Source organism: Micropterus salmoides, unplaced genomic scaffold, assembly GCF_014851395.1.
Source record: "Micropterus salmoides isolate LMB-PRFRI ecotype aquatic unplaced genomic scaffold, ASM1485139v1 Ms_hic_scaffold_15, whole genome shotgun sequence".
Classification (NCBI taxonomy): domain Eukaryota; kingdom Metazoa; phylum Chordata; class Actinopteri; order Centrarchiformes; family Centrarchidae; genus Micropterus; species Micropterus salmoides.
This window is the reverse complement of record NW_024040596.1, coordinates 12560675-12621622: the sequence shown is the minus strand read 5'-3', so window position 1 is coordinate 12621622 and position 60948 is coordinate 12560675. Positions and strand designations below refer to the sequence as shown.

The window sequence follows — 60948 nt, the reverse complement described above, 5'->3', positions numbered from 1 at the left end:
CTAAAGTGGCGGACTATGCCTACTTAGTTACAAGTAACATATTTACTCAAGTATTGTACTTCTTTAAGATCTGAGTACCTCTTCAATATAATTTCTTACTATATATATCTAAAGAAACCTGATTTCTTGACTGGCATTACCCAGCACATAGTCTGTAGTAGGGGCTTTGCTAGACATAGCTCCTCTGGGGCGCAGGCCCCCTCACCCCCCATTTTTGATTTATTTTTGATTGAAGTGTATGAAATGTCTGGACTGGGACTGTGCTGGTAGTGGATTTGGACTAACTGTGCTATTACTTGCTTATGATCCAGCTACCTTACTGACAAATTTAAGCATAGCCCCTGTAAATAATATATATCAATCCTTGCTATATATTATTATCAGCTCCCTCAGGCCCATTCAAACTGGCTCCCCCAGTTTCCTTTAGCATTTTTAAAGCTAATAAATACTATTTATACCAGGGCTTACAGGTCCCTTATACCAATATGGACAAAATTGTTATCACAATAAAAAAATTCATATAATTCGATATCGAAAATGATCAGGATAAATGTCAAATCATTACTTTTATCTAGTTTAAAGGCTGATTTTGATACTTATTAAAAGTTGAAGAAACCAGATGGTTGATTTGGATTTAAACTTTTCTTTCTGGTCAGAACAACACTTGATGCCAAACAGTTGATCACTTCACTAATTTGAGGCAGAACATTCAGAACTATTATGATAAAAACTGTTTTCAACAAATGTGCACAAGTAAAATTAAGTGAAATATATAGTCCCTTTTTCCTCACCAAAATAAATATCTTAATAGAAAAAGTAAGTGCTAATTCATTCATGATTCAAGCATTATTAAATATTTATTGAACATTGGTTATATTGTTATTGAGGAAGACTATGTTGCGATAGTATTCCCAGATAGCAAACATAATTGAAACTATGTTGAATCAGCATTCTGCTCTCAACGCTAATTGAATCAACATCAGACTGATGTTGGAAAATACTGAAACAAAGTTGAAATCAAAGCCTAACTAAAAATCAACATGACTTCAATGGTATTTATAATTCAATGATTGTTCAATCCTATTTCCCAGTCAACTATAAATAGATGACTTTTCAATCATGTTTCCCGTCAACTATAATTCCATGATTTCTCAATCATGTTTCCCGGTCAACTATTATTCAATGACTTTTCAATCATGTTTCCCGGTCAACTATAATCAGTGACTTTTCAATCATGTTTCCCCATCACTATAAATCAATGGCTTTTCAATATCATGTCATTTCCGGTCAACTATAAATAGATGATTTTTCAACGTTGTTGTTGTTACACATTCAACTACAAATCAATGCTTAATCAAGTATAATCGGGACAACTATAAATCAATGTCATTCCAATGTCACGCTCATACATGGTCGTTTTTCATCTGTATTACTGATACTGATTCAACATTTTTTTATCAATATTATTCAATGTAGTCTTGCTATCTGGGTTAGGGCTGGAAAATTAGGGCTGGAAAAATATTGTATTATTTTCCAGCCCTAATTTTACTGACTGACTGAATAAGTGATGTTTATTATTTACTGAGAGATGTGCATCCGTATTGCTCAGTCTGTGCTACTAATCAACATTTTAAAGTCAATGTGAATCCCATGCTTTCCATCTTACATTAGTAAGAGTTGTAACTACACCTTCACTGAGAGACAGATAACTTATTACTATAAAACTCAAATCTACACTTTTTGTTAGCCTCCACGCCAGATGGTGGGGTAGTGCTCCCAGCGGTTGCCAGAAGACAGCAGAAACCGAGAAGACGAAAAAGACCGTTTGGCTTCATGGAGTAAAATTGTAATAAAGGTGATGTATTCCTGCCAGCAGCAGCGAAGTTTCAAAGTTCAGTCTGCACAACCTAAAAGAAGTGCGATAACTTGCAGTGTTTGATCGACGGGCTCGATGGCTCAATATACTCTTGTTTCGGGGGCTGTTGGCTTGATTACTCTCCAAAATCCGCCTGTTAACGCACTCAGGTGAGCTGAAGTCAAAAACAAGGCTGCGGAGTGTCTTTGGTGTGGTGTTAAACATTTTTATATCGTGTGGGAAGAGAATTTACTGCAAACATATATGTTGGGGGCCTTTTATAGACTCAGAGCCGTCCAAGTGTGCATATGTGTGTGCGCTTTGTTATCTATATCAGTGGTGAAATGTAACTAAGTACAAGGACTTTACAGATTCATAAAAAACATTTGAATATCGTAGAAAAGTCCATTTGCACTTCACAGAACCAGACTGAGAGATTAAAGGCTCAGGAAACCTTTGCAGATGTTTTGAGTTAGCTTATTACAGCTTTTCTCAGGGCGACATTTCTGTATTATAATTTCTTTATTCTTCAATATTTTGAGACAATAGATTTTCCATGGGCTGAAAGCTTAGATCATGAAGATTAAAACAAAATGGCTTGAAATATTTCACTTTATGTGTAATGAATCCAGAATATATGAATTTGCTTTTGATACTTTAAATTTTCCAGATTATACTTCTGTACAATTTTGAGTTCAGGACTTTTACTTAGTATATTACTATGGTATTGCACATACAAACAAACCCGATCTGTGGGTCAGTGAGCTCTTCTAAGGCAGTTAAGGGTTAAAAGCCTTGCCTAAGGGCACCTCAGTTGTGCTATATAGGGAGGGGCGATTTTGCAAAGATTGATCCTCCCCACTTTTCTTTTTAGGCCACCACTGCCCCATTTTACAGAAACATATTCCATATATAATTGATGTGAAATTCTAAATAATGCACATATGCCGAATTTAATAGATTCCACTGTGCCCCTTTTCATGACTGTTTGTTTATATCTAAATTTTATCCTTAAATTTGTAAAGAATGTAGAGCAGAAAGTTCTGTACTGTCCCTAAAGCCTGGCTGATAACAATTTAAAGTGTAACAAAAAAGTTGACTTCAGCGATAGTGTAAATCCAGTATCATGTAAGAACATGTGTCTTTTTTTTAATACAGTGCAGCAGTGAGGCAGGGCATCGTTGATACGGTGGAGAGAGCACTCAGTGTCCCAAAGGTTAAGTCTGTGGTCATCTGTGGCCAGAATGGAGTATTCTGCGGAGGTATGTTTTTCTATTTCCTGTAACTTCACAATGGCAACACAACCCCAAATCAGTTGTTGTTATTGTCACTTTCAATTGTAAACCATCCTTATTTGACAGAGATAAGATTTTTGAAAAGGCACAACTTACAGCTATAAAATTCAAATTAATAATATTCCAGTTAATTATCAGTCAAACAATTTAATCTAACTTGAATGTCATTATCTAGTACATTTGAAGCACATATTTTAAAAGTCTGTCACTGCACTACTTTGAATTGTTATATATGTAAGTTTCCCTAGTTAAACTACTAAAAATGTTTCTTGTTGACTACAACTGGTTCAAAGCAACACATTGTGAAGGAAAAGCAGTTTCCATGAATTTAAATGTTATAATTTGTGTCGTATTGTGGTGGTTTGCGGAATACACTTCAGCCTGGAAGCAACCATGGGAGTAAACAAAGAGAGAGGATATTTCTACCCTTGTTTTATATAAATTGGAACCAGATTTCATCTAAAACATAAGGACATAAGGAAGTTTGTTGTCATTGTAATCGATACAATGAAATTCTGTTTGGTATCTCAGATGCAGCAAGACAAAAACGACACACCAGACAGGAGAAAGAAACTGGACAACACAGTATAGAAACAGTAAATAATAAAATGCATGTAAAAAGTATCAGACATCATTATAATAAATAAATAAATAAGGAGCAGAAACACGTAGAAATGCTGCATGCACAGCATTCACAAAAATACCTTCACGAATGCTGATGAGAGCAGGAGTCACATTATGACAAATCATCGCAACCAAAGAGGCTGGTATAAATATTGTTATAGTTATAGAACAGTTCAAGTTTATTAAATAACAAGTGCAACTATGTGTTATTTAATAAACATGAATTATTGAAAAATATTTATGAGCCTTGTGGTGTATATGGGAATCCCTCAATATAACATCCACAAAACACACATTTTTGCTTAACCAGATGCACCTCATATTACAGTTTGAACCCCTGACAGCATCATCAATTTCATTTTTTATAACAGGGGCAGACATCAAGGAGTTTGGGACAAACATGTCCGGGCCTCCACTGGTACCGATGATCCACGCCATCGAGGCTGCAAATAAGCCGGTGGTGGCAGCCATAGAGGGAAGCGCTTTAGGCGGAGGCCTTGAGTTGGCACTTGGCTGTCATTATCGAATCGCCCACTCTAAAGTTAGTTCATTCTTCAGATCTCTCTCTGTCACTCTGTCAGTGTCAACCTGCGACAGTGTCTAACTGACAGTGGTGTCTTACATGTTACAGAGTGACTGTTCATTGAATTACTATGTTTGCAGAGTTTTTAGAAATAGGACCCGTTCAATTTTGTATGGTTAATTTTTTTAAAAACGTGTTTGACCACTGCCCCGTGACCCTGTACTCAGGATAAGCGGTTGATGATGGATGGATGGATGGTTTGACCACTGCACATTTTTAATTCATGTAAAAGATTTTTTTTTACCCCTCTAGGCATGTAATAATTCATCTAATGTATTTTCTGGCCAGAGAAAGCTGTCTCACAGCTCACACAGTTTATCACCTTCCATTCATCAAACTTTATGCCTTTGTGTCTTTCAGGCCAGACTGGGGCTTCCAGAGGTGACTCTAGGTCTGCTGCCAGCTGCGGGGGGAACCCAACGTCTGCCAAGGCTCATCGGCATCCCAGCTGCCTTAGACCTCATCACCACAGGTAGCAAAGATGGGTTAAACTTTCCTGACTATTACAGACAATAGAAGTTCAGATCCTACTAGGAACAGGGAAGTATGAATAAAAATGAGGCACCTTTTTTCTTACTGGGTTCTGTTTGTATATTAGTGGTGGTATAAAAGGAACGCAACATGCAGATGTCCCTGCATATTATAGTTATGAAAATGAATTATTAAGATTGACTTGGCAGATCTGTTGATTATACATACACCTTATACACCAGAGTGCAGCTGCTGTTACCCATTTGAGTTTCCTCTGATGACCAGAAGAGGTCAGCATATGTTTAGTTTTACCATGCTCACTGCCAGAGAAGCCATTTGTGTGGTTCACTGCTCTGTTCATATAATAAATAAATTTAGACAAACTACAATTTGCTGTTTGTATTTGTGGCATTTTGTCTTTATTTGATAAATGTCAGAATCTAACAGGGGTTTGTCTTAACCACTAAGCCACCTGGACAGCTTGTTATTCCTCATCTGCTAATTTGAAATGTCACATGTCACCCAATTAGACCTTTGACGCCCTTCATGTCTCCCACAGGCCGCCATGTGACTGCTGCTGAGGCACTGCAACTTGGAATAGTGGATCAGGTTACTGATCACAACACTGTGGATGCAGCTGTGAAGTTTGCCTTGAGTGTTGTAGGTGAGACACAAAACCCAGCACAAGGTACCCACTGGTATGAAATCCACACACTCTTCACTGGTATAAAAGTTAAGTCAGCGGAGGGACGAGAAATCCCTCCCAGCAGTTATTTTGGGCCTGACATCAAGAAGTGCCGACATGTAGGTTGTGGAAGTCAAAGGAAGCAGAAAACACGGCAGGCAGATTCTCCACCACAGAAGCCATAAATGTTTCATGGCTCTGTCAGATGTGCTCTGATGTCTTCACTGCTTTTGCTGTATTATTCAGAAGGTCGAAAAGGGACAAACTTTCCTAGAATATTAATAATGGACCCTTGCCACTCATGTAGGGGGATGAGGACTTTCCCTCTGCACGTGAATCCGACTCATTTACCCACTGAATGGATTGCTAAAGTGTGCCACGTCCCTGCAGTTTAGGAGGACTCGGTCTGAGTAAAGGATATCCCATTCAGATTTGCTACATTGTTACAATACTGACAGACACTAGAAGGTTCAGCTTGAATTAAAAATTAAACATTTAAGATTGATTTATTGTGAATTTTTCTGCAATGCTTAAATTTGTGCAGTGCTGCTTATAACTTGTGCAGAGGATGATTTTCAGCAGCACCTCTAAAGCTCACTAACACGTTTAATCTGTACAAAAACCAGTGGAAAAACAACAAGTTGTAGTTTTGTTACATGCTTGACTATTTCTTGGCTGGGCGCACAGAGCCAGGCTAGCTGTTTCTCCCCTGCTGCCAGTCTTATACTAAGCTACGCTAACCATCCTCTGGCTTTAGCTTCGTGTTTAACATACAGATATGAGAGTGGTATCAAACCTCTCCTCTAACTCTCAGCAAGAGTGTGAATAAGCTTATTTCTAAAATCGGCAAATTGTTACTTTTAGGCAAACTTTTTAACCCCTCTGGTATTGTAAATTAATACACAACCAATAACCAACCACTCTGCTGTGTGTTTTGTTTGAGTAAACATTATCAGAGTACATGAGGGGAAAGTTTATTTGTTCAGCCTTGTAGAAGCAAAGCCCTGGTTGTACAGCCTTTGATTCTTATGCATGATATCAACATGAAAATATGTTTTTGTGACTACACTGTTACATCTTTCAGAGATGTCACCTTCAAATGTTTGTTGCCAGTTCACTTGGCGTTTAGTTTGACTAATATTGCGCTTTAACAAACAAACTCACTAGAACTGTGCAAAATGTCAACAGTAAGTCTACAGCATTGCGTGTAGAACAACATTTCACAATCAAAAGATGATTGCAGTCTTATGCTTTTTTACAAATGCCTTTTTCCCACACAACACTGCCAAGATGACTTTGAGTGGGTGAGAAAGTGAGTGTTGTTAGTAAAGCTGAGGCTTAGAGCGAGTCAGACAGAGAAGCCAACAGCATACAAGATGGGAGATTTGAGGAAATGGGACTGAAATCTGTGGCGATTCTGACGGATACTCCAGTCTTGAGTTGATTAGCAGGGGTGTTAAATGGGGACAGGAAATGTGTCTAAATTTACAAACCAAGTGTGAATTTATTTGACACTGAGATGGTACCAGCACAGGATAGATTTAGTCTGACACATCCATAGATGCGACCATAAAACACTACACAGCAGTAAAGCTGGCACATGGGTCACATATTTAAGCAAAAAGCAGTTTGTGCACTTGTGCACTGATGCATGTGTGGGCACACACACACACACTCTCCACACATGTCACGATCACGAGTCAAGTCTCTGCTGGTGACGAGATTAACTTTTTTTACCCCAGTAGTTTCAACATCTGCCCGCTACATCTGTCAGGACGACCAGGCTTTCCACTCACTGCACAACAAATCCATTGACACAGCTCAACCATTTTACAGATTAACTGCTATAATAATGCCCTCCTAAAGTACATTGGAATGACATTGCACTGCCACACAGAATCTCCTTGGCATTTCGGTGTGAACATGTACATTTATATAACCTGAAATGACCATCACCATTCGTTCTTTTCCGTCATGTATTGATACTGACTCAAATGTATTCAATAAAATTGTTAGTTGTTGGACTAAGTAAAGATAACCGATCAGATTTGGTTGCTGTCCCTTTAAGCTTTGCCATGGTGACCCAGTTTCTGGCCCAGACCCACGGCTGAGTGTAATTCAGTGGAGCTGTAAAGGATTCTGACTACTGTCTCATGTAATCATGTCAGAGGAGACAGGAATGGGAATTAAGATGCTTCTAATAAGGTTGTAGCAGAGTGGCCTCTTTCTTCACTCTCATTGTTCCCAGGATTATTTCACTGCAAACAGTTGTGTTGTAAACTGCTGAGGTTCTAATATTAAATCTTCTGATGTAGTTTAACAAGCCTGGGAATCACCAACCCCCCCCCCCCCCAACAAATAGTTGATTTTCATTTCGTTTCAGATCTGTGTTTTTCAAGGTGAACTGTAATAGTGCACTGGCAGAGTCCCTCCAATTATCTTGGAAATGGTCTGTCAAATCACTCTACTCTTAGAAGCTACTGGGGTATCTAGTGATTGAGTGGCCAATTATACCCAGACTAGAGTGCTGGCTGACAAAGTAGGAAAAAAGCATTAATGGAAACTAGGAAGCACTGCTCAGTTTACAAAATAAAATTATGCTGCCGTACAGTAATGCCATTCCAGAATAAATCATTGATTTACTCGAAACTTTTAACTAACAGCAACAGTGAAAGAACTGCAAGTAAAAAAGTCATTTCTCTGGAGTCACTTTTCTTCCATGTTTCTATTTCAGGTCGGTCCCTGGATGCCCGCCGTATAAGCACTTATCCGTGTCCACGCTTGTCTGATCTGGATGCTCTGTTTGAGGGGGTGATGCAGAAGGTGCGTCAGAGTTCCCGCGGAGCTATAGCACCAGTTGCGTGTGTCCAAGCGGTGCGGGCAGCCGCCACCCTGCCTTACACGCTGGGCATGGAGCGGGAGAAAGCACTGATGGCCACTCTCTTCACCTCAGGCCAGGCCCATGCCCTGCAATACTGTTTCTTTGCTCAGAGAGCCGTTGGCAGGTGGAGCATGCCCAGTGGAGCTCAGTGGGATACAAGCAAGCCCAGACCTATACATAAAGCCGCTGTCATTGGTAAGAGCTTTGGGCTTTTAATTTCTATTTGTTTGAGCTTTCAATAAGCACAAGCACGTTGACTCATCAAGCTATCTGTGTGGCATCTCCAAATTCATGTTGCCTGTGGAAGCTAAGCCCCCATTTACAGTTCAGCTCAGTGTAAATGCATGAACTGTCTCTTCCCTGCAGAGAAGGTTGGATGTATGACAATCTGGATATGTGAAGCTCAGCAGCTTGCGCATTAAAATTGCAAGCTTTGGAAAAACTTTATGCTGCCAGTCTAAAACTATGGACAGTGTAGCCTTGTGTATAGTGCACAAAAGTTTCTGTGACTTATACTTGTTTATATACTGTCATTTTTTTTTGGTCAGAAATATCTGTGATATTTTAGCGTGACTTGTGATACTGAGGCATTTCACCATGTCATTGTGTCCTCTAAGGTCTTGGCACCATGGGGAGAGGCATAACAGTGGCACTGGCTAAGACAGGGTTGTCTGTGGTTGCCGTGGAGACCCAAGAGCAGCAGTTGATGGAGGCAAAGCAGGCAATATCCGGAATGTTGGAGCGAGGAGCTAAGAGACATGGGGTGGCTCCTGCGTTAGATGGGATCAGTTACAGCCGGAAAATCCAGGCTGTAGCAGACGTCGATCTGGTCATCGAGGCTGTGTTTGAGGACATGGCCCTGAAGACAAAAGTCTTCCAACAGCTGTCTGCCGTTTGTAAACCAGGCACCTTCCTGTGCACAAACACTTCTGCACTAGACGTGGACCACCTGGCCTCACAAACCCGCAACCCCGAGCTGATGGTCGGTATGCACTTCTTTGCCCCGGCCCATGTCATGAAGCTGCTGGAGGTGGTCTACGGGCCACGGTCTTCTCCTCAAGCTGTTGCCACTGCCATGCAACTGGGAAAGAAAATGGGCAAAGTCAGTGTGGCTGTTGGTAACTGCCGGGGGTTTGTGGGGAACCGCATGCTGAAGCCATACATCGAACAAGCTTTCTTTCTGCTGGAGGAGGGCGCTACACCTGAGTTGGTAGATGGAGTGCTGGAGGAGTTTGGTTTTGCCATGGGCGTGTTCAGAATGTCTGACCTTTCTGGGCTCGACGTGGGCTGGCGAGTCAGAAAGGGAGACGGGCTGGCGGAGCCTAGCGGTCAATCAGCTAGAATCCGGCAGGGCCGCAGGTACAGCCCCCTGGGGGATCTGCTCTGTGAGCAGGGACGGTTTGGCCAAAAAACTGGCCAGGGATGGTACCAGTATGACAAACCTGGAAGTCGGGTTGCCATGTCTGACCCTTGGCTGCACACCTTCCTAAGGGAGTACCGGGCCCGGAACGGCCTGGTGGCACGCCGCATTGACCACCAGGAGGTGCTGGAGCGCTGCCTCTATGCCCTAATCAACGAGGGCTTCCGCATCCTGGAGGATGGAATAGCTGCAGGACCCGAAGACATTGATGTCATCTATGTGTTTGGCTACGGATGGCCCAGCCACCGTGGAGGTCCCATGTTCTACGCCGGCATGGTAGGGCTGGCAAAGGTCTTGGAGAGGCTGGAGCACTACCACCATGCTCACCCTGATGTACCATATCTGCAACCCTGCAGCCTTCTCAGGAGGCTGGTGGCCAGTGGCAGCCCCCCTGTCCACAGCTGGAGGGAAGTCATCAAGAAACTCCACAGCCAGCTTTAAATCTCACATGTTTCAGCTTTAATGTCTTTACTCACTTGAATAATGAGGATCTTGTAATGTTAATGATTATACTGATCTTTTACACACACACACACACACACACACGTATGTATGTGTGATTATGGATTATTATGAAAGGCTGCTGGGCTTTCTGTGATTAATAATCATCTCTGACTGTGAGCCTACACTGAGTAACCAGTTTATTAGGTACACCTCAACAATATAATGGAATTCAACAGCCCTGGAATAAATCCTACCTTTTATGAAGCTTAAAGAGTTTGTGTTGACATTGCATGGAGATGTTGATTCAACTTGCAATACATTGATTGTATCATTTGTTGTCATAATACTAGAAACAACTTTCTGTGTACTGCAACCACTCTGCCATAACCAAGCTGCATGAACCCCCTCTTTAACAAAGAGTCTGCTTGACATGACAAGCTTTCGATGTGTTGCAGGGCTGTTGTATTGGAATTGGACAAATGTGTCTAAGAAACTGGTAAGTCAGTGAATATATTGTTTAATTCTGTAATAAAATATTTCACTCCAGAACACAATTTACAGTTAGACCAAGGGGTTTTAAAATGTAATAAATCATGCTTCACCAGTTGCAACATTTGCATAAAAGATTTTCCTATATTAGGCTTATTTGGTTGTGAATCATGGTAATCTAGTGGTACACTTTTTACTGTATGTACAATATGTAACAAATCTCATCTACATCATCATCTGATGCCTCAACATGACATGTTATACTTAATGTTTGTTGTTGTGATTTGTGTGGAGTTCTTACACAGTATTAACTTTAGCTATTGTTTGGTTTGTTCTAACCATCAGTAGGCTATATTCAGGTAACTGCGACATCTCATTTGATTCGTTTCCTCAAAGATCTTCCTTGGAGGAATAAATGAAATCTGCTCTCCGCGTGGTGTGTGTCTCTTTTTCTGCTGACCCAGCTGCAGCGGTGACGGGGGAGAGCTGAGGGAGACGCAAAGCACTAAACTGCTTTTATATAAATCAATGGCTCATTCCTAAATAAATCTCACACCCAGCAACGAGCAGATGTTGGGGTTGCCATCTAGCGGCTGAAGGCTCTAGACTGAGCAGCTTGCGATGCTCCATTTTGTCTGCAACTACACTAGTTCTGTACCTTTCATTGTTTAATGGAAGATTTATGCATGACCCCCCCGCCCCCCAATTTTTTTTTAAATAATCTATATTTCTCTGAGTTATTACCAAGGTTATATAATTATCAGATATTCCGAACGAATATTTAGCCTATTTGCGAATATCTTTCGGTGGATTCACTTATTTATTTCAGATCAAGACCCTGGCGTTTTGAAGTTTTTAGAGGGGCCGATGAAAGCCTGGATGTGTTTGAAGTGCGCAGAGCAGCTGGCTTTGTGTTTGTGGACTCCTCCCGTTGTGTGATGAAGTTCAGATGCGCGCCGTTGTTCCGTACGCGCGTCACCAGCGCACAGAGGAGCTTCCCGACGCGAGGGGAGCAAGGAGAGATGTGTGGATCACGACCATGGGAGGCGTTGAATATGACATTACACATATCCTAGCTAACTGACGATGTTCTGCTTTTACGGTATATGTTTCCACCCTTTGTGTGAGTGAGTGGTATACCCAGATGAGCTGGACACGGAGATCCTGCACCGTCTTTCGCGTCTGCCTCCCACTTGAAAAGCTTCCTGAGCTACGTGGACCGTAAAACCTCGGCTCGGTCCTTTCGGTTATGTTGTAGTTCACTAGGAAGAAGCGGTGTGCGTTCTTGTTTATTGTTTTTGTTTGGATCCAAGAAATGTTGGCATGGCCGCCTCGGGAGCACAGAAGTGTCCGAAGAGTGAGAAGTTGGACGAGGCGCAGGCTTTGGCCAAGAGCTGCGCGGGGAGACCAGACTTCCTGCCTTGTGATGGACTCTCCATCTGCGCTACTCACAGCCACGGGAAGTGCTTCAAGCTGCACTGGTGCTGCCACTTGGGCTGGTGTCACTGTAAGTATGTTTTACATGGTTTAATAGCTTTCTGTATTACCAGAAATCTATCTCACTGTCACTGATGGCTAAATATACTGATAGTCATGGCCATGTAGTGAATGCAGAAGCATCGGCTCACTTTAGACTATTCATTCTGTGTATCAATTAAAAATGACAAAATGTAGCTTTACATTAACTGGATTTTGATACGCTATAACAAAATGTGACACATTGTGAGAGGTTATGTAAAGGTTGGATATCAAACTGATTTTTCAGACTTGCTCAGAGGGAAATATTTGCTGCCCTATTGGATTTATTTCATTTTAGATCAAACTTCCAAATCGATTTAAGTCCTGTTCATTGCAACAATATTGAGGTCAAACCTAGAGTCACATTTATCCTTGATCAGAGTCAAACCTTCATTTAGACGCCCTTTTATGAATAGTTAATGTAGTCTAAACAATGGAGGCTGCGATATTCAGAAGGAAGGGAATTTCATGCTTCAGGGTCATGGTTTCAGTGTTTGCTGCTCATCTTCTGGTTTTGTTTTGTTTTTTGTGTGGACAGTTTTTTTTATATCCAGCCCATACTGTAAGTATACTAATTCAGTACATGCCATGAACATTTAGTGACTAAAAACTGATTGTATCAATACAGTCCTTGAGTGTCCCTATTGTTTGAACACTCTTAATTTTTTGTTGCAGTGCACAGATTATTATAATTCTAATGATGTTGAATTCTTTCTCAGTAATTGCATGCATCTAAAAGACAACTAATTCAAGTTTAAAGGCCTTAAGGAGTGAAAACACTAAAATAACAAAAATAATTGTACATTTTGATATTGCTGTGTCTTCCAATTCACTTTGTACTGAACTTCAAGTAGGCCTTGGCCTAGGTTATGGTTATGAACACATCTGTCTGTGTTATATCAAGAATGTGTCCTTCACACATTGGCTCCATCCTAAATATGCCTATATAGCCTATGAAGAAATGCACCTAAAGAAATGTAAAAAATGCATGAATGCAGAAATGCATTTGATCACCCATTAACCTTCCTTTTCTGTTTTTGGAGATGCGTTGGAAAATGCTTAGTTACGTCACTCGCTTGAGTCATCACTTTCATTTCTTCTTTAAAGGAAACATCTTGTGATATTCTATATTTTCCTTACTGTCAACAACAACTGTTCACAGCATGGAAAGACCAAAACCAACAATGAATTGGTTGCTTGTGTGAAGTGTTGCCTGTGTATTCAAAGCCTGATATAGCTTGTTCCTCTGTGTCAAAGACCGTTTTAAACACATTATTTCTTCATCATGATAAACATGGGCACTGTAGTTTATTTTAGGTCACTCATCCACACAATATAAGTGTAGTAGATACTCTCTAGTCCACCAAATGTGTATTAACCCACAGCTGAAAATAGTCCCCAAGACATGCACTATTTATTCCTGGTTGAGTAATGTTTGATAAAAACTACAGTGCCCATCTGTTTTAGGAAATAATTTAGCCTTACTAACTACGTATTTTTGACCCAAATATAAAGATGGGCTACAGACAGTAGTGTCTGAAAGTACTGAGAGATTAACTAACATACTGTTGTTTCATGTCTTTCATGTTAACAGTAAGAAAAATTTAGAATATCACTATCATTATCCTTTAAAGTCAGACCTTTGGGCCACAAAATCTTCACATGTTCAGGGAAAGTCAAGCAGTCAGTGAAGTTCAGCAGCTGCTATTCTTCAGTTACAGGCCAAATGTTTGATAATATTAATTGAACTAAATTGTATTACCACAATATAATGAATATAAGTATAATTTATACTGACTGTTGAATAGACTATATTGGTAATACAGCACATGGCAGCAGCTCCACTCAAATGTGCGCGATTTTCTTTTCACTTTGAGAAGTGTCATTGACATTTTCACCACCAATGTACCTCAGACACTTTCTCTCAATTTGAACCCTTTCCGACACTTTGACACCATCACAGATTCACAATAGCTGTGCCTGAACCTGACAGGAGGACTCTTTGCACTGCCCTAATTTATCCCATTGCCGGCTGCCCTGAAAATCCTCAGATCAGTGTAAAACACAATCAACCATCCACCCTTCAGCAGTCAGTCGGGGTGTTTATAGTGTGCAACTGCAGAAGTCACATTGTAATCTTTGCCATGTAATCATTGGATTTAGATGTCTGCCTGCGCCCAGAATGAACCAAACGATTTGAGATATCTGATGTGGCCGAAAAAAGTGTTTATTTAGAGCTACGTCTGAGATTTATGTTTCACGGCAAAGCCTGCTCAGTGTTACATCATTTGTAAACATTTAGATTTGCTCCTCCTTTCTGCTTTGAAATATTAACCACTCTGGCTGAATATGTGCTGCACGGTGGACATGGAGCGCTTTGTCCCCATTACTTAATTCGGGTTTGTTATTGTATAGAAGGAAGAGCCAGCCACATCATAATGGAGCTTCTCACCTTCACATCGCTTTCCACTGTAATTCACAGGTTGCCCTCGCAGGACAGTGATGCAGCACAGTGAGAATAAACCAGCTTAGACTGCTGAATCAGGCAGAACCAGGACACCCAATGAGAAAAGTATAGCAGCAGAGTGCTTCTGCATGCAACGCCCGCCTGCTCTGCTTGGCTCACGCCCTTCTTTCTAGCGATGCATAAAAACGCCAGATGCAAAGAGTGAAATGTTGTAACACCCCTTATCTCGGCACATTTTCATTTCGAACGTGCCTGTGACTGTCGCCTGGAGTATAAACTTGTTCTGAAGCTGATAATTGTGCATTCACCACAGGGAGCCTTGCTAGACTGCGTTTTTAATTACATTTTTAATAGGTTTCCAGGCAAACAGATACCAAAGGTCAATGTGACTTGGCTCAGCATTAAAATTCCCAAACACAAATTATTTTCGTTATCTTACCAGCGGAGCAGGATGGAGTGATTACCTGTGACTTAACATCTTCAGGTTGTCTTCCTCTCAGTTTCTGCTCTGGGACGGCTCTAATGATTTGCAGTCTACAGTAAAAAAAATGATGTCATTGCTTTGACGGCATTCCAGTAGTTTCCACTAAGTTGTAGCTTTGGTTAACCTTTGGTTGAGAAAATGGAGGAAACTGGAATTGGATGTAGGTGGGAGGCCATGTTCCCAGCTGGTGACAACATCAGTCCAAGCCTCTCATTAGCGGTAATTAACTGTGTTTAGTGTCACCACCAATATGTCATGTCTGATGAGAGCTTTTGCTCACAGCGAAACTGGAACCACCTGGTCGAAATCTTTTTCTCTCTCTCTGTGTCCTCTACTAACTGATTACAATTACCAGACAGAGCAATGAATTACTAATTAAAAAAGTCTAACAGAGTCTAATGAGTCCTGAACTGTCTTGTCAGTCCACTTGTGCTCTGTCAGCTCCAGTTTTGTATGTTAGAACTTGTACTTCTCTTGTAGATGCAGCTATTTCTAAAGGGAAATATGAAGGCTTATTGGATGAAGCTCTGCCCTATATTGATTGATCTGGTGACCAATTCAAAATGTACCGGGGTGCTGAAGAATAAAAAGCTTCAGATCTTATTGTATGATCAATATATTGTCCGCACAGGCATGAAGGGATGTTTTTTGATTGATTGTTCATGTTTGGGGAAATACACCTCTTCAAATGATGGAAACAGGTTTAGCGATAAACAAATGTTTGTTTTTAAAGGATTGTTGCAGATTATTTTCAAGTCTGTATTAATACAATACCACATTCCCTGTTTGTGTTACTGTCCCCTCATCACGGCTCAGTGAGAAAATACAAAGATGATACCACTCGATTTGAACTTAGACCGCTGAAGCCACATATTAGCTTTGAGCTGAACTTTAGAATGCTTTGTTGTTGTGGTGATGCCTTTTGGCAGCAAACAGCCTCAACTTTTATCAACGATTTTTACTATGTACAGAGTTGAATCTAAATGCTACTTCTCAGATGATTTGGTGCCATAATTATACGTTCAGAGCAACTTGCTAGCTTCCCCCGTTTTGCATTAACGAACAACAATTTTCACAGGAAGACATTTTGGCATGTCACATGTTAATGAGTTAATAATGGCTGAATTCCAATTAGCTGATTCAGTTTCAGGGTCATGGTATTGTGCATGCTTGCTCACTGTCACACTGCAATGACTTACTAAGATGGTAACACCTGTGCTTTTCCTGCTGTGACAAGTCAAAATGTCTGCTGTGAGAAAGGCAGTTTCTCTTCAGTTACTCTTTAAAAGTACATTTGGGCATGTGAGTATTGTCTTAAGACCAGGCTTTTAATGCCTTTACAAGATTTGGGGCTTACTTGTTCCCTTTGCTCAGGAAAAACAGTCCAGAGGGTTGCGTTTTTTCACCATGGTGACAGACTAAACAGTGGATTTCAATCTGGATATAAGACAGGAAACAGGAAAGGAGTTTCACATGATGCTTGTTCAGACCGTCCCCTTTGGCTGAAACCTGAAACTTATGTTATTGCCCCGGCTGCAGTGCCTTTGTTGGGACAGATTTAAACACAAAGAGCAGCGGATGTGTGAGCTTACCGTATTCACCAGTCAAATGGGTGCAGCAGCTGTTGATAAATGATGACAATCTGCTAAAATAATTGTTTTTGTTCACCTGGTTTTGCCAACATGCTGCTTTGAATTAGTGTGTTGCATTTACAGTAGAAGATCTGCTCAGTCTGCACATAAAGACTGCTGGCTTCTGCTCAGACATACAAAAAATCGAACTGAGGGGGTTGATGACTCAGCCTCTACTGAGGCTTTGATATAAGCTGATATTTAAATGACAATCTGTGTGAGACAGTCATGCCCATTCATCTTGAGTACTACGTTAAATATACGTTGAAATGTGACAATGTCTGAGAGAGAGAGAGAGAGAGTGAAGAGACCCCATGCTGCATTATTCAGAGAGACTATCTCTATTAAATGGGACTGTGCAGCTGTTGGCCAGCAACAGACCCAGGAGAGAGTGGAGAAGACATGCAAGGTAGGAGCAGAAGATTTGGACCTCCTCATACCTCCTCCACTCTGCTCCCTCGTCTAGTGAACAATCTGTAACTTTGCAGGAATGAGCTTCCTGTTTTCCCCATTTTTGTATTTTTAAAAACATCCTTTGGCTGTATATATCACCTTGTTCCAACACTTAAATTAAGCTAATACTGAATCTCACGTTTCCCTAGTGTATATTGCAGATGTTTAGATATTTTGTGATATCTTTGGACACCTTTCTTTGTATTTCCACTGACAAAGTTCATTTCCTGACTGTCAAAGTAAGAGAAAGAGTCACCTCCACCTCGCTTTTAAACTGTAGATATCCTGAATTCATAATTGCACTTTTGTAATGAAAAGCTGTTACTTTCTCTTTTGATGTACCGAACATCCTCATTTACATCTCCTTTCGGTAGTCTCCTACATCCCCCAGAATTCCTTTCATCTGTCTCCAATGAACTTGTTGCTTTCAGCTGTATTAATGATAACGTGATGAAAGGCTTTCCAGTTGAGGAAAAAGAAAGGAGTCATTTGCTTTACTCAAAGTGCAACATGTCCTGTGGCCTAATATTATTCTGGTCTATTGAGGCTGCTGTCAGTGGAAAACATTGTGTCTGTGTTTCCTCTGCAGTTGATTTTTCTCAGTATGATTGTAGGTGTAAAGTGGTGGGTCTGCAGAGAAGCTCCTATTTTTGATTCTGAAGCACTGCCTCAAAACCCTTACATTTACTGTTGACGCTTCTTTTTATTCTGTCAATCTTCTTCATAGCAGAGCTGGAAATGTCTGGTAACATCACGTTGTCTATGTTTGGCCAGTTATCTTTAGGAAGATGAAAATACACTGCATTACAACAAAAAGTCAAAAAATTGTTAGATACATCACCAGTAGCTATTTTGTAAAATTTTTGGGGTGTTTTTGCTTTTTAACCCTTCTCTAATAAAGAATAAGTCTGGTGATTTTCTACATGTTGTACTCCCATTAAAAGACCCAAACAAGTATTTTCTGTGCAGCCAGAGCCTGTTATAGCTTATTCCTCTGTGCCATCCTGCTGCCATAAATACTCAGCCCACTAAATGTGCATTAATCCATGGAAGATAGTCCACAAATGTTTCCTCTTTTCTAAGTAACATGTGCTTGAAACCACAGTGCCAAGCAGGAAATGATTTAGCTTTTATTTATTTATTTATTTTTAAATAGCTATATATTGAAACCTAATGCGTGTCTATCTTAAACTAATATTAATGACCCAAATTGAAAGATGCAGGCAGAGTAGGAAAGTCAGAAAGTATTGAGAGATGAACTAACACGTTGTTGGATTTGTTTGTTTGTTTTTTTGTGGGATTTGTTGACTATAAGAAAAATATAATAGCAGCTTCACCATTTTAGGAAAACATTTTATGTCATGACTCTAAACCAAGAAGTGAGGGATGGCAACATGTCCTATTGTAGAATTTCGCAATATTGTTCTTTCTTTTTGCGGACATCTGGTCTTTGTTAGTATGGAAATACAAACACACGCACAGATGCACACGAGGGAGGGAGAGGTTGCAGAGGCCGCTGACATTGTCATGTGAGGGATCCAGCACTGGGAAACACAGAGGGGTAGAGTACAACTGAATATCAATGAATCTGCATTGACAGTGTTGACTGGCTGCCAGTTAATGTTTGTATTTTTATTAGTGGATAGTCTGAACAGTGAAAGGACACAGGAACCATAGCTGTACTTCAGCTCATCAGTTCAGATTTGTTGTGACTTTTGTTATTATTATATATGTCTATTGTTGAGTGCATATATGTTGGACAATGTTGCTCCCAGTTGACACACATGCAGGATTTCTAGTAGCTAACATTTTAACAGTAATTTAATTTTAAAGTTGCCCTGTTGAGTTTTCTTGTAAATAAACAAAATTTTCTTTACATCCATTGTTGTTGTTAAATTATTCACGTCCATGTTTTGTGAGCCTGCAGCCTTCTTTTACTCTACCGTTGTGGGCACATTGCTAGTGTTAGCATGTTGGAATGTTGATTAATCTAATAATCACTTTATCTACAAAATGTCAGAAAACAGTAATAAAAACTTACGAGCGCAAGGTGACGCCTTAAGATGTCTTGTTTTGTCTAATCAGCAGTCCAAAATCCTAAGATATAATTTCATGTGTTACACAGAAAAGCTTCAAATCCTCATATCTGAGTAGGTGAAACCTGCAAATGGTTGACATTTTTTCTTTGTTTATCAAACTACATTAATTAATTTTCATGACAAATAAATTACCACCACCTACAGTATTTGTAAGAGTAACAGATTTTGTAATCGTATAGTATTTGTAATAATCCGAATATTTTTAGTATTTGAGTATTAGAGCATCCAGTTCTTGTATTAGAAAACATGACATGAAGATTCTCCTCTTCTCCATTGTGAGATTACATACTCTCCTCTGGGGCTGACAGAAACAGTGATAATTCTAACTTAGTGCAAACTCATTCTGCATTCTGCAGACACCTTGTAAATCCACAGACAGGCTGTGTTCCTTCTGCAGTACTCTGAGGACAACCGAGTGATGGTGTAGTGTTAGCTCCATATGTCTTTCTGTTTTGTCTGCCCATGCATCTGTCTGTCCTCCAGTATGGCTCTTGGTATTTTAAACTCCGGATGGATGAACGCAATTAGATGTAATATGCTAAAAACTAAATGTCAACACAAAGCTTTAGCTCTTTGTTGCCGCTATTTTGTCTGCCTGGATTGACTCGTCTCCGTCGGAACATGGACCATCGAGTTTCTCTCATTAAACGGAGGATGGCTACCATTTCCCCCTTTGTCTATTTCGACATTAGCTCTTGTGTTTTGTGTTAACTATGTTTATAAAGTATACTGACATCAAGCAATTGTCACAGACTCTTTTAATCGCTTTACATGGGTGGATGATGCAGTTTTCTGTCCTTTTAATAAAGAGGTAAACTATTCTTGTGGGAAAGAAATAACACAAATGTTCAGCTGATTTATTTCATTTTCTAAATATCTTTTGTGTGGTGGAAAAAGGTCTCATTAGATTTACAAAGTCACTTTGTCCATTTTACGATGCAAAACAGAGCCACTTCCCTACTTTGAAGTAGTTTGATGTTTTCAATGTAACCTGGGAAAAGATTTTGATTGAGTGGGTCCCCCAGCCAGTGAAACAAAAGGCAAAGACACAGAGTGAGGGGAAGTGATGCGTAGGCCTGTCATCTTTTGTAGTTTCTCTCTCTCCAGGGAGCCAGTTAAACACACATCTGAGCCACACTCTTAAGGCAGCACGGCCCAGAGTTGGAGGCAGTGGGCTGCAAACAATGAGTAACATTTGGGAGCAGTCATTTTGCACAATCACCACCAGTACATGAGTTGCCAAAATGGGTGGCATAACTCACATGGAAGGCGCTAGACAATTTATATATGAATGTGGCCAATTTTCCAGAACAAGTATGGTCTTTGTCTCATAGAGGATTTATGATACACTATACAGTACATTACATCATACCTATCCATAAACGTTGTTATATCTTAATCCTATAAATTACAGTATCTCATCATTTTTTAATCAAGTCTAAGTTGTAAGGGTCAAAATGGTTGCTGCAATGCTCTTGATGGCCTGGAATTTAAACTATGTTACACTCTGGCTGCAGCTCAACCTCAGCTCATGGTGGCAAGGCAGGTATTTTTGCCTTTGGCAGAATGAAATGCTTTGTGATGTGAAAATTGCTGCTGCCTCCAAGAAAGGACAGATGATAGGTTATCAGAGACACACTATTCATCCTGCCTACAAACGCCACTTTTTGAAATCTTCAAGAAAAAACAAAAACAAACTTTAAACACAACACTAACTTTGTTTTTTAAAATGTTCAGCGGACACAGAAAAACATTGTCATTCATTTGAAGTCGTGTTTCTGGACACCTGATGAATGTAGTCCTTTTAGCCCTGTTTTTGTGTCTTAACAACTAAAGACATATCTGTTTCTTTAGCTGCTAAATGTTCCAATATGTTCACCAGTTAGTAGCTAACTTTGTCTGTCTGCTGTTTGGTGCTGAGAAGGTAGTGCACAGTGCGTGGATCAGGGCTTTTTCGCTGAAAAAAGCTGCCTGCTGGGGCTGAAAGACGCTACAAGAGTCTTTAGAGCTTAGGCAAACTGGGTCACGTGATATTTCTCAGGTGATATGAGCATCACCATTTCATTCACTGTTAATATCAAAATATTGGTTATAGCAGCTTTAAAATCCAATTTTTTTGTTTGTTTTTTTCTTCCCTCCTTTTAGGCAAGTATGTGTACCAGCCCATGACCAATGTGTGCCATCTGCCCACCACAGCCGTGCCACCTGTTGGGACAGAGTACAGTAACACCATGGACCTGTCCGTATCGCTGACTGAGCGCTTCCTGAAGCTCGCCCCATGCTTCCAGTCTCCGCCTCACCTGGAGTCGCCCAAGTACTGCGTCATCGCGGATCTGTTTGTGGACGACTACATAGTCAAACGCATTAACGGAAAGATGTGCTACGTGCAGCGCCCTCCGCCTCCCTTACCAGAACCACCTCATCCTCCTACCCCTCCCCCGCCTGCTCCCACTACACCTGCTCAGCCTCGTCAACCAGTGAAGCCTGCACCGCCAACCCAACACTCACCTGCTGCACCTGCACCTGTGCAGCCAGTCCAACAGGTGTACAGTGAACACAAACATCCCTCCCCCGTGGATAAGATAAAAGGCCCCAAAATGGACCACTGCTCCTCTCCGTCCAGCTCCGAGGACTCCGGCATCAACGCGCTGGGCCTGCACTACTTGGAGTCCTGCGAGGAGGAGAGTGAGGAGGAGGACGAGGACGAGCTGAGCACAGATGGGAACTCCAGCCCTGGCAGCCTCTGGGATCAGGATGATTGCTCTCTGCTCTCCCCCTCCAAGTCTATGATAGAGATCATCGAAAAGATCGAAACAACTGTGTAACTGACGCAACATCGAGCATGGACACCCGCTGTGAGGGAGCGTGATCTACAGACCAGAATAATATTGTTGAGAGTAACACTCAAGGATTTATTCTATATGGACCAATAGGACACAAACCCCTCTCTAACGCTTCAGTAGGGCTTTGCTGGCTTGTTTTGAGTTGAATTTGTTTTCCTACAGGTGGCCAAGGACTGTACGTCTGCACTCACACACAGCCTTTCCTCTGTCCACATCCCCAGCATGGAGTGAATTTCTAGAACTTATTAGCGTACAGGAGAAAGAGGAAGCACAGGAAAATCAAGCACAGTGGACCAAATAGACCTCTTGTACATGGTAATTATACAGTGAAACACCTAAAATACAAAAGGACTCTATAGTTCCATCAGAGGAAAGAGGGACTTTTTTTCTGGGACTTCTCTTTAGGTATTACTGGAGCTAAATTGTGTATGAACAAAGGTGGTGTAAGTAGGTTTCATAACAATAGTGAGCAGTTAGGTAATTCTTAGTGTTCTTAAGTCGTCAGTCTGACTTTATACTAATTCAATAGTTAAGTGGCAGATAACTGTGCCATTTCTTGTTCTCCGGTCAGTGGCTCCACCCACACCCACATCAGTAATTCTGACACTTCAGCATAATAAGTACAAGGCCAGCTACCTCTCATGGGCCTAAAGCACATCAGCCTTTTAACCTGTTAATTACTCAGCACCGAGCTGCCGGGACACACCTGCTTTTATCACATAAATTAAAAAGATTCCCCACCCATAGTTTGTCTGCACTTTACTGACACCAACACAAGCAGCAGCAGGTAGGTAGGTAGGTCAGTGTTCGACAATCAAGGATTTCACAGAAGCACATTCCTACACTGTACCTGCCAGCGAGGACCAGGGATATTCTTATAGGTTCTAAAAAACATTTATTATACATTAACACAAATGTCAAGCTGGACTGAACGAAAGAGCTGTCCAAGGTTAAATGGAGCGTTAAGCACAACATGACTTGTATTGGCCTCTGTTAGGAGCCAAGAAATTAAATAGCACGGCTGTGGCTCCGGTAGAGCTACAGTGACAAAAGTAGGAGTCACATTGTCACAGCAGTAACTAGTAAGACACCTAGTGAAGAAGGAATGAATGGAAAAAAAAACTATATATATATATATATATATATATATATATATATATATATATATAAAATAAAAATGCATTGTTTGCTTTTTGGGCTTGACAGTGAAATGTCTTGTGATGGCGGCTAAAAGGGAAGTCTGGGAACGTGTGCAGGCTAGGCTAGACTAATATGTTATTTCGTGCTACAGGGCAGAAAAATATCACTTAATGCACCTTTAAAAGGAAATTACAGTATGGAATAGAACGCTGAGTAGGTGTAGATGTTGTGATGGACATGATATTGTTAGAGATGCACTCAAATATAAAATGTGTGAGACAGCCCTTTTTAGTGCATTAGTAAAATGAAGATGGGCTGGGTCCTTTACTTTTCTTTTGAGATAGTTCTTGGAGTGTTACTTGCAAAATCACTAAAAATATTCACAAATATGTATTGCTACAGTGCTACACTATGTAAAAGCAGAATTTTGTCATTTTGCATGACTGCATTTATTTGCAGAAGTCCCTCATGTCAAAAACTAATCCAACAAATTTGTGATTCAGTGTGTTCAAAGAGCGAACAAATCCTGCATTTGTTATTCAAATAAAATGTTTTGTATTCAGGGACAGCCCTTGACATGACACTGAACACGGTCCCTCTTACAGTAATGCAGTTTAAAACATGTCTAATGTTCTTATTGTTATATTATTTTCATATGAATAAATCTTAATGAAACTCAAATTTTTTTGCCCTCTGTTTGTCTTTTGCAGCCAGTGGTTTGAAACTTGTGGGCATTTATTTGCAAAACAGAAAGTTTACGTCTTCTTTGAAAAGCACTCAAACTTCCTTTACCTGGCGCACAGATGAGTAATGCTCTCTAGAGACTGAGTGGAATGGAAGAGCAAAGTGAGAGATAAAATTGAGTCATTATTTTAGCTGTGGTTGTTTGTCTCCTCTGAAATGTCTCGAGGAATGAAAATGTCTTTTTGTTTCTTACTTTGTAACCCTTACTTTCTTACACTGCACTGGCACACAAAAATGACACGAAAGCAAGCAAAAAATAAAACTGAAGTGAGTGGAAGAGTTAGGACTGGAGACGGTTAAAAGAGGTCCTTTGCCTCAGTTTTAGTTTTTCACAATTGCTAAGACACATTTTTTGAAACCTTCATCCATTTTCTTGAAACTTTAAACACAAAACATAATATTTAAATTACATTCACAAAACCCCTGACTCTTCTGGCAAAATCAAACAATCGACTCAAAACCATGTGATCTATGCTCAAAATCAAACAATGCATTCAAAACATAAACACAGCCAGTCAATATGAGTCAATTGAGAACACAGCATCCACGACATGTAGTTACATCCACATCACATACAACCTTGTCCCTTGCCAAGCAAAGGAGGAAAAGCCTCTGGCGTGCTGCATGCAGCAGTACTGTAACAACACTCCACACCTATCTCACTACAGGCCAATTCTATTGCCCGTAAGAGATTTTCCCTAGTACAGTAAATGAATTTCAGTCAGACCTTCCACCACCAGAAAAATCCCTTTATTGGATTGAAGTAAGGGCTGTATGGTTGAAGGTAAACATTTATGAATCACTGGTTGCTGGTTGATGTTGAACCACTTGCTTAGCGGGACACCACAGTGAAAGGTGACATTGTCCCATAGACACCCAGCCGCTGGCCAGGGACTTGACCACATATTGATTTGATCACCTCATTTGAAACAAGTGTGCAGAATTATGAGTTGTGTGCAAAAGATGAAAGCTGTGTTGTAGTTGTTTAACTTTCGCCGCATGTATTTACCGTTATGCAACACAAGTGCATCACAATGCAAAATGTGTTTTAGTGAGTGTATTTAGATTTTTGCAAAAAGAGTGGATGAGATTTGCAAAAAGTGTCTAACTACCTGAACTTGTTTACGGTTTTCCCAAAAGAGTGATTGATTCGACAAATGGGTTTAGGCCACTGAACATTTGGTTCAGAGAATGGGGTTTAGTGTTTTAGTAATTGTGAAGAACTGTAAGATTGCATACAAGTATGGTGTAAGAAATACAGGTTAGATTCAAGCCTCTCCACCTCTGACTCCCATTCTTCCTTTTATTGATCCATACCAAAGATGTCCTCTGGGTCTCTGTCCCAGACTTCTTTCTTCACACCTCGTCTAGCAGCTGATTTTATAGGAGACCATGCAAGTGTCTCTCTCACCTTGACTTCAATCCAAGATTGATTTCTCCTTCTTCTCTTTTCCCCTGCATTGTGTCTATCGATTATTTGTACTTGTGCTGAGAGAAAACCAAGGATGAAATGCTAATCAGTTTATATAAATGTACAGTCATTATTCTGCTCGATGATGAAGAGGAGGAGTGTGCAACTGAGTGCGGGAGAGCCTGAATGGCAACACAAGAGTGGGAGAGGAGAAAAGATGAGAGATGTGGAGAAGAGAAGAAGAGATGAGGAGAGGAGAGAAAAGGAGAAATGAGGAGACGACAGAAGAGAAGAGGAAAAGGAATGAGGAGAGGAAAATAGTAAAGGAGAGATGACGAGAGAAGAGAAGAAGAGAACAAAAGATAAGAGGAGAGATGAGAGGAGAGGAGGGAAGATTGGACAAGGAGAAGGAGAGGTGATAAAAGTGGGAGTGCATGGAGGGAGTGCAGCGACAGGCAGAGGAGAGGAAGCTCAATTAAAAGGATGATGATGCAAGCACATGTAAAGACTTTGGACAGGCCGCGTGTGGTTCAACATTTTGAAATCATTCCCATTCTTTTTCAAAAGCTACATTTCATGAAGAGATAGATTGCTGTTACTGTTAATCTCTTGCAGCAAAGTCATTCGATTGGCAGGTACCTTGAGCGGCGGAGAATTCGCACACAGGAAGATACACGCCAAATCAAAAAACGCCCTTGTTCAAGGACTGCTTCACAAGCAGGGCTGGCACAGCACAAGTTACACAAGCCATGCAGAGATGTTGTCAGTTCCACTATTTCCCCCTTCCTTTTGATGTGCATACAAACAAATTACCTTCCCGAGGAGGGTTCCTTTTAATTTCACAAAAGTGCATTTTCTCTCCAGAGGCCAGTTATCAGACGAGCAAAACCCAAATACTCAGAGGAGACTTTAAGTGACAAAATGGAACCGTGGAGTGCCAAGCAGCGCCTCACCTGAGTAAGAGGAGAATCATTAGGAGGAATCAACTAAATACATGATGGAGAAGTGTTATTAATTTTTGTCTAAATGTTATGCAGGTGGAATAGATGCAGACACTTTAATACTAAAAAGATAACTTATTACAAATGCTTACCAGATATGTTTGTGCTTGCACCTCAGCAGGATTGCAGTGAGTGTCATTCAGAGACTCGTCTCTCAGTACACAGCATGTCTTAAACTCTTAAATGCATGCCTCAGGTCTTTAGAGACCAGTGCAATATTAACTGATGTGATTCACTTAATCCCTGAAGTCCCTTCTATTGCTCAAACTATTGGTGTGAAAAGCCTTGTATTTCTTGTACTTTTCTCTAAAAGGTTGATTGGGGTTTAGACACCTGAGGTATGTATGAGTATGGTTCAAAACGCAAGTACGTAATACTGTCAAACTCATAATGTGCGGCCATACTTTGTTTAAATCCACAAAACTTGATTTTAAATTCTACCTAAGTTTTTAGAAAATATAACAATGCGCAACATTCCCATATACATTATATAAACATCATATAGCTTAAAGAGCTGGAACAAGCTGATAGAGAATATATACAGTTTGTGATACCGTCAACAAGAGTGGAATAAAAGATAAAAAGCTACTTAAAGGGAAATTAAGGGGGGGAAACCGGAAGTTATGGGGTTAAAATCATTTATAATTTGACAGTGCACATAATAAAAATTCATATCAGCTCCCTGCAGAAAACCAGCACTATATTGCAGGCACACAGCTTCCTCATATAGCCATTTTTAATCTGAGACATTCGGAGCCAAACTTCAACAGCAGCACTGCATTTCAAAAGGGTCATTTATAGGTCCAATTTACAGCATAATGTCCCTGCGATTGGCCTGATGCAGGCAGCATGCAGGTAACAGCGACCCACCAACAGGCTGCTGATAAACAATCACACACATGGCTTTGCCTTGGCCGGACTCGATTGGTGATGGGTTTCTGATAAGCTCTATAAACGCAAGAGTGTCACCTGGAGTGCAGCTCCACACTCCCTGCCTGTAAAATATTCATTACTTTTTTCCGTCACTGTCTGCCCTCGTCTTTGAAATGGATTTAGAGCACTTTTTCCTTTTAGACACAGAGCGTGACTTTCTCCTTGCAAACTCACAGACAACAGCTTCAAGCTTTAGTGTCGATAGACAGAGCTGTGTTTGAAAGTATTCCCTTTGTGTTGCTTAAAGCTACTTGGTGATTCATCCTTTCACTACTTCTGGTGAAAAGACTATTTTTGCAATGGCATGACAGAATGACTCATACCTTGTTCTGATTAGTTGGCTTTGTAGCTGTGGATTCTGTATTAGATGATGATTCTATAGTTGGAGAGGTACTGGATGGATGATCACACTTGCACATAAAATTTTCTACTGCTTTAGCATGTTTTAAATATTGGGCTTTCCCACTTTAGAACCGATCAAGATGATCATTCACAATGATCCTGAATTAAAGTAGTTCACATTTACACAATATGTCTCAGTTGAAACAAAGCTATTCCATTTCTTCTCTTCTGCACTTTTCAGGGGTTTGATAGTGGCCATTAGCAGAGCAATTGTGTGGTTTTGTGCACTGAGGGAAAGTCTGAATCCATCTTAATCACATCAAAGAGTTAGAGGATGTTGGGGATGCCTATGCTTGCTTTCAACTTGAAAGCTACTGAAGTCAATATGGCCGCCTTCTCCAGTGGCTGCCTTTCTGTTTGTTAAATCTTTTCTCACTCAACTTTTAATCTTTTTGCGCTTTTGATTTTAAGAAACAGGACAAAGGATGTTTCATTTTAAATCGTCAAAGAAATGTGTTCTTGTGTTGCCGCTTTGCATACTGAACATTTTATGAGAATATTAAACATGATGAAAGTAATATCTGTTCTTTTTATCCTGACATGGCGCAAAACAAAACCACAAAGCACCTTTGGAGAGACCGTGTCCCTATTTCAAAGGTCAGTACAGCGAAAACCACTTGAGGAATTCATCAAAGCAGGTGGCCTGAGTGTTCAGTGGGGGCTTACAATCACTTGAACTTTGAGGACACACAAACAGCAGTTTTAAATCACCGCAACTGAAGTACCCAACTCTCACAAACACACAATAATTCTACATACAGGAAATGATGGAATTAGAGAAAATCTGTGACATTAAGGGGCTGAAACATCATAAATCACTATTTCCTCTCTGTCTGCATCAGTTGCAGTCCTCTCTACTTTGGACAGATGTGGCTCTCATCTGCGAGAGTATTTTATAATGCTGCCACTCAAAAATTGCATTGTTCTTCTCTGTTTAATACTTTCCAAAGGGCTGCCCAAAATAGAGGGATAGAACTAGGCCAGCGCTGGACCCAGATTGCTTCTAGCAGATATGACTGAAAAAATATGGGACGTAAGCTTTCTAAATCTAAATGCCTGTCAACCATAAAAAAAAACCATTGGTTTCAGGGGAATTATTGCATTATGAGATCTTAGCCATTATGGTGCCCCAGGACAAGCTTTGTGGATCCATTAATGTGTGTGGAGATCTTAAAGGAAAATATTGTCCTCAAAACACATCATTCTTTAACTCAAGTATGAAAAGCAATAATAAAAAAAGTCTTAGAAACTTTTACTTGTACTTGTACTAACCACAGTATAAACAAATCATGGCTCTATGACGCCATTCTTGGCCTTTTTCGTTTTTTCCCTATGGTTAGCTAAAGTTAAAATACCTCCACGCCAATTTTGGCACACATTTTCCACAGTGGCTGTAGACATTTGATATGAAATAATTTAATATCCATTCAGTGAGGTAATCACCAAAACGGTCCACACTTTTTTGTTCAACTTTTTTTGAACAAGCATACAAAAAAACAATGCAGTCCCCTGTCTAATGAATGTTTTTTTTTAGAAAGAAAAGAAATAATTTGACATTTTGGCAAACACACTTATTTGTTTTAGTGATGAAAGTCAGATGAAAAGAAGGTGCTGGAAGGCAGGCTCACTAACTAACACATTAATATCTTCCTTGTTTAATCCATACAGCAACAGTAATTTAAAAATGACAATTACCCATTTTATGTGTAAGACCATTTCTTGTTAAGCTAACTGGCATCTATTTGCTGTAGCTTCATAGTTTGCATACAAACAAGAGAGGTGATATCGGAATGCTTCAGTCATGGCTCTGTGAGGCTATTCTTGGACTTTTTCTTATTTGTCTCTGGATGGCTAAAGTTACAGTACACCCACACCACACACTGAGAGTGTGGGTGAAAAATAAAGGTTTTTCATGTTCTTTTCCTTAAGTCCTCCTCTGAATAAAACAACATGTCAATAAAGACCTAGTAGGCCTGCTTTGTAACCTATCTGCATAATATCTCACACTCAATACACACATATCGTAAAACTTAAATTGACAGCCTAGTCCAAATTGATTTTCAAGGCAGGTCTCAATTAGACGCCTGGTCTGTTCATCCAAGTTCTTTGGATGCATAAAACCTCTTAATAAATAAAGCCCACCAGGTTGCATGCTTGAGCTAGTTCTGCTTAGATCATGCATACAAATATAAATGTTAAAACTTTTGTCAATATGGAGATGCTCTACATCATAAGATCCATTCAATTCTCCACAATACAACCTTGCTAATTTTACGGAAACAATTCAGATTTTAAACAAGTGAGACTAAACAGCTAATTTTCATACAACTTATATTCTTTCTGGTTGAAATAAACAATTTGATAGTAGCCCATTTCCCATCTTTACTGAGCAAGAGTTTAGTGCAAAATGAATTAAGGGCCTGTCCTATAGACACCTATCCCAAATATAGGTAGGGTGAGTTCAGTGATTGAACCAACTAAACGCCCGGGCTATTAATTGATGTTTTGTGGCTAATGTCCAACGATAGCTGCAACTCATAATGTTGATAATGAAAACAGAAAAGCAGAATCTCCAAACAGCAAGACATGTAATGGCGACCAAAACCAGGTGCACAACACCACCAGCTCAGCAGCAGGGAATAAGACAGGCTAATTTGTGTCTGAAAAGAGGCCTAGCAGAGTCTATGTGCCAGAGAAGAAGAGGAGGAGGAGCGTCCACCACACACGTCTGATTAAGCAGTGTGTAAATGGACCTGCTGGCTGGACCAGATGAGGACCAGCAGATGGTTTTCCACACCAAGAGGTTGTATGCGCTGTGCTGTGCCACTCCATGGCCCCTCAAAAACCTCCTCCACCAGCAATACAGCGCAGCCCCCTGCCCCGGCCCCGTTCTCATTGCTTCCACTAACACCATTAGCATGTAAATGACAGCTGAGCCCCTTCGCCTGTGGATGCTGATAGGCTGCACCAGACATCCAGCTTCTCGGTGCTTTAATATAATTTTCTTCATTGTTATGGGATTATGTGGGGGTTGGTTGTGGAGAGGCTTGATTCTTGGTATCAATAAAAGGTTGTTGTGATATAGAGATTCACACCACTTAGATAAAGAGGAAGCAGAAGGGAAGGATTTCTGGGTTGTGAAGGCTGTTTATGCAACAGAACGCCACACTGGATTTTATGATCAGAAACAACAAGAGATGCCATCAGACAAACTTTTGTTTGTGCTATTCTTCATTTTTTTCCCACATTCACACAAGGTCATTTGGGTGCTTATGAAATTGTACATTTTTTGTATTGAATCTACATGAAATACTTCAGCTGCATCTTTAGAAGGTGGAATGATATGCACATGAACACAGGGAGAGCATACTATTCCAGCACGATAGTCCTTCTTTCTAATCACTAACCACTGTCCCTACAAGTACACACAAAAAATCCCTCATCTTGATTCCACCTGCTGACATACAGTCAGACAAGCAGTAAAGTAAATGTCCAAATAAGCTGAAATTGTCTGCACAGACACATTCTGTGGATGTCTAATGAATGTACTTAGGAAAGGTAACTTAAAGAAATAGTTTGACATTTTGGGAATTAAGCTTATTTGCTTTATTATTTAGAGTTAGATGGGAATACTCATGTCTGTGCGCTAAATATAAGGCTACAGCCAGCAGACGGTTAGCTTAGCTTAGCATAAAGACTGGATGTCAGGGGAAACAGCTAGCTTGACTCTGTCCAAAAGGTAACAAAATCCTCTTTCCAACACCTCTAAAGCTATAGTTAACACCTTATATCTCGGTCACTTAATATGTTCATAAAAAACAGAAATATAAAACAAAGCTAATCTAACTGGCTGGCGGCTGCAGCTTCATATTCACTGTGCTATCAATCTTTTCCTCAAACTCTTGGCAAGAAAGTGAATAAGCATATTTCACAAAATGTCTACATTAAGTCTCGCTTTGAGAGGCACATAAATCAACATGCACCACTATGCTGCAGCTCATTTGTGTCTGATATAATCTGTAAAGGGATAGGTTTATGTAGTGAACCTGAGTCATTTCAGGCTCCCGTCATACATCTTCACCTGCAAACAGCATGTTGTTCTGCACACAGCTATTGTCGATTCCTCCACCTTCTACGCTGCTAGTTCGTCTTTCTTTACCACCCCACTTCCTGGCTCTGTTCGCTCCTCATTTTTGTGCAGCACACTGGGCCTTTTGAGCACAATTACAATAAATTCGATTAATTGCTAACTCTTCGGCTGGCATTTTTAGCCAACGGCTGTAACGCTCTCTTAACCAGAATAACAGGCATGGGGCAACTGAGGCATATGCAAATACAAATACCAGGCACACAGAAAAACTTAATGAATATCACATCCTGCACCAACCCACCCCCTTCCGAAACAAACACAAACATATAAACTATTTAGAGCTGGAGAGTAGTTAAGTTAACTGTTTGTTTGATTTTTTACATAAAGCCAAACTTTGGATTTATTTATTTTTTTTGCCTCATTCTCTCACATGTTGATTTCATCCTCTTTTGATCATCTTCCTCTTTTACTCTCAACGTGACTGCTGCAGGCGTCCAGTTGATGCACCCGACTGTCTCCACCCTGCTGCCTGCCTTCACTCAAGTGCCCTGCATGTTCATTACTCACTTTGTTTAATTATCTGGTTTTGTACAAGTTAGATGATAAACAAACATAAAATATCCCCACTGTACATAGAGCAAAATTTTTAAACTCCTTGTACCTTCTGTGATGAAACCTGAATAATTTGGTTTGTTCTTGCATCAAGTAAAGTCAAACCTGTAGTTTGTTTGTTGTCATGATCCCGAGTGTTTTTGCAATCATGCCACTCTGCGCTATATGAATCTACAGCTTTATTCATATGAAGTTACTTGGGTAAACTAAAGTATATCTCACCAGAGACCTTCACTGTACTTTCACTTGTTGTGATGTGTGCTGCAACTTTCAAGGCAGTTTCCATAGCACTGCACACACATACACACACACACACACAGATGTATGAAACACTTCTTCCTTGCAGTAAACACACAGAACCATGGAGCGAAATAGAGGGTCAGTGGGTTTATATAGCTGGTACAGTACCATTTGTTTTGCTCAGTGAGTGCCTCTGTCCTTCACTGCTCTAAGCTTTCTATGGTTGCACTAAATTATTTAAGAGACAGCAGTCATCTCTGAGGAAACCCAACAGACTCTCCTCCATTTCCCATGAGCCAGAGAAGGGGCAGACGGGTAGCTGGGGCACTGCTGCCGGAAATAACATGGCAGAGAAATCTGGCCGTAGTGGCTTTAGCACAGGGCTGTTATCTGGAGACACGTGCTGCAAATAAAGCTGGTGCTAGCAGCCGAGTTAGAGTCAAGGTTCCAAGCAGATGTGCTGATGCCAGGCAGGAACAAAGGCCGCTTCTCTCTGATGGTGCAGGATCACAGTGGAGTGGACAGCTGTGTGTCTAAAGAGCATTTCATAGTGGTTGAAGGACCCAGCTCCAAACAAAAGAGGCTCAGTCCTCGTCTCAACCTTTTCTGCCTTTTGGCTCGCTGCCAGCGCCCCCACTTCCCCACAGAGAGATGCCTTTCCTCTGTGGAAAGTGACAGTCCAATCTTTCCTCATCCTCAGGCATGACCAATCAACCCTGAGAAGAGTGATGGATGATCACTGGGTCTTCTCACTCCTGCTCTCCTGGACCTGGCCAGTTAAATCTTTTGTTATCCAACTATCCCCTACAAATGCATGCATGCAGAACCATACAGTCTGTTTTCTTTCCTGCACTCACCAGAGGAAATACCAATTTAATTTAAAATGTTAAAAGTTCCCCCAGACACACACACACAGACACACATAAACAGACGCGTTATGCAGTATGATCAATAGATTCAGCGAACTTCTGCAGTTGGTAAAACAGTAGCTTCTAGGTCCATTGCAAAAAGGTCTATATAGGAAGCTCTATTTTCTTTAGCCTGCAGCCAAAACACTCCCAGGTACAAAATCTGCACAGTACTCTGCATTTATCACCACGTCTGACTCTGTTTCACAGCTTGTCAAAGTTCAAAAACTTCAACCTTCAGAGTTGTGTCTGTGGCTGCATGCTCAGCTGTGTCTGCGACAGAGGCAGACAAGCACTCAAATCACTTGAACTAAAATGGCGCATAAAGATTTTAATTCAAAATGACAGGATGCAAATTTTTACTCACCATAACACCTCCACGTGCACACACACACATGCACAAAAGTATTTGGCAGTGTGTTGTTAAACTGACAAAACGCCCAGTCAGGAGATGTCTGGTGACTGTCTGGGGCCTGCTGTCATCCTTCTCACTCCAAATAATCATCACCCATCATCTCCCTCTTGGTTTGGATCCATGCTGTCAAGTAACCCGTCTGTATTTCCAACACTCTCACCATCTCGGGCTGCATGAATGATGTCTGTTGCAAAGGTTGCTGTGCCATACTGTTAAGCAACAGATAATGTTGCAGAATTGCCTCTGACTAGTTAAAAAGACACCATAAATAAAGACTAAACTGTTTCAGTCTGTGTCTCTCGAGTGTCTCCAGAGTGCAGAGAGGGTTTTCTCATCCCTCTTTGCTTCCTCACGTGGCCCCATGACACAGATGCATTGGGAAGGAAACCTCTCAGACAAGTAAAAAAACAACAACCTTCCACCTGTTTTTGTGTCTTTAATTATCTCCTTTAATTAAAATCGAAGTAAGTCATTCTGTACATGCTGTTGTATTATGTAATTTCTTGAATAAGGCCTCACAAAGTGCTCACAAATCTCATGATATTTCACAGGGATGGCAGTGAGGCTATTTTTCCTTCTAAAATGTCAGCCTCATTTTGTTTTGTGGATGACATCATGCATTGCCTCTGCTCACGGTGGAAACAGACACATGGGACCATTGTTAACGTCTGTCTCATTTTGTCTCTGAAATCATTAAAGGCAGGCTGGAGCTGCAAATGTGCAAGTAAATCAAAGCAGCCAGGACTGGGAAGCCATACAGAAGTGTTAAATGTGTAAAATCTGGAACTCTTTACACCTCGGAAGAACAGGCGCTGAATACATCATATTTCTAGTGTAGATATAAAAAATACGAAGCAACTCATTTGGCAAGTGAGGCTTTTATATCACAGGCTGGAAATCAGAAGATAAATCATGTGTCACAAATTCCTAAAAACTTGATTTTAAAATCAGATAAAGTAGTTCACATTATATTCTGCAACATGATGCCTTTCCTTTTTAATCAAAAGACAAGGCAGGAGACTGAAAAAGGAACATTTCAGCCTCACAGCAGTACTTCTGTTGTTATTGTCAAAGTTCTGTCTGCATGGTGAAATTTGATGCAAGCTTTTCCCCACACTCCATTACCCAATTTAATTTCCCATTGTCTTTAGCTGGATGTCTCTTTGATTTATGGTCCATTATTCTCTATCATGGATCATTACAGACGTTGTAATAAACATCCCAGCATCTCTCTCATTTACTTTCTCACTCGTGGCTTGTAAAAATAGGTGTGTTTTCATGTTGTGCTGCTGACATTTCGGGCAACGCCAGGCACATTACTTTAAGAAAAGAAAACTGATTAGACTCCAGCTGTTTCTTTTTCTTCCTTTCCTCTGCTACCCTGTTTTAAAGGCACACTAATGAGAGAGAAAGAGTCAGATAGTCGACAAATGAGGACAGATTCTCACAGAGAAAAGTCTCTGATACTGTACCTCACAATTCAGCCTCTGTAATCTTGACATGTGTACATGTGTGGGTGCATCCTCATACACCGTATATGTGATGTAAACATTACGGTTACCTCCTGTAACACAGATCACAGCCTTTACTGCATGTCATATGACAATGAAGAAAAAACATTTGCCTGTGATCTGGTATTTCCTGTGTTTTATTTTTAGTAATTCCAGTTTATTGTAATTTGGGTCTTTTTCTCTCGCTGCCATTGTTCTCATCCAATGATATTTTATTAATCAAGTGAATAGCTGAGATCTATTGTTACATTAACTAAGGTCGATGGATCAAGGCAAATGAGCAGTCAGATGATCAGACACCTTGTAAACAGCCAACACTTTAGCCAGATTATGAGATTATCTAAACCACTGTATTTGGAAGTAAAACTGAAAGTGAACAGACCCATAATGTTGGTAACAATACCTCATTGCACGAGAAAAATTATGTCAGTGCACAAATACCGTAAGTACAGTAGGGCAAGGTTGAACCAGGAGGTCACTCTGTTAACAGTAATGGATGTTTATAGGCAGTTTGGTAATAATTTTACTGTTCACCTTCATTTCTTCTTCACCAACAACCCTGTCTTCTAGAAAGCATGTCTATATTTTACTATTTTAAGAAATATGTTTTCTAAGAAACATAATGGCTCAGTGATTAAGATTTTGAGGAAACATATCTGCCAAGTTGAAAATGTTAAAACTTTATATTTCGTTTTCCAACAATATCTGCTTGTAACATTACAATATGTTTATATTTGTATGGTTTTGTTTAGGGACTCAAATTTCTTGTTTAATGTTAGGGAAAGGCTGTGGTGTTGGTTAAATATTTAGAAAGTCTCAAATCATCAAACGGTTTGATGTGCATAATCCTGGTTTAAAGATGCTGGGCACTGTCACAGCTACAGTTTGCATGCTGTAACCTTACTAATTCCGCTCTTGGGGAGTTGTAAATTGGCATGTCATTACAGCTCAGGTGTCAGGACAGGAGTTCTTCTCTCTTGCTGTAGGGGATCCAGGTGTAAAAGGCTATACAAAGGCAAAGGGAACTGTCCTTGGGCAGGGGAATGACACTTTTTTTCTTTTTTTGCTGAAGCTCTGCACCCTGCCTCTTTTAAAGTTGCAGGTGACTAATCTTCACTTGTCAAACAGACGGGTAGTCTTTTTTTTCTTTTTCAAAACTGACACTTTGAAGGTCTCTGCTTATTCCCTTGCAGAGTTCAGATGTTGCTGATTCATCCTGTCCCCTGTAGGGAAAATAACTCTGGTATAATGCTTGTACTTTAAAATCAGAGCTCTGCCATGAGGAACAGAGTGTCTGAGTCATGGCTTAGTCAAAGTCTTTGAAGGATATCATTAGCTGCTGCTGCAAATGCCAGGTATAAATTGACATTGTGAGAAAAGTAGTTGCACCAATGTTGTGTAGCTGTGTAAATACTAATTAGAGCAAACATGTTGTTGCAAAATAATCTAATTGTTACAAGTGACCGCATTTGGCAGTTCACCTCTCCCTGTTCTTATTTGGATGGAGGGTGCATTTTGTTATTTTGCGGTTATTCGGCTGTTCATTTGTGAGGCACAAAAGTCACATACTCAAGTTTACCCCGCTAACCTCTTTACCTCACACCTTTCCTTCATATTATTTAACCAAACAGTACAAACACGCGGCTGACACTTCGGGGTGAAAGAGGAAGGAGTGCAGAGAAGAACAGAAGAATGCAGATGAATTGGCATCAGAACTGAAGGAACAGAGGAACAGCAGGTCTCACACGCCCAAGTCCCCTCGGCTGGCTTTTTTCCTGCATCTTCTTTGCAACAATTCAAAAGCAGCTTGCACAAATTAGACCCATGGGAATGGAGAACCGACCAACGTGCAGCAGACTACTGTCACTCAGACAGCCCTCTGCTGAGGAGAGAGAGGAAGGGGACACTGGATACGCAACGTGCTCAAGCAGACGAATTGGCCACGAGGGACCAGATGTTCCTCTACAGTGTAGGCTCTTCTCATTAATAAATGCTCTTGGCATTGCACTGCAGTATATACCAACATCCCTTTGTCTTTGTGGGCAACTCAATTTACAGGCTTGGTGGTCTTATCTAATGTGCAGCAGAGGAAGCATTTATTGTAGTAGAATAGATGTATTGTTTTCTGCTCCTTGCAGCCACTAAAGACAAGAGATACAGTTGCTCTCAGTGTCACACCTTGCACACATAACCTGGTAGAGTTTGCGACGAGAGGTGACAAAACAAGACACAGAGAGAGAAACGCGTCTCACCATGGGAGAAAGCTGGCAGCTTCCTCAACTTCGTAGACCACAGGTGTTGTGTTCACGATCGTGATCGAGTTAGGAATGCCATACATCAGTGCAGTCTGGCAGGAAGAGCTGGCAGGTGTTGTCTATGGAGAGACACGCTGGCAAGCACATGTCATATGTGGAGTGGATATGGAGAAACAGAACAAACCCATATTCTGTCAAAACCAGCCTTCTGATATTCATCGTGATTCTACTGAACTCATGCAAAAATCTACAGAAAGAAGCTGCACAGAGCACCAGAGCACTGTGTGTATAAGTGTGTGCGTACTTCTGTATGTAGCTGTGCAGAGTAGCTTTCACCGCTTAAATTGGATTCTCCACACTTATTAGTTACACATTGTATTTTATCCAATAGAGGGAATTAAACATACTTAATACTTGAGCAATAATGCCAAACATTATGGACCTGAAAGTACATGAATCATCAACATGACAACATTTTTACCAAACAATTAGGTGCAAGTGAAAACCATTTTACAGCACAGCAGACCTGGATAAAAGCAATTAGACAGAGATGTTGTATTTGAACACCACAGAAGACAAATCAAACACTGCATTAGGAACATACATAGTTCCCATTTAAAAAACAGTGATCTTGTTCTTTTGCTCTTTGGCAGAACATGTTGCTTTTCTTTTTTTCACCGCCATTGTCAAGGATGGCGTACAGTTTGTAATGGCAGCCAATTACAGAGGCTTTTCATCCAGGAGGCAGCATCAAACGCTTCGACTGTCAGCTTTTGTTGCCGGAGGCAGACAGGCAGACCAGCCTGGGGAGGGACTGATGCACACAGCTGCACTTTCTTCTTCTCTGAATGCCCGTCTTCATGTGATAAAGGGCCTTCAGAGTGATCGGAGTGAGCTCTGCAGCAATAATGACCTTTCACAGGTGGGAGAGGTGAGGGTACTGTACCAGCTCCATCTTCATCAGAGCAAAAAGTAAGCACGTGCATTACACCGAAACAGACATGGGTGTTTGTTGGATTGTCCTTTCTTAACCCTACCTGTTTGTCAGTCTACCGTATCACCCGGTTGCCACCTGAGGGACTTTCCTGAGCACTGTAGCTGGCCTCCTCCTGGGATCTGACTGATATAATGGATGTAGCATCAGAGCAATGAAAAAGCCCTCAGCTCACACACACGCACACACACACACATATACAACGCATGCAAACACACAGACAGCAGAGACATAAAGGCAGCATGGGACAAACGGTTTCTGCCTGGGAGGGGGTATATTTAGAGTCTTGCGTAATGTGCTTTTAACACAACACAGAGTGGATGAATTGTTAATGCCAGGCAAGAGAGAGGGAGGGAGAGGGGAAAAAATGAATAAAGTTAAGTATTTAATCTGTGCTGTTGCTTAGGGGAGAGACAGAGATCTGAGAGCAGCCTATAAGCATCGGGCATGGCACACAGGATAGCCACCGATGTACCAGTTATGGATGAGTGGGTCTGCAAGAGAGGGGATGGAAAGCAGGAGAGGGAGTAAGCAAAGGATACAGCAAGAGGCATATTGGGAGATATGTGAGGCTAGATAGTGAGGAGGAGAGAGTTTGCATGAATGAGCGAGCAGGAATAACTACAAGCCATGTCTACGCTGTGCTGGGTAACCTAGAGGGAAACAAAGAAGTGCACAGTACCACATTTTCTCTGGCAAAGCCCTTACACTCAAATGTTTATAATGCAAAGACGTGTGCAGACATGTCTACCGCAGTGCTGGAGGCTGGGAAGAATATGTCTCAGCATAATTATACATGAGACAAATTATTAGCTGATGCACCTGCATTTCCTCAGCAATTTTATTTTCTTTTATAGCATATTTATCAAGCAGTTTCCATTGAAAGAAAAGCTGTGGGGAATAAAGAGAAATCTGCATCAGGTATTTGACAGGAGTGCATCAGAAACACCTGCAGATAAAGCTGTGGTGGTCACCTTTTCCAATATTACAAGATGACAACAGAATGAGATTCTGGAGGTGACATTTCGTGACTGTCAGGCATATGCTAAAGGGCAGCGATAACATGGTGCGCAGTGCAGCTTGCTGCTCCACTGGGAGAAGGTTTCACATACAGCTTGCAAAATAATTAAAAACTGATTCATTGCTTAGCCACAGTTTTGTTCAAAGCACACACAATATTCAGAAAACATGAAGCCCAGGAAAAACATCTATTTGATTAACCACTAAACCCTTACAGAGTGTGTTCAGTTGCGCTCATGTGTTTTTCAAATACATAATCATTTTCAATGTGGAAACCTAGTTTTAATATCCAACATTGCCATCTAATCAGCAAAAGTTCATAAAATAAAGCCACTGGAGTTTTTAGCAAGACACTTAACCAAGGGGTTAAGATCTCCCACACCAAAGGCATACAGTATGGCTTATCCACAGTGCCATTGCAAACCCAGCAGCAGCACAGTGTATCAGGGATTAAATAAAAAAACAGTTAACAGTTAACAATGAAGCTCTACGGCACAAAGGAATCAGGCTTTGGCTACACAGACTAAACTTGCCAGTTTTTTCCAATGATGCCAACAAAATAATATTGTTGTTGTTTTGCTGTCTAGTACATGCAGGTGATGCATATTTATCTGATGAATATGGACAGAAATCCCAAGGTTAATATGCTCAGCTTTTGAGATCAATGAAATAAATTGATGAAAAGATTGACTCATGTCACAATACATCAAAACTAGTGGAACACAACTGAGAAGTGTTTTGTCTGTAATGACTGGTTATTCTTTTGCCAAAGTCAGCCAAAAGCACTGTTTCATCACTGAATTAAACACCACAACACACATTTCCTTTAGCTGCTCTTCAATTGCTTTAAATTGAAGAGCAGCTAAAGGAAATGTGTATTGTGGTGTTTAATTCAGTCAGGCTTTCAAAAACTTGCCAAATGACTTGCTCTACAAGCTGCTGCTGTTCACTTTATCAGGGGAAGGCTACATGATTAATATACAGTATTTCAAACTCTTAAAATAATCGTTTAAATTAGCAACACACCTCCCTGCTGCTGGCATGAAAGCAAAAAAACGAAAAAGGTTTAGTACAGGATACATGAAACGTCTTGAGATGTCTTAGAAACACCTGCCTTTAAAACCAGCTGGCTCACTCCCACTGGGAGCTTCGCCGCCTACAGTGTGACTCACTACATGGTTTTCCTCTCAGCCTTACTGCTTTCTACACCATCATGCTTGAGAGAGAACAACATGATAGAAAACATATCACAAAGGCAGAAGCCTTTGCTAGTGTTTGCCTAAAATCATTATGAGAGTCAGTGTCACTGAATAGCTTCGATAGTCACTATGAGCCCAGAATATTTAGTGCTGACGGCAGCCGGAAATGACAGATGGGCGATCAGGAACTGGCTATATCTATCTTCTCACGTGGCTTTACTGTACGAGGGAGTCTTAAGGGGCAGAAGATTGAAAAACTGATCAGGATCATTTATCAGCAGATGTACAGGCTCCCTGCTGCTAATCCTGCAAATATGCTCTAATCTGCCAAAAGAGGAACAGTGACATGACAGTGAGTGATGGTCAGATTGCATCAGCCATGGGCAACGTTGAAATAACCTCTGTGCAGGCGGCAGCAAAGGGGGGGAGAGGTCGAATGAGGATCAATCAATAGCAGTCATTCAGATGAGTCTGACAGCACTGTAGTTACCCTCTTTTCAACACTTATTTCAATCGCTGTCAGTGAGGCCGAGGAAGGTCGGCAATTCTTTTTCTCTCTGAATAACAGTATTTACCTTCAAATCCACAGCTAAAAAACATGCTTTTAAACTGTTTTCACTCAGTGGAAAATAATGGTCTTCATCTATTGATTATATCTTATATCGTTTCTGCAAATCACGCAGGCAGTCTATTGGCCCCTAATTGGTACTTTGCTTGTTGCCCTAATTAGCATTTTCATCAACACTCACAGAAATCACTTTCTCTTGACAAGGTCTTCTTAAAGTTTTCTAGAAAATGAAAATTTAAACATCTACAGTTCCCTGGCAATCTGCCACTGCTGAGGAAAATCATATAATTTAATCAAAAACTCCAGAACATCTACTCAATTTACCTTGTGGTGAAATTTTTTTCAAGGTCAAGAATGAACTTTGAGCCTCAGCTTTAAAGACAAAATGGAAGAGAAGTTCTTGCTCAGAAAAAAAATGGAAATTTCTTGACAACTTGTCAGATTCCATCTTCTGATGAAGATCATGTGATCCAATCAAAAAGCTCCAGAACAATTACTAAATTCAAATTGTGGTGAGAATTTTCTCAACTCTTTGAATTTATCACATGTGAAACAGAATTTCAATGTTACATGCAGACACATTTGGTTTACAGGCGTTTATTTTGTTATGATTTCACATCATACCCATGTGCTATTCAGATATTTCACATGTGAAATGTAAGATGTCTGGTAACAACATAATGAATTCACATATCAGCACATGATGTGGTCACATACGGTTAATCAACCAAAGAATAATTTCCAATTAACCTCCAAGTCCCCATACTCCTAATCTTAGTCTATAGTAAGCCTGCACTAATTATTATTTCCAACAATGTAATTTTTATGAATAATTTTGAAACTGAAAAACGTAGTTTAGTTTAGTTTAGTCATTCAATTACAAAACAAATTGTCATGAGCCTGTCAAAGATGTCTCTCAAATGTCTTGTTTTGCTCAACGAACAAAGATATTTAATACGCTGGCATTTAAAACATTTGAGAATGTTTGGCATTTTTCCTTAATAAATAATTATAATGATAATCAATATTCAAAACTGTATTGTAAATGTATTTCATGTTAACCGACTATTATACCGCTGAATGTAAAAAAAAAAATAGCTCCAAAAAATATTTATTCACTACCATATCTTGTTTATTTCTGAAAAAAGTTCCACCATTCTTCTCTTGCTCTTTCTATTCAGCTGAAGAGTGGCAGCGTTATCCTGGAGCATCAAACATGTTTGTATACACACTCAGGGGGTCTCTTCGTGCTGACTTTGCTGATAGCAGAAATAAATTCAGGCCCATCTGTCAGAAAGGTAGGAGTGATCTTTCTTCCTCCATAGTTTCACACTGAGGCTATGAACTGATCTCTGTCACAGGAGGAACAAAGCAGCCTTACCAGACAGTACACATGCAGCTGCAGCTTACAGAAGCAGGATTATTACCATAGTGGAGCTTTCTATTTGGATGTTAGTCTGTTTGTACTCGAAGCTGAAGCACCAGATGTGCTGGTGTGATTTCCTGTTGCGTTTCAAATCCATTAGACAAGGCACAAGCCGGAGAAAGAGAGAGGAATCGGGATTGCAATATTCGTGTGAAAAGAAGGTGAATTTGAGTATGTGAGAAGAAGATCACATCTTATTACACAGTTTTAACAAATACAGTAGTTGTGACTTGCCGTACAGCATATTAGGTGCTATATTTTCTGTCACATGGTAAAATTGACTTACCACAGAAGAAAAATCAAAGTCATCCTCAAACACCAGCGCCCTCTTGTCCTTTTCTCTTTCTTACAGATAATAAGTTGTGACTGATGGAGCCCAGAGGTGTCAGAGCTGCCATCCAGGGCTCATCTGGCCCGCGTCGGCCCTGAAGCAGTGGCTGTCACCCACAGAGCAGACCTCCTGCTTCCGGCTGTGGTATCCGTTGGGCCGAGGCCGGCTAATGAGGACGTTATCAGATCAGTGTCTTCAGCCTAACACAAGCCTAGCCACCAGCACAACCGATTTGACCTTTTCCCACCTGCTCTTAAGATGAACGACCAGGAGCTTCATGCAATATAGTCTCAGGAGGAAGAAGGTCATGCCATAGATATTGTATATTATTTCTAAGAAGTGAATAACTCCAAAGATGAGTGAGAGAGGGTAATGTGATTTATGTGACAAAATTCGATTAGTATAAGAATAAGTATATGTTAAAGGTGTTCATTTTTATTGAATTAGTTGAATTTTGAATAGTCAAAATAACTACATCAACAGATTGATCACTAAAAAATGAACTTTGCTTTTGTTATTATATTGTTATTTTCACATTTAGTATTTTCACACAATTTACAGAAAGGGGGCACATTTTTCAGTCCATGTTGGCTTGAAAAAATGTGACTCAGAAAAACTCTATGTACTGATGAAGTTCATTATCGAAAGCTCCAGATTAGCCACTAATGGGCCGCACAAGGCTTTACAATGACAATGGTATAGGAAGAGTTCAGACATAGCGAGAGTTCAACAGGAAAATACTGCTATCATATTTATCAGTTAAATAAATCCAGTCCTATTGATACCGAATTGCATTTCAGTCCATTTGTGTCAATATTTTATTAAAAAGAAATGTCAACCTCATGGTGGAACTAGAGGTAAAGTCAAGGAATCACCAAGTCATGACAATTCATCTGCTGGCAACCAAGAATGTCTTTAAAAAACAAAACAGTTGTTGTTGTTGAGACATTTCAATCTGGAACAAAATGGTGGACCAAACAACCGACATTGCAATCCCTAAAATTACCCCACTGCAGTGGCTAACAAATGTTTTTTTAATTGTTCAAATAAGTAATTTAAGAGACTGTAGTCTGTGATGAAGGCATTGTCAGATTTTCAAATTTTTGAACACTTTCTTTAATTAAAAAGTGTTTATGACACATAGTGTAGAGTGATTAAACAAATGCTGCTGTTATTTAAAAAAAAAATCTCTCAATCTGTGACAGAGCCACTTAGGCAGTGCCCTCAGTACGCCTCCCTGGTGACGGGTAATTGGTGTGTTTGTATACGCCTGGCTCCATCACTCCGCTGAATTGTGTCATTAGCAAAACCACTCACCAGCTGCAGAGAAAACAGCAGCAAACTATCACACTGTCATACACTCGTCTTCACACCACGCTTTAAAGCTGAAAACAGTGTTGCTGTTGCATTTAGAAGTCTCCAAACTTCAACAGGGCGCAAACCAAGTGTAAAAACTAGCTGTGATTGCTGTGGATGCACTGCTGAACATTTGCTTGACAGGGCAAAGTTACAACAGATGAGGGCTGAACAACAGCAAAGAGCCATCTGTTTTACCTTTTAGTCCTGAGACAACGGTAACTATCTCAGTGCCACTCACTGTGATTTAAATTACATGGAACAAAATAGCAGCATTTTTTCAGCTGTTTCAGAGCAAAAACCTTTTGTGGTAAAACATAAACATCCACCGCCAGCTCTGCAGCCAGAACGGCATCATTTCCCCCCATCGGAGAGACCTGAGAGCAAATTAGCTTTGTTTACTGTTTTGCACTAATACATCAACATAATTATCACCACCATGATGGAAGAGAGGTGTCCATAAGCTAAAACCAATTTTAACTTTCAATTGTCATCTACAAAACAGAGTCATTCTATCATTTTGAAAGCCTTATGTGAGCCATTAGTATGCACAATGAGGTGCACTTCATCTTCACACACAGGGAGCAAATTAACTTCAAGCACTGGCACCATAGTGGTGTTGTGTAAAAGTGGACGATGAAGGTATTGAGGGTGTTGTTTTTCTACAGTTGCTTGCGCAGTCAGATAGGGACAGTAGGGCTGTAAACATCACATGACATCTTATTTATCCCTCTATCCAGTCAGCCGTTAGGCCAGAGAGAACACTGTCCTTTATATTGTACATCCATTTCCAAAATGGCATCTTGGGCAACAACATTCACAGAGCATCTATATGGTGGAAACACGTTTGAGAGGAACCTCGGAAGATGACAGCTTAATGTCCTCGGTGACAGCTAATTTGGCTGTGTGGGAGTGAGAGGGAGCTGTGTTTATTTGCCTCAGAAAAATCAACATATCTGATCTCGGGTGGGAGGGAGAGTCATTTTCCAGAGTGAATTTTCTTCCTCGCTGTCAGAGGCTGCACAAGATCACTGCCTCCTATTTTCGCAGTATACCTTTCTAAATTGAGATTAGTCACAGAGGTCATGCTGTTACTAAATGCATGCATTCAGCAGCTTCTTGCAGGCAACTTAATGAACCCAGCAGCCTTGGATGAATATGTATGCAAGAGACAAAGGCACAGTAAGAAATACACAGAAACATACAGAGCAGGTCTAACAAAACTGGTAGAAAAGGCTGCTGAATGCATGCAAAGCTGGTAGCCTCGACCATGTGGTTGATTTTTATAATTTTTGTACCAGTAATTAGTACCCCGTTTCACATGCCAAGTACAGCTGAATGTACGTTTTCTATCTTTTTCTGAGAAATTACTTGAGAAAATGTGAAAGTTTTTTGGCAAGCCAGCCTAGACTTTTAAAGAGCTCACATATTGTTAAATTACTTAAATTTGCCTAAGCAACTTTAGGTGTGAGTATCAACAAGGTAAAAACAAAAATTATACTTCTACTACTGTTCATTTACATAATTTACAAAGAATTTAAGTCCAGAGAGTTCAGTCCAATTATTGAGCTTGAATAAATTGTGGAAAGACTTATTTCCTTTGTTAGAGAAAATGTGAAAGCACGCTAATCCAATAAAATCAGTACTTGCATTAGTGAATCTTTACATGCTAGTTGGTGTAGGATTTGACAAGTGTTGCAATTATCTCTGAAGAGCTCCCTGTCTTCATTGTGTGAAAAAATTCACATCACTTCCTCTCATGCTAAGACAAGAAAAAATATATATACTGAGAGGGATTTTAAATTGTTCTCTAATTGTATTTAACTAATACATTGTGAAAAGTGTTTAAATAAATAAAGCTTATTGTGTTTAGTGTGAACTACAGCATTAGTAGAAGGGTAAATTGAGACAAATAGAAAGCTTATTACGTGTGCAAACATGTGAGGGTGTTTCTTAGTACTAGTACAGTGCCTTCTGAAGCTGATCCCACATAATTAAGACATAAACACCAACCTTAAACGATTTCCCCCCAACCTAATTGTAAATTTCTTGAACACCTGTGCATGTGAGACAAGCTGAAATGCTCAACAGGTTTCAATTATTATCCAATATCATCAATGTAATATAGCAGCAGCATTTATCATGAGCCTGTCTCCACGCCCAGAGGTAATAAAAGGTGAACAGCCACATTATTGTATTTTGTTTGAATCCCATGACAGTTTGTGTGGCTGTCACATTTATCAGCACCTCACACAAAGCCCAGTTGTTGCTGCCTCAGGTGGGAGTTCCTGGCCAGTAAAAGCCTCAGGGACGACAGGAGGATTGCCAACAGAGCCTAGAATACTTTGACGATTGATGTTTTATTTAAATTTACAGAGTGTTCTGTGAAATTTGTATCAGTGACTTTCCTTTTTTTTACAGAACACAAAAGCAGAGGATGTGACTGATCATTTCTTTTGGCAGGGGTGAGAAGGCATGGATTTTATATTAAATACCTGGTAAATTTAAAGCTGTACTAAACACATGTTTTATGTAAACCATGTATCAAATCCGTACATCCAATTTGAAATTTGTCACTTGTAGAGAACATCGTCTTTTAGGTCATTGGTTTTACACCCACTGCCTTATTGTTTTGGATAACTCTCACTGCTCTCATCAGGTAGGTAGCTGTTTTATGCAAAAAAGCTCTAACAACCTACTATACGCTACCTACCCAGCATCAAACCAGACAGACGAAGTTAGTGACTAGCTGGTGAACATAGTGAGCATTTAGCAGCTTAAGAAGGCGGCTGGGAACACAACTCCAAATGAATGATAATGGATGTGAAAATAACACGATGCTAAAAAGTTCACCAAATTGACTTTATAGAGAGCATGTTTTCAAAATTCATTGTGCTTGAGAATAAATAATTTAGCTCCGCCTGTTTCTCCCATCACCTCTGATTTCATAATTATTGCCCAGAACTGCTGAAAGTCAAAGATAATCACCTCTGCGACTGCTCTGATTGTCACAGTTGTCAGGCCACTGGTTGAAACCTCTTCACCTCCAGACTGGAAGAGCTAAGGACATTGTGAAGGTGATGGGAGGAGAGGGTCTGATTAACCATGCAGCCTTTTACCTCTGTCTCTGTGAGCAGATGGTGAGTTGGATCAGTGCCTTCAATTGGCTGCTATCTTCTCATCTGTGGCCTGTCTCTGCCGATCAACAGCTGCCTTTCGGGCAGTAAATGTATTGATTACAGGTGGCACTGATCTCTGACGAACCAAAGTGAGGCCTCTGGGGCTCAGTGGTAGAAAGCAAGAACACACGGAGGAGCACACTACCATTCTACTGAATTCTTTAACAGCACCGAGGATGTTGACTGCAAAAGCTTCCTGTTCTGCTGTAGCCTTTATTGTAAAAATAAATAAATAAATAAAAGGTGCAAAGATGTAGTTGCTGCTGCAAGGCTTGCTAAATACAGAATACAGATTGCCTGGAAACTGGGTAACAACTTTAATTAATGTCAACGTACATGACAGATGCAAACATACTCACCCACACACACCAATTAGTCAGAGTGTACTTCCTGATGGATAAATGATACTGAGAGTCATGGCAGTGCTCTCTACAGGAGTGACTGAGTCTGCAGGTGTTGTTTCCAACTGTCCTAAGCTGTGTGGGGGACTTTCATCAAAACCCTGGTTACACTGGGTGGCCTCATTACTTGGCCTCTCACAGTGTCTACTGGAATTTACATTATATATCATATTCTTATGAATAATTAACAGACATGCATTTTCTTCCCTCTGGATCATAATTACATTCAGAAAATGCATGTGACTGCCAGAATGAGGACTTCTAATCAATCCGTCAAAGCATTTGTGTTGATCAAGACCACATTTTCCCAAGGAATTGACTGCCTTACACACAAAATATACACACATGGTATCTGTAGAAATGTCTGACTTAAATATATATCATTTGTTTGGACCAATTTGATACCTGGCATATATATTGGTGCACTAAATACTATGTTTGGGGTCCACCATGACTGAATGTAACTGATAGTCCCATCTGGACAACACCCGGTCTGGTTTATTCAGTCTGTATCATTGCCGCTACTGTTCCAGTGGATCTCTAAAAACTGCAGTATATTGCTCTTTCAGTAACAGCTGATGTGTTACTTAGTTGGTCTTGGCGGAATAGTTTTACATCTTGGAAATAAGCTTATTTGCTAAACTAAAATTAATACTACTCTCATGTCTTTACACTAAATATGAAGCTACAGTCTTGTCTGTTTAACTCATACAAAAAGCATAAAAGTAACAAGATGTGGTGAGCAGGACTCACAGTGACAAAGAAACTCTAACTCTAAACTCTTTTTCGCTACATCACTTGATTTGGTGCCCCTTGTACCCAAGAAATAGTCCAGCACATAAATATCTGAGATAGGCCTATCATAAATATCGATCTTCTCGTCTAACTCTACAAGAAAGAGACATGTGGACATTACTGTAGGCTTCATTTTATATTCCTGAATCACCACACCTACACATCCCACATTGATAAATGCATTTTTCTGTGATTGTGTTAGTCAATTAATGATGAAACCCAGTACTAAAGTACATGGGCAACTACAGCCTTGTCCCCAGACAACAAAGCCAACATATTTTGTATAGTAACTATGTCAGCATCATGTGAGGTTCACTGAGTGCAAGTCAGCATGAAAACAGGCTGCACCCCGGAGCTAAAGAGAACAAAGCTGCTATAGAGAATGCAAAGCAAAGCTACTCCTTTTAGCTTTCAAAATGTCACAGCATACACTGAGGTTGAATTTATTCAGACCCCTCCACTAAAATAAGCTTTCTTAACCAGGCCCACTGAGGAGTGCTTATGAACATCTGAAGGTATTTCTCCAAGGTTGTAATAATAAGGTTAGGCCTGGTGGAGCACTTTTTAATTACTTAGTCATGGCCAGAGTCCTGCAAGAAGCGTTTTACCTTGCTCCCAAACTTCCCTGCAGAGGTAGCAAGGTCAAACTCTTGAAGAAATTAACAGACCTAAAACACCAAAATCAAGGAGTCCCTATAGGTACTTCTCTTAATTAACAAAGTTTTACCTAATGTGTTCCACTTTGAAACAGGTAGGGAGAATGCAGAGCAGGGCCAAATGAGAATATCTAAATAGGAATGACACTGCGTAATCCTCCATAGCACCTTAAACTCATTGAAACAGCATGTTACAGCATCCTCAAGAGCCTGATATTGTTGCTAAATGTCATGGTAACAACCTTGCCAAGCAGGGTGCAGTCTCCCTCTGACACAGGCTCCTTCCTGACTTTCATCATTAAACTGCACACATGGGCAAGAGGCTTTGAAAAGCCTGCCACTATTGAGCGTTCTTGAAAGGAAGGCTCTTTTCATTTAGTGGTCTACTGAAGATGATTTGCATTCAGGGATTTTAATTGTGCTGTGTGATGTTCAACAGGCTAAGCTGCTCCAGAGTGCTTGCTTTTCTCATCTGCATTAGTGATTGATGGCAGCTGATTTTTCCCTTGAACTTTCCGGGCTGTAGAGTTCAGAGTGTTGGAGGTGGGTGTGATGGTAAGGGCGGAGGAGGAGTGGAGAGAGGGCAGGCAGGAAGCAGAGTGGGCTCAAGGAGGATGTGCTCTTTATTCAGTTCATATTCACAGATAATCAGACAATCAGCCAGAGATATCTTCTGAAAAGGCTTGATTGTAGTTCTCTCAGTCAGTAGTCATCCAGTAATCTCCAAAATAGGGCTTTTAAGCTATCACTCCAGGAGCACCAAACAAATACATTTCACAGTGAGGTAGCAATTTGAGAGCATCTTGCATAATTTTACATATGTTCTGTTAAAAGCAGGATGTGAAGTAGCACGTAGAGATTGCTCTTATACGCAGGGAAACTGTTCAGGTGAGGCTACTTTACAAATTGTGGCAAACGTGTTACCTAGAAATTATGTTTACATACTAATTTACATCAGCAAATATATTTCATAAGAAAATGCCACCCAGATTATGTTTTCTGTCAACAAAATCAGACATTGTTGTTAAAGCCACCCTGTGGAGTTTCTGACCACGAGTAGCGCTATGAAGCAATTGATTTTACGTAATTCACATCATGAGAACCACATCGCAGTACTTATTCTTGGCAATTGTTTCACTATATTGCTGATGGACAGCTGGGGGTGGTAATGTGCAAAGAAGTATATATATATATATGTACAATAATTACAAACATAAGACGATAAGACAAAATGAAAAATCAAAAAATAACAACACACATGAGTAATACAGTAACATTTTTTTCTTCTTTCCTTTTTAGATATTTCGATTGTGGTAAGATCTCCTAGCAAAGCAATGGAGGGACTATCAGGGATGCTGAAGCTGAGCGTGTCTCCAGGACCTCTGACCATTAAGAGTGAATGAGTGGGCATGACCAGAGTGAGTGGATATAATCGTCCATGGAATTTGTTTGCACGTGTTGTTGTTTTCGAAGCCCATGGGGAAGAGTTTATATGTAGTCATGTGTGATCTATGTAGAATATTGAATTGTTTAAGTTGTGTATTGGCTTTATGTGTCATTGAGAATATATTGTTGCATATAGTTTGCCAGTCTATTGTAGTGTCCTGTAGATTGAGATTGGTGGTCAGTTTGTCTGTTGGGATTGATGTTGTACTATAAAGAGATAATAGAGGCTCATGTATTTGAGATAATATCTTTTCTGGATTCAGTTTATGGAGGTTCACAAGAAGGAGGGTTGGCTACAGAGAGTGCTATGATGTTTTTTCTCTCTAATGATTTCTTTGAGTTGAATATATTGAAAGAAGCAGTGGTGGGGTATATTGTATTTATCTTTTATTTGGTTGAAGGTTGTGAACAGGCTGCCTGTAAATAAATGTTCCAGACTGGTTACTGGGACTGTTTTCATGTTTGAAAAATTAAGGTTTTTTTTGTTTTTGTTGATGAGAAACACTGGATTGAGTCGTATGGTTGTGGATGGGTGCACTTATTGTTGTTTGTATTGTGTCGTTCTTAAAACAGTTTTGTGTTTTTATGGATTTATCTATAAACAGTAGGTCTGATAGTGATAATTCTTGGGCAGCTGTTATCTGTTATCAATATCCAACCATGTTGCAGTTGTGTTGTTAGTCCAGAATCAGATATACTGTAACTGATAAGAAGTAGTAATAGAAGTTTATAGATATTTAGGTTTCTGTAAGATAGCAAGATTGAGTCTGGGTTTTCTAAATTTCCAATAACATGCAGTAATGATTGAGTTTAGAGAGGAGAAGCAGCCCAGAGGTGGGGTGACAGAGGTCTTGGCAAAGAGGTAATTGACTCTGGGAAACATTTTCCATCTGCTTAAGTTGTCTTTAATAGTTTAAAGTTATGGAGTAAAGTTGAATGTGAAAAGGTCCTGATAACATGGAAACCAAGTTATTTAATAGTTGAGGCTGTTTGTTTAAGCGGTGGGCCATCTGCAATCTTCTTAATTTGTTTATAGCCTTGCAGTTGCTACAAATGGATACCATTTGTAGCAACTGAAGCACAATAAAACATTTTTATTGTTTAGTTTAGGCACTCACAAGGTGATAGTTAAAGTGGCTATGATCGATATTTTTATAATATTAACATATCAAATGAGAATGTGAAAACAATGTGACAATGTGAAAGGCTCTCAGTGATAAACCTAGAGACAATAATTCAGCTGAATCAGACACAGCTCCCCTCGGCTTTACCGAGCTTTATAGTGAGTTTCAGCTGTCTGGCTGCAACTTTACTGTTTTGGTTCACTCCCACCGCTCTCACACTGTCGCTCTTGTTATTTTCAGCAAAAAGCTCTAAAACCCACTGTACACTACCTGCTTAACACCAAACAACAGATAGACACAGTTACTGACTAGCTGGTGAACATAGTGGAGCATTTGGTGTACAGCAACCTGCCGAACGGCGTCCACCTCACAGCCTTAAATGTCAGTTTTAACATCATGTTCCATTTCCTGGCTAACAGCACATTGCCCTTTACTGTGAGCCTATTGTGTTGTTTAAGCGTTAAATAGATTGAAGAATGAATGTCCTGTCTAAACTCTCTATTACACAGTATACAGACTGATAAAAACCCAAACTAAACATCCAAAGAAGTCATTTTCCTTTTTTACTGTGCAGCTTGATGTGTTGTGTATTGTTTAGAAGTGGTGTTGTGTTGGATAACACCTTACATACTCAACACAAAATTACAGCCACAACAGCTGTGCTTTATAACAAGCGTAGGCTTAAACCTGCTTAAATCAATATTTTATTCATCCATTAACAATGGATGCAATGTCTGCATATAATGTGCAAGAGGTCACTTGTAGGGAAGAACCCACAGAGAAATCTCACCCAACTCTGCAGTTCTCAGAGTTTTACAGCCCACAACTTTACTGTTTATTATCACAGCACTCATCAGCCTCATTTCCAACCCAGGCAGTCAACTGTATAAACACTACCCGCCCAGCATCAGACAGCACACAGACAAAGTTAGTGTCTAGCTGGTGAACACAGTGTAGGATTTAGTCACTAAAGTGCCAGATATTTCCCTCAGGAGTTGATGAAGCCTAAAACAGAACTAAAAGAGAGTGAATGTTGAAATGGTGAAACATTTACCAGATGGACAGAATCACTACTCCACCTGTATATAATAGGAAACTGCTAACATGTTTGCCATTTTCACTTTAGAAGGTGCTAATAGGTCAATATTGTGTACACAGCTTGTTGCTCTGCTATGTCTGATATTCAGTAGTTTCATAAAAATAGAACATTATTAGGTTCACAGAGGTATTAATAATGACATGGCTATGGTTGTATTGTATTTTTTAATTTATTATTATAATTTATTATTTAATAGTTTGGTCCAAAAGAACCTTGTAACCATTACATTTGGGATGTGCAAGTAAAAATACATCTGGTTCAAGAAATGTTATCCTTTAACTCCTGTTGAAACGATTAAATATAACTAAGACTGCGACTTCTCACCCAATCCCAGTATTAACCTGGATTCCTTTTAACCTGCAAATTGTCAGCCATGCTTCCTGGGTACATTTACTTGAGTATTTTCTTTTTATGCCACTTTCTACTTCAACTTTTAAAGTGAAATATTTTTGCTTTTAACTTCACTACAATTACCTGACAGCTTTAGTTAGTAGTTACTCTACAAATCCAGATTTTTGCACACAAAACATAAGAAAAAAGTTGATTCATTGATTGACAGACAATTAATTGCCAAACATTTTGATAATCATTTAAGTCATTCATGCAAAACATTTAATTTTTCCAGCTTTACAAATGTGAAGATTTGCTGCTTTTACTTTTAATTATTTTAATAATTGAAATTTATTTTAATAATATGAGGTTTATACTACGGATTGGACAAAACAAGCATTGTGAAAGTGTTAGGTCATCTGAGTAATTGTGACGTTACTTCTCATCATTTTTATAGTCTTTACAAACCAAACAATCAAATTTATCCATAATGAAAATAAGCATTAGTTGCATTCGTATAAAATATTGTTTAAATGAGCTCCACCTCAACCAACTTGAACTTGCTTTTACATTAATGGATGAGTAACAATAATATAATGATACATGATAGTATTAACAGTCAGAAGGGACGTTTTTCTGCATTGATGAACTCAGTACTATAGGTACATTTACCCGATTATACTTACATACAGGACTTAGGACTTTTGTGTATTGTCTATTTTTACAGTCTGGTTTTAGTACTTTTACTTAAGTAAAGGATCTGAATACTTCCTCTACCACTGCTCTTATTTGGCTGTGGGTAATAAAATAACACACACACACAGAGGCAGACTGGTAGGCACTCAATGCATGTTGTACTGTAAGATTAGCAGCACCTGTCAGGCAGCTTGTTTGCAAAAGAGACATATCTAGCTTTATGAATCAAATCAGATTGAATCTGCAGTTTGAGAGACAGTCTCTATCAGGAATGGTTTTTGTTGCCAGTTTCTTTGAAAGCAAATCAGAGGGCAATGAGGGATCTTAAATGCATCCAGCCATATTTTACACACAGAGCCAATTCCTCAATTTTGGAATGTCACCATTTAAACCATAACGCATTGTGAGGGTCATGGAGTGGAGGATGCCTTTCAGCGCTGAAGCAAAGAAGATTAGCTCAGCCTACAGATGCTCGGTGCGCTGCTAACACTATTTGGTGATAAAAGCACACCCAGCACAATGAAAGTGAATGTGACAATCAATTCCAATTCACTTTACAGACAAGGCTAATTCAATTAACCATCATTTTTTCCCACCCTAAATGGTAGCTGACATCTACAGCTGATAGTGTGAAAGGATCCTCTCTGTTGTGAGGTTAACAGAAACGCAGCTGCATTGCTATTCCAGTCTCTATAGCAAGAAACAATAGCATCATAAGGATTGTTTTGCTGCATGTTTGTTTGGTTATAAGGTTTATGTGGATTCAGAGAATACATTTTTACAGGTGCTGGTAAGATTTGGTTAAACCATTTTACTTAAATTAAAGCTTTCACATCGCTGATTAGATAATGCATCTGAGCAGTGTTGAGTCAAACGGTTAACTATGAGAGCTTTTGGTGGCAGTCCATCCACCAGTGTGAGGCAGGCACATCATCTTCACTGCATTCAGTCTTTGAATAATGCATGCTTGCCAGCCGCATGCATCAGCAGAAGATACACAAGCCTCTATGGCATTTCTTCTCCTCACAGCAAGACTGTAGGCACCTCCATCTGCACCCATCAACACTGGAAAAAGCAGCCAGCAGCAGAAGTAGTGCCACAGTGTCCCAAAAAAAGTTGAGCCTTGAAAAGCCCATTTGTATAAAGTGAACGCAAGTTCTGTGTTTTGCAAGTTTTTGTCAGGATAAAGATTTGTTACAGCAAAAGCAGTCAACAGAGATTTGCAGATGTGCAAGATGAAAGACTGAGGCCGAGCTGGTAGCGCCTCAGCTCTCCTTGCATTTGGATGCCAAAGATCACAGCTTCATGCTCTTTTTGTGCAGCACTCTGAGGACATGCAGCTCATATGAGAAGCCTTATCATGAGGTTACATGACCTTGACAAATCCCCTAGGCTCCCTTTGTGTGTCTCCAACTGTATGCTGCCAATCATTATCAAAAGAGACAGGGAGCTGCGGTTTCTGTGGTTTGACAGTGTGAGATGCAGAACCTCCTTAGTCTTCACAGATGTTTTATTTGTTTCACAACTCACACAGCTTTCTCTGAGATTTTAGGATTGTGTGCTTTGAGTTTTGGACAGAGGCATTTTTCATCTTTTATTCTTTTGCACTGGTCATGGCCAAATAGGTCTGGCAGTCGTAAATCAACTGCTGCCATGTAAAAGCTGAATGCCAAAAGTAGTGGGCAGCCAAATTAGTGTCTGGAGTCCATGCTCTCTGTCAAAATGTTCACAGTGAAATTTCAACAACTATAGCTGCAGCAAGACACCTTTCAAACAACGGACGGAACAACTGAAAGTAATAAAAGCAGCTTCTCTGTGACAATGCTTTGCATCGGTTTCTAGCTTTCACAAAAAGCCCCAGAAAATAGATTGGAGGGTCTGCAGTGTTTGCTTGTTTTGCTTCGTGACTCATAGTGGCCTCAGACAGATTGCTTTTGCCAAGTACGATGCTATTGTAAGAGCCCTGCAGAGCAATAAAAAAATGCTGAAAAGTATGGCATTGCAAATAAAATCTTAACTTCAGAATGAAGCACATTATTACCACTACATTGGGTTCCGTTCTTATAAGACTTGCAGGCAAAGGAGGATGAAATCAGCAGAAAACTGGCAGGGGAATTACATCTGAGAGAACTGAAAGCTTCAGTAGAAGCAATACATTATCTATAATGATTTGGGAGTCTATCTAAAACAAAACCTTTAAACCACAACCCAACCCTCCGAAGACTGTCTATCTGCTAATAAACCACCTTTTCAATTAGCACCTATCTGACGTTACAACGATAACACAAAACCAATTACACGCTGTGCTGCAGATAACTCGTAATCCACTTAATAGGTCTGATCTGACTTTTTTCTTCTCTTGCTCCACCACTGCTGCCCTGGGGCTTTTTGTTCTCCAACCAGGACAAGGTATCACTTTGAATTATCAGTATTGAAGGCACATGTGAGATAGGCGGCTGGCCAGTCTCGTGGAGGTCCTGATAGTGTTTATGTGTCTGTGTAGGGGGGTGTTGATGACAGCTTTGGAGGTGAGATGAGCAAAGCTTCATCTGTGGCTTCAGGTGCTTCAGCACTCAGATTTACAGTTCAACATCACGCCTTCAATACAACCCTGTGCTCCTTGTGTTGTTCAATGATAATTTTGTTAACTGGCTTTAACTTTAATCGCAAGTCTACATGAAAAATAGTCTCTTTCTTTGTCTTATTTTTATAATAATAGTTTCATCTATAAAACACAAGAAAACTGTGAAAAATGCCCATCACAATTTTCAAAAACCCAAGGTGATGCTGTCAAATGTCTTGTTTTGTCTCACCAGCAGTCCAAAACCCCCAAAGATTCAGTGTATTCAGTGTACTATGATGTAAAACAAGGGAAAACAAGGCTAAAACAATCAGATGTTTAAAATTGAAAAAAAAAAAATACTTATTTGAATTAATTGATTATGAAAATAGCTGACATAGCGACTAATTGTCTCAGCTCTACTTCTGTTACTGTTTTATCTAACAGATCATTGGTAAAATCTAATTCATGGAAAGAAAAAATGACCCTCGCAAAGTCCTGATAGATGCAAAGGACTGTCATTTCTGCTTTTCAGTCTAACCGTCTAACTCACAAGGTATGCTGGAGAAAGAGAACAAGTGAGCTGTAGATCTGGGAAATGAGGCTTTCTGGAAGCAGCAGAGCTGAATAAGTAGTCTGAGTGACTGCAGCTATTAACCTGGAGCTGTTCCAGCTTTGACAGATAATAGAGACCTGCCTCTAATGATGCCTCAGAGTCACAGCAACAATCTAGAACTTTAATTGAGAGAAGAAACAGCAAACATTAGTGGCCTTGTTCAAAGAAGATCAACATTTAAACTACTGTGGAGCAATCAGCTGCAACTTTGCTGCTTGTGCAAACTAACATACAAAAGATAAATAAATAATGAAATAAATATTAACAATAATAGTGCCATCCATGCAATGTTAATCATGAATTTCCACATTTTATAACAGGTCTATATAGCCCAGAGTGATTTTCTTTCATGGTGCACCTGATATGAGGCAGCCCATCTCATGCATTATACAATGCAGAAATCAGTCATGAATTGCATCAAAATGGAACTTCAGTGGAATCTTTTCTCATGTCTCACTGCGTGTTCTCACTGTTTAGAAAAAGCAAACAAAAGCCATTTTTGCTTCAGGCTGATTTGTACGAATGGATGGGGGGTGGAGGAGATGGTAGATGCATTTATCAAATATGGCAATTTGCTTAATGGACTCTGACAAAGCCATTGGCGGTCTTTATTTAGATGCAGATGACTTCCTCCATACTGGCTTCCTCTGTCACTGGTAGAGCTGCCTGTCAGGGAAAAGAGAAGAGAGCTCCCTCCTGCTTCTACAGACTGACAGTCAGTGACTGTAGCTGTCTGTCTGTATGTGAGACTGACTGACTTCCTGTCGACGCTCCCTCTCAACCCCCTTTGGCTCACACTATTTCCCCTTCACTCTGTATAAATTCTCCATTAATGCAGCAAAAAGAGAACAAGCCACCTCTCAGATGGACTGCTCCATGTGTATGAAGGCACAGAGAGCTCACATGTTGTCATGATGTAAAAGAAAAGTGGGACTTTTGCTAAGAGACATACTAACAGGTCTAAAACTGCATCTATGTTTCATTACATCCAGCACCATATCACTCAAAAGCATAGCTGCTACTCCTAAACACAGGCTGGTGAAACAGTGTGACGAAATAGTGTTTCTAATTCTTTCAGTTTGACAGTACTCGACATTACACACCATAACTTTTAACAAATATGCCAGGAAAATAATTAAGCTATTTTGTATTCAATAGCTATATTGCTTACGGGATAAGTTTTAGGCCTGGAAGAGCAGATAAGCATGCAACCAGCATACTGAAAGCACAAGGCTTTCCTGCTATTTAAAAAACTCATAGAGCAGTATGTGAATGTGTTGAGAGGGGTGAGATGGGGAGGAGGGTTGGTTCTATGTTGAGGCAACAGTGCCCTCTTGGAAAAAAAGCACCAGCCTCTGCTGTTGGTTGTTAGATATCCTTCTTATCGCATATTTTTGTTGTTTGATACACAGTTTGTGCATACAAATATCCGCATTTGCAAATGTGTCAATTAAAAATGTCTCATTTCATTTCACTGGTGTCACCAGTGAACTGAAATACATTTGTGAAAACTTGTTTTTGGCATCACGGACAATCTGAGTACTGATGCTGCATTAAAAAATCTTGTGTGATTTGGTAACTTGTGTACTTCCATCAACACCTTCTTTGCATCTAGGCTTCTACTTTTTGAACTTATATCTTAGAAAGTTGCGTTACACTGCAGCTGTCTAGAGCTGAAACAATTTGTCCATTAATTAATTAGTAACAGAAAGCCGCATCAGCATCAGTTTGATAATCATTCAAACTGTCAAACAAAAATTGTTCAAAAAATGCCAACCGTTATCAGAACAAGACACAAATAAGACATTTGAAGATCTGATGGACATTATAGACTAATCAATCAAAACAAGAATCTGCAGATTAATCGATAATGAAAATAATTGCTAGTTGCGGCCCAGCAAACCTTGTAGTCTATTGTTTGTAAAAAACTGGATCTCACAGTAGAGAAGAAGAAAGAAAGACAATGACAAGAATACAAATTAAGATATTTTGTTTGTTTTGAGAAATTTCTTAAATGCACAGAGCTACATTTCAACTGGGATTTCTACATTTGTTTTTGAACAATTAGATTAAAGCCCTTTGAGCCAATGCTTTGAGGATGGTGGGATGAAGCCTCTTCCAAAAATAAACACAATAAATGGAGTTCTTCTTTAATGAGGCTTATGACTTTGTGCTTAAGATGCGCTAATGGAGATTAATCGTCAGCACTGATGTAGCCTTGAATCCTCTGTGTCTTTCATCACTGAGGAGAGATTAACAGCAATCCACCAAGGAAGATGATAAGCGGTTTCCCAGTCCACATGGGAACTGCCGGCCTACTGAGAGACAGGGGAAGGACCTGCATTGTACCATGGAAACCTCCAACATTAATATGATAACCAACTTCAAGCAAAGACCTTCAAAGTCTGTCAGAGAAATGGCCCATGGCAAAGACTGACATCCTGCAGAATGAGCCTCTCTGAAGTCTGTTGAGGGTCAGTGGTGAAGAACTGTTGAATTTACAAGTCTTTTATTTGAAGTATTTTGTTTGATTTTTTGAAGCACAATGTTTTGAGGCCAAAATTTTTAAAAAGCCTTTGCTTTGAGACATAATTTAAGTGGACACGTACACAGTGGTTTGTCAGTAACTGCACGAGGAACCTAACTGGGTCGCATGCAAAAACAATCTGCTTCTTAGTTGTGTTGACTCATGATGATTATTTTCAACATAAAAGTGAACTCTGAGGGCATGATTACTCACCACCTATCAAGATGTAGACAGTACAACATATTCATTTGAAGTGTGTACATCCATACCTTCTGCACATGTGCCGTATTGACACTCGTCTAAATCCCCTCCAACAATCTCCTCCCTATGCTGTCCCCTGGGACAGAACAATCACATTTCAGTTTTGCTGGAGCATATCCGTTCAGAGTAAAGTCCACCGCAAGCAAGCAGCAGCAGTCATTATTGACAGCATTTGATGACACAAAGGCCAATATTTGCATTGGGCACATGGGACAAAAGCATCAAAATCGATGTTTCTCATTGACTTGATTGAGCAAAAGCAATCACTTCCTTGCGTCTCTCTGATGAAAAGTAGCACAAAAACACGCAAGACTGCATATTACACACTGCATGAATCTTATTTCTGCGAGCAAGGACTGTGTCAGGACCTTGTCACAGCTGCTATGATGGAGGGGAGGTGATTGTTGTTCCCATCTGGCCGCATAATGAGCTCAGAGCGAGACACGGGGTCACTAATAGA

General features: G+C 40.1%; 2 protein-coding genes across 3 annotated transcripts; both read left to right on the top strand.

The window, feature by feature from the left end:
* Nucleotides 1-1845: 1845 nt before the first annotated feature.
* Nucleotides 1846-11179, top strand: ehhadh (enoyl-CoA, hydratase/3-hydroxyacyl CoA dehydrogenase). Of its 2 annotated transcripts, XM_038720362.1 has the most exons (7): nucleotides 1846-2025; nucleotides 3014-3117; nucleotides 4146-4315; nucleotides 4718-4829; nucleotides 5388-5492; nucleotides 8248-8589; nucleotides 9012-11179. In XM_038720362.1, the coding sequence occupies exons 1-7, from the start codon at nucleotides 1952-1954 to the stop codon at nucleotides 10253-10255; spliced, it is 2151 nt and encodes a 716-aa protein (XP_038576290.1). In that variant the 5' UTR covers nucleotides 1846-1951; the 3' UTR covers nucleotides 10256-11179. The 2 variants fall into 2 exon arrangements, with proteins under 2 accessions (XP_038576290.1, XP_038576291.1); XM_038720363.1 differs by lacking the exon at nucleotides 4146-4315 and having other exon boundaries at nucleotides 1873-2025.
* A 534-nt stretch (nucleotides 11180-11713) lies between these two features.
* zgc:162707 (UPF0524 protein C3orf70 homolog B) lies at nucleotides 11714-24063 on the top strand. The gene is made up of 2 exons (XM_038720360.1): nucleotides 11714-12254; nucleotides 21545-24063. The coding sequence occupies exons 1-2, from the start codon at nucleotides 12071-12073 to the stop codon at nucleotides 22222-22224; spliced, it is 864 nt and encodes a 287-aa protein (XP_038576288.1). The 5' UTR covers nucleotides 11714-12070; the 3' UTR covers nucleotides 22225-24063.
* The last annotated feature ends 36885 nt before the right edge of the window (nucleotides 24064-60948 follow it).

Excerpts from the sequence above, each read along its gene's own strand:
- ehhadh (XM_038720362.1), top strand. The coding sequence starts at position 1,952 with ATGGCTCAATATACTCTTGTTTCGGGGGCTGTTGGCTTGATTACTCTC. Across the intron at positions 4,316-4,717 it reads ATCGAATCGCCCACTCTAAA|GCCAGACTGGGGCTTCCAGA; the intron begins GTTAGTTCATTC and ends TGTGTCTTTCAG. Across the intron at positions 5,493-8,247 it reads GTTTGCCTTGAGTGTTGTAG|GTCGGTCCCTGGATGCCCGC; the intron begins GTGAGACACAAA and ends TTTCTATTTCAG.
- zgc:162707 (XM_038720360.1), top strand. The coding sequence starts at position 12,071 with ATGGCCGCCTCGGGAGCACAGAAGTGTCCGAAGAGTGAGAAGTTGGAC. Across the intron at positions 12,255-21,544 it reads CCACTTGGGCTGGTGTCACT|GCAAGTATGTGTACCAGCCC; the intron begins GTAAGTATGTTT and ends CCCTCCTTTTAG.